We start from the raw sequence: 72,089 nt of genomic DNA, 5'->3' as shown, positions 1-72,089 counted from the left end.
GTATCTTGAACTATCATCAATGAAAATCACATAGTATTTGAAACATTGATTTGATAGTATAGGAGCTGGACCCCACAAATCATAGTGAATAATTTCTAAAGGCAACTTGGAGATTTTATTTGATGAATTAAAAGATAGCTTACAACTTTTACCCATTTGATAATTTATACTAATGGAATTTGATTTTACCCAGCTAGACACGTTAATGAATTCCTTGGCTTGCAAGTGTTTCAAAAATTTCTTATGTAGGTGGCCTATCCATTGATGCCAAATAGAAAAAGAAGCTTTATTTGTCTTGAATACGGCCAGTGCTTGCTATTCTGCTTCTCCAAGTGCATAAAGTCCTCTATTTTTATGTCCTTTGACTAGTATCTTGCCCTGACGATCCCTAATCACAAAATCATGAGATGAGAATTCAATTGAGCAAGGATAATCTGACGTCAGTTGGCCAACAGTCAATAAATTTTTCTTAAGTTCAAGATCCACCAAAACATTTTTAAGCCTAATTCTCCATTATCAGTAAGTATTAATCTTAACCTCTCCAACATGTGTGATTTTTAATCTTTCCCTATTACCAACATATATAGAATCGTTACCTTTGTAAGGCACAATGTGGGACATTTTACCTGTATCATTGGCCATATGAGATGTAGCGCCTAAATCGGCATAGAATGTCGGGTCATGATTCTCTTCATTCAAATTGATAGTAGCCAATACTTCTGGGATTTGGTTTGTCTGGTAAGAGAAATCAAACTTATGCCAACAATCTAGTGTAGTGTGATTAGCTTTGAAGCAAACTTTACATATCACTTTTTCTTCCTCTGATGGATCTTGCGACTTGGTCTGCTGAGATGGTTTAATGTCCTTCCACTTGTTATTTTTGTTACCAAATTGCTGGTTTGTATTGCCATTGTGACCAGTACAGCTTGCAGAAGGAAATCCACCTCATCCCTTAGGATTAAACCTGCCATTATTTCCTCGACCTCTCCCTCTTTGGCCAAAACAGGCCTGCTCATGGTTGATGTGTTGTTTCTTCTCCCTAGCCTCATCAAGTAACAATTGTTCATGTCCTTGAAGGGCTGACACAATTGGAGTGAAAGAAGAATAAAGAGGCTTAGCAAGCATGTTTATTATTCTAAAATCAAGATATTTAGGTCCCAAACCTCTTCCTAGTTGAAATTTTTTGTCTAATTCATTAATGGGCTTTTTAATAACTGCAAGACTATCGCATAGCATCCTGAATCACTGTAAATATTCATCAACTGAATTGGAACCTTTCTTCAAAGACAATAGTCAGTCAGTCAAATGTACTTATTTTCTTTGGTCATGGGAAGTTGTTGTTCTTTAAGGGAACTCCACACTTGTGAAGTCGTTTCTACTCCAACGATCATGCTAAGAACTTCTTCTATGATTGTAACCCGCAAAAAGGAGGTTAGCAAGCTATCTTTGTCATCCCATACTCCAACCTTTGATGAGATTGGCATTTTTTCTACATTATCTATTTCACATGGTAGTTTGTTTGATTTTTCAAGGTGATGAAGTATTCCCATACCTTTTATAAGTGAGAGCACTTGGGACCGCCACAATAGGTAATTGGTGGCATTGAGTTTGATGGACACAAAAAAAGAACTTTGGGTGAAAGGTTTGGATGCCAATAACAGGTTCTATATGGCTTTTGATTTTTCAAGCTCCGATACCATAAAGAGATTAATAATTGTAATGACTTTTTAATCATTATCAACAACTTGTACAAACCCATATATATAGACAAACAGGTGATGACATAAAAAGTAGTGCTTTAAACAAAAAAGTTTGAAAAATAATGATATAACAATGCAATTACATCTAAGACTTTTGACTTGTAATTGATGTCTTGGATTCTTTGGATCCTCTTGATAATGTCTTACTAACAGCTGAAATACTAGTTATGCAACCCAAGAAGGGGGTGAATTAGGATTTTAAAATTTAAGCTAAACAAATCACACAACAATTCAATCTATTGTCTTAATGAAATAAAAAATAATGAATTTAATCAAATACAATAATAAAATAGTAAGGGAAAAGAGAGCAAACACAATGATTTTTACGTGGTTCGGCAATCTCCGCCTATGTCCACGCCTCCAAGCAAACCAAACTTGAGGATTTTACTATCGAAGCCTCCCAAGGCTTTCAAATGCTTACAATGCGCTTCCAATGTGTCAATGGACCTTTACAACAAGAGATTATCCTCAATCTATTAACCCAAGTGTATCCCAACACTTACAATCACTCAAAAACAAAGATTATGTTGATGTGAGATTCTAGTTACTCTTTCTACCACGACCAAGATCTCTACTCAATCAACTTGACCACGATCAGGATCTCTCCTCGTATGCTTTCTTCTCCAAAAATTCCTGCGTACACAGAAACAAGTCAGAGCACGCCGGTTGTTTTTCCGGCGTAAACCCTTCGACGATCAAGTCAGATATGAAGGTTTTGTGTTCCTGGGAACGTTAGCCACTAATCTTAAGGCTTGTTTTTGGTATCAATTATTGAATGCTCTCTTTATCTCAGTTTCAGTATCAAAAGTTCTAACCCTTTTACCTTCGTTGACCACCTTTTTATAGGTTTATTCTGAATTCAGACCCTCCTTCAACCCATGCCCATTACGTTCCCATCTCTCGGAAGTGGATGCTCCGTTTCCATAATCGTGGGTGGTCGCGTGGTTTTCGTGCCTTGATTCTAGGGTTAGGGTGCACGTCTCGCCAACTGCCGTTGACCGGGTCTCCATGCCTCAACCATTAGCAGGAGACCGACCTCGCCGATGGCGTATTCGTGAACGAGCAGAATATTCCTGCTCCTGTTCTCCTGCTACCAGACTTCTGCAAGATATACCTGTTTGTGGGAACCCTGCTAATAGCTATCTGCTCATCACGGCTGGTCTCGTCGAAGTACATCACCCAAACACCGGTCCTTCAGTTTCTGGTGTTGGGTAACGTAGTGAGCCGACAGTGGAAACTCAACGGTTCTGGCTTGCGCGGGGTAGAAAAAGGCTGCCAAGAGTTATGTCGCATTTAATTGCGGATGAGGTAATGTGGTAGAAATCTACCCCTCCGTTTGAATTTCAAACAGACGGTTATGAAACTCTTGGGATTTGCGCCGTTAAATGCTGGCAGCCTAAGAGTTTGTTCCTCATTAGAAAACCCAAAACCCCCAAAAAAGAAAACTCGTCATTTACTCCGTTTCTGTCTCTCCGGCGAATGAGTCCTTCCTCTCCCTCGGCGTAAAAGCTTCCTTCCTTGTCTCTCTCCGACTAAGTCGCAACTTCAGGTATTATTTCTTTTTTCCTCGGTCGTGGATAGTTGTAGACAATTTCTTTTACGTTTTGCTTAGGTAGTGTTTGGTGATGCAGTTCTGGTTATAGTCTAGGGAATGTCAAAAGGTAAAGAGAATGTCATTGAGATTGATGACGACGAGTTAGACTTCTTGCCTAGTCTGCTCGCTGATTCTGCTTTTGACCCCGGGATCCCCTTAGAACCCATTAGATCTAGTGTTGAGACTAGTGCTATGAGGATGTCCCTTCAAATAACCTCCTCAACCGGTAATAGCGACGACGAGGGTTCTTCTGGTTCGGAAGACACCTTAAGTAATGATCAGGGAGATGATTCTGGTGAGATGTCCTCACCAGGAACATCGCGACCAGATAGGAGGAGCACAGTATGAGGTAGAGCTTTATCACAACATTACGCTATTGATTTCATCACGTGCACGACCACAGTAGACGAGCTCACTAATCTCCAGGTTAGGTATGGAATTCCCGATGAGGTACCTCTTAGGATCCCAGGAAAGAATGATACCCCCAGCCGGCCTCCTAGGGGATATGTTACTCTATTTCTAGAGAGTTTTAAACTTAGGTTAAGGTGCCCCATACAGCCCTACTTTGCCCGAATACTCAATGGGTTGAATTTAGCTCCTGGTCAACTGAACCCCAATGGGTGGCGGGTACTTTCTGGTCTGTTCATATTGTGAGACAAATGTTGCCAAAGCGAGCCAACAGTTGACGAGGTGAAGCACCTGTACCAGCTAAAGAGCAGCCTCAAAGATGCCGGCTGGTATTACTTTCAGTCTAGTACCAAGACCAGGAAACCCATAACTGAGCTTCCAACTGGTGGTGGTGGGACTTGAAAGAAAAAATTCTTTTTTGCTGGGGGTCCATGGGGTCAAGTTGCACAGATTGACGGGAAGGATTACCGCGTCCCACCCCGTTTTGTGGTCCTAGGTTGCCTGCTCACTTCAGATGTCTTGTCTCCATAGTGGTTCTCATTTTGCTGTATTTTCTCTAACCCAATATCTATTCGCATTGCAGGTTCCTGGGGTGTGTACTACCAGCTTAAACCCGAGCCGCTCAAGCGGGTCGAAGCTGTGCTTGCCAATTCCTACACGAACCGAGAGCTACTAACCACTTACAACTTGCTCGAATCTTGTTTGGTGTCCACTGGCTCTAGGATGGAGGACGCTGTGATCGGGGCTCTGAATCAGAAACATTCTCGACCTCATACTGCTAAGCAGGACCAGAACAAGGACGCTCCCACTACGAAGCGGGTGAATATTGTGTAGCAGGTTCCTCCCTTGAAGACTCTACCACTTCCTCCTGCCAAAGTCGGAGAAACTAGTGGAGCAACCACTGATCTCGCTTCCTCTTCTCCTCTAATCGGGCCGAGATCTCGTTTATCTGACAATCGAGCAGATCATTTGGTCCCCTATATCAACGAGTTTTCTAAACTCGTGAGCAAGAAGGACCTGGAGGAATTTGACGGCAGCACCCTGGGTGAACTGGTGAGGGCCATGCAGTATAGCGCTTTTCATCTCGGCTGCATGGCCACCTACTATAAGGCCAAGGCTGGCCGCTATGACCGGAAGATGAAGGAGGACATTCACTCGGTGAAGACCAAAGCTGATGCTGCCGAGAAGAAAGCGGGAGACTTAAACCTCAAGAATTTGAAGTTGATAGAGCGAGAATCTCTTGCTCAAGCAAAGGCTATTACTCTCGACGAAGAGCTGACTAAGGTCAAGGAGGATCTGCAAAGGCAGAAGGTTATGTATGAGGCTCAGCTCGAATCTCTTCGTGATTCCCACCAAGTTCAGGTCGAGAACTTGGAGAAAGAAGTTGACAACCAATACGATTAAGAACTTCGACATTACTATCGTTGTATCATGGCCGTCCTTGGGAAACAGCACCCTGATCTGAAGATGGATGACCTTGCTGCTGGTGTTGCTCAACACATGGATAAGAAGGCAGCAAAAGAGGATGTCGAAGAGGTGGAGCCAATTGCCGTTGAGGAGGAAAACTCTCCTCCTCGTGCAATCCCTGCTGATGTTGCTGAGGCGAGTACTCCCCCGGATGCAACTGGTGATACCCCCCCTGCACCTGAGGTGGACCAGCCAACTGAGGCTGCTCGGCTTACTGACCCGCCGTCCTCTTGAATGTATTTTGTGTTTGTAGTGAACATTGTATGTGAAGGCTATCGGCCTTGCAAGTTATTGATCAGATTAATAAAAATGTTTTAATTGTTTTCCTGGGTTGTAGTTGCAAGTTATTTTTCGTTTTGAGAGTCTGCTCGCCTTCGCTTGGTCGAGCAGATCCTAGCATGCTTGGCTTCTGGTCTCGCCATAAAACAGGCTTTGAGACTTGGTGAGCTTTTGCATGCCTTAGAAACTTTTTCAATGCTTGGGATTCTGCTCGCCTTCGCTTGGTCGAGCAGATCCTGGCACGCTTGGCTTCTGGTCTCGCCATAAACAGGCTTTGAAACTTAGTGAGCCTTTGCATGCCTTAGAAACTTTTTCAATGTTTGGGATTCTGCTCGCCTTCGCTTGGTCGAGCAGATCCTGACACGCTTGACTTCTGGTCTCGCCATAAACAGGCTTTGAGACTTGGTGAGCCTTTGCATGCCTTAGAAACATTTTCAATGCTTGAGATTCTGCTCGCCTTCGCTTAGTCGAGCAGATCCTAGCACGCTTGGCTTCTGGTCTCGCTATAAACAGGCTTTGAGACTTGGTGAGCCTTTGCATGCCTTAGAAACTTTTTCAATGCTTAGGATTCTGCTCGCCTTCGCTTGGTCGAGTAGATCCTGGCACGCTTGGCTTCTGGTCTCACCATAAACAGGCTTTGAGACTTGGTGAGCCTTTGCATACCTTAGAAACTTTTTCAATGCTTGGGATTCTGCTCACCTTCGCTTTGTCGAGTAGATCCTGGCACGCTTGACTTCTGGTCTCGCCATAAACAGGCTTTGAGACTTGGTGAGCCTTTGCATGCCTTAGAAACATTTTCAATGCTTGGGATTCTGCTTGCCTTCGCTTGGTCGAGCAGATCCTGGCACGCTTGGCTTCTGGTCTCGCCATAAACAGGCTTTGAGACTTGGTGAGCCTTTGTATGCCTTAAAAACTTTTTCAATGCTTGGGATTCTGCTCGCCTTCGCTTGGTCGAGTAGATCCTGGCACGCTTGGCTTCTGGTCTCGCCATAAACAGGCTTTGAGACTTTGTGAGCCTTTGCATGCCTTAGAAACTTTTTCAATGCTTGGGATTCTGCTCGCCTTCGCTTGGTCGAGCAGATCCTGGCACGCTTGGCTGCTGGTCTCGCCATAAATAGACTTTGAGACTTGGTGAGCCTTTGCATGCCTTAGAAACTTTTTACACAGTTACAAGTGAATAAAATTCCTCAACGTTTCATTAATTGCAGAATTCAACTTACATAAGAATGCATAGCAACGAGAACAAATTGAAATAATTTTAAAACATGAGCAAGTCTTACTAGAAATATTTCCTGAGGTGCGCTGCGTTCCATGGACGTTTCACCTCGTGGCCATCCGTACGAACAAGCTTGTAAGCTCTGGGTCCCACTACCTGCTTGACCCTATATGGCCCCTCCCAATTCGGTCCAAGCACTCCTTGAGTCGGGTCTTTGGTGTTCTGATTCACTCTCCTTAGCACCCAATCTCCGACCTTGAACTGCCGTACATTCACCTTCTGGTTATAATACCGAGCAACCCTCTGCTAGTAAATGGCTGATCGCTTCGATGCTTGCTCCCTCCTCTCAGTTAGCAAATCTAGATTCAGGCACATCTGCTTGTTGTTCTCCTGCTTATTGAAATGATCTGTCTGGTGCGTGGTCGTTCCTACCTCAGCTGGTACGACCGCTTCATGTCTGAAAGCCAAGGCGAACGGTGTCTCAAATACTGTTCCATCTTCCCATCTCTCGGTTGAAATCTTTCACCAACATGATTTACAACTAGCTGAGAATCAGTCTTGATTTTCACCCTATCTGCTTTCACTGTCTTAGCCAATCCAAACCTGCTATCAAGGCTTCATATTGTGCCTGGTTATTTGTGGCTGTGAACTCTAACTTTACAACATAAGAGATTTCCTCCCCTTCTGGGCCTTCCAAAATAATCCCCGCTCCAAACCCCTGTTCCCCTGAGGATCCATCCACTAACATCTGCCATACCCGATCTTCGTTGTTGACCGTTGCAGCATCCGGCGGGTCAAAACCAACTTTGGGCTCTGTGAATTCTGCTACGAAATCGGGCACTGCTTGGGCCTTTATTGTTGCTCGGGGTTTGTAATCTATGTCGAACTCACTCACTCAACTCTATAGCCCACTTCACGAGCCAACCAGAAGCATTCAGCTTGTGTAAAGTTTGTCGCAGTGGCTGGTTTGTTATTACCGAGACATGGAATGCTTGAAAGTACGACCTCAGCTTTCGAGCAGCAATCACAAGGGCGAGTGCCCATTTCTCCAATGGTGGGTATCTGGTTTCGGAGTCGAGCAGGACCGTGCTGGTATAGTATATCGGATACTGAACCCCTTCTTCCTCTCTCACTAGAACAGAACTTGTGGCATGATCTAATACCGTCAAATATAAGAACAACATATCCCCATCCCTCGGTGTGGACAGTAGAGGTGTTTGCTGCAAGTATTGCTTCAAGTTCTGGAAGGCTTCTTCGCATTCTAGGGTCCATTCTGTTTTCTTTCCTCTCCTTATCACTTGAAAGAATGGCTGACACTTATCTGTAGCCTTGGATATGAATCGGCTTAATGCCGCCAACCTCCCCGTAAGGCTCTGCGTCTCCTTCAGGTTACGAGGAGACCTCATCTGCACAATCGCCTGGATTTTCTCGGGATTTGCCTCAATCCCCCTATGACTCACCATGAACCCGAGGAATTTCCCTAACTCGACCCTAAAAGCACACTTTTCCGGGTTGAGCTTTATCTTGTACTTCCTCAAAAGTCCGAATGTCTCCTCAAGGTGCTCGACATGTTCCTTAGGGGTTTTTGACTTGGTTATCATGTCGTTAACATACACCTCCATCGTTCTCCCAATCAGTGGCTTAAAGATTTTGTTCACCAGCCTCTGGTACGTGGCCCCCGCATTTTTCAGACCGAATGGCATTACCCTGTAACAGAACAGACCCTAGTTAATGATAAATGCCGTGCTCTCCTCATTCTATTCGAACGTAGGGATTTGGTTGTATCCCGAGAATGAGTCCATGAAGCTGAGTAGGCCATGTCCAGCTGTTGAGTCTACAAGCTGGTCGATCTTTGGTAAGGGAAAGCTGTCTTTCGGGCACGCCTTGTTGAGGTCCGTGAAATCAACACACATCCTCCACTTGCCATTAGCCTTTTTTACTAGCACCACATTCGATATCCACTCAGGATAATTAACTTCCCGAATGAACCCTGCTTTCAAGAGCTTCTTCACCTCGCCGTTTATAGCCTCATACCTCTCCTAGTTGAAGCACCTCATTTTCTGCCTTTCTGCCTGAGCACCTTTCTTTATTTCCAGCTTATGACATGCGACCTCAGGGTCGATCCCTAGCATGTCTTCATGTGTCCAAGCGAACACATCTGCATAAGCTCGTAGGCATTGCACCAACTCCTGCTTCTGCTCACTGTCTCCCGCTCCTCTACAGGTTCCTATCTACCATTCTTGGCTCCCACTCGGGTATCAAGGGATGTTATCTTCATTGCTTTCCTTGCTGCCAAGGAGTAACAGCTTCGTGCGATTCTCTGGTCTCCTTGTACCACTCTAACTACCCCATTCACCCGGTACTTGAGAGCTAGATAATGGTTGAACAGTACAGATTTGCTCATCCTTAGAAATGGCCGACCTAGGATCATCTGGTAAGGACCCTCCTCATCGACCACCATAAAATCCAGTATCATAGTCATTTCTGTCGGGGAGCTAACAATCGTGATAGGCAGCTTGACCATGCCCAGAGGGACCAGCTTTTCTCCCCCAAATCCCTTCAAGGAAGTATTGGTGTGCTCCAACCTCAAATCTGCTATTCCCATCTCCTCCAGAGTTGACTTAAACAACACATCAACTGAGCTTCCTGTGTCAACCAGTATCCGGTCAAACTTCTTACTAGCAGCGGTGGCCTTGATGACTAAGGCATCCTCGTGTCGGTATAGAATCCTTTCTTCATCCTCATCTGTCCACATGATTGGCACTTACCTAACTCTTGCTCGTTTGGCTGCTGGGGTGTTGAAGAATACCTCTTTACTAGTCATAGCATATCTAGCATAATTCTTCCTCGATCTGTTGGAATCTCCGGCCAACGTTGGACCCCCAACAATCACTCTTACTATAAGTTGCTCGTGGCTCAAGTTCCTGTTACTCTGCTCCCCTTCATATGTTAAGGCCACCATCGGCAAAGTCCCATCTATAAACTTGTCCAGGTATCAATTTCTCACCAAATCTTCAACCTGGGTCTTGAGGTCTCTGCATTCTGTTGTGGTATGGCCGTGAGTGCCATGGAACTTGCAATAGCGTCCCCTATCCCTCCTGCTGGGTAGCTTTGTTATTGGGGTCGGGAGGTACAGTAATCCTCGGTCCTTTATGGCCTCGTACACCTCATCCAAGGGCATCTTCAAGGAAGTATACCGCCCATAGTCCTGGTTCTGATCGATCATGTGCACTGACCTTTCCCTATTTGTGCCATTCTGAGTTGGAGGCGGTGGCAGCGCTTCTGGTCGGCTACCTCTACTACCATGGAAGTCTGGGTGAAGATGACCATATGCCGAGTCATGCCTTCTCCAAGGCTCCTTAGCTGGTGAGCGAGGAGGTTGCGCCCTGTTGTGCTGATACTGCAGTAGCCTCTGATGAGGCTGGTAAGCGGTTACTCGACCTCCTGTACCACTACCTGAGGCATGGTGGTCCCTCCTCTTTATTGGCCCATTTCCTGGTAATGCTCTCTTCTCTTTCCTTCCCAACCCTTCTAGCTAGTCTGTCTTGATCCGTGTTGCCTTTTTCTCATCAATCTCTATGTCCCTCTTAGCCTGCTTGTAAGCGGCTGCATACGTCTGAATAACTGGGCTCCTCAAGTTGTACCACAACCTTCTTATCTTCACTCATTCTTTCCATCCCCTTAATGCTTGAGGATGGTTGAAGGCTCCCAAGTCGAGGACAGCACGATGAAACCTCTTGATGAATTCCCGAAAGGTTTCTTGTTCCCCCTGCTTCATGCTTTTCAACTCCATCATGTCATCTTCTGGTGACATTGCCCCGCGAAATTACTCTGTAAATTCTTGGCACATCTGCTCGAAGGATTTGACGCTCCCTCGAGGGAGTTTGCGGTACCACTCGCGTGCTCGCCCCTCTAGTGACAATGGTAACACCCTGCATCTTTGAGCTTGGGATAATCCTTGCACCCCAATTATGTCGTTAAAGCGCTTTATGTGTACCAACGGATCAGTTCGCCCCGCATATCTGAGGTTTGGGAGGCGAAAGTCCCTCGGAATGACTGCCCTCATGATCTCTGCTGAGAGCGGAGATTCTCCGTCCAGTATTATCCTCCAACTGGGTGCTCTGCTCCTTCCTTGCATGTCATCAATTATTTGCGCTAATCTGCGCACTTCTTCCTCTAGCTGTATTGCACGACCAGGATCACGTGCTGTAACTTGATCCCGCTCTTGCTCTACATCATGCAGGTATTCCCTAAGCTTTCTCTCCTCTGCATTCACCACTCCATCATCATTACCAAGGATCTGCCTTCCTTAGGATTGGTTTCCTCCTCTATGGATTTCTCCCCGTAGAGATGAATTACCTCCCTCACCACCAAATCCTCTGGTGGTCCGACTTCTCATCATATCATCGTGCCCGGGTGCCATTCCGCCACTTCTTACCCCTTCCTCATGGATTCCTCTTCGTTCACTTCGCAGCTCATGTAAGATGGTTGTCAGGGTCTCCATCTGTTTTTTCATCCGTTCCATCCGGTCATACATGGCTTTTTCCCGTGCTTCATTGGCTATCTCCCTCAACGTCACGGAATCGTTAAGCCTCATATCACCTCCTTGTGCACTACTTTCTCCTACATCCATTGTTTCTTCGTTTGCTTTACTCTTCTTCTTACTGTCAACAGAAGCTTTTTTATCAGCTCCCCACAGACGGCGCCAAAATATTGATGTGAGATTCTGGTTACTCTTTCTACCATAACCAGGATCTCTGCTTAATCAACTCAACCACGATCAAGATCTCTCCTCGTATGCTTTCTTCTCCAAAAATTCCTTCATACACATAAACAAGTCAGAGGTTGTTTTCCCGGCGTAAACCCTCCGACGCTCAAGTCAGATATGAAGGTTTTGTGTTCATGGGAACGTTAGCCACTAATCTTAAAGCTTGTTTTTGGTATCGATTATTGAATGCTCTCTTTGTCTCAGTTTCAGTATCAAAAGTTTTAACCCTTTTACCTTCGTTGGCCACCTTTTTATAGGCTTCTTCTGAATTCAGACCCTCCTGCAACCCACGCCCATTACGTTCCCATCTTTCGGAAGTTAATACTCCGTTTCTGTAATCGTGGGTGGTCGCGTGGTCTTCGTACCTTGATTCTCAGGTTTGAGTGCACGTCTGGCCAACTGCCGTTGACCGGGTCTCCTCACCTCAACCATTAGCGGGAGGCTCAACCATTAGCAAGAGACCGGCCTCGCCGATGGCGTATTCGTGAATGAGCAGAATATCCTTGCCTCAGCAACATCGGCAGGGATTGCACGAGGAGGAGAGTTTTCCTCCTCAACGGCAATTGGCTCTACCTCTACGACATCCTCTTTTGCTGCCTCCTCATCCATGTGTGGAGCAACACCAGCAGCAAGGTCATCCATCTTCAGATCAGGGTGCTGCTTCCCAAGGATGGCCATGATGCAACAATAGGAATGCTAAAGTCCCTAGTCGTATTGGTTGTCAGCTTCGTTCTCCAAGTTCTCGACCTGAACCTGGTGGGAATCACGAAGAGATTCGAGCTGAGCCTCGTACATAACCTTCTGCCTTTGCAGATCCTCCTTGACCTTAGTCAGCTCTTCCTCGAGAGTAATAGCCTTTGCTTGAGCAAGAGATTCTCGCTCTATCAACTTCAAATTCTCAAGATTTAAGTCTCCCGCTTTCTTCTCGGCAGTATCAGCTTTGGTCTTTGCCGAGTGAATGTCCTCCTTCATCTTCCGGTCATAACGGCCAGCCTTGGCCTTATAGTAGGTGGCCATGCAGCCGAGGTGAAAAGTGCTATACTGCATGGCCCCCACCAACTCACCCAGGGTGCTGCCGTCAAATTCATCCAGGTCCTTCTTGCTCACGAGTTTAGAAAACTCATTGATATAGGGGACCAAATGATCTGCTCAATTGATAAATAAATGAGATCTTGGCCAGACTTGAGGAAAAGAGGAAGTGGGATCAGTGGCTGCTCCACTAGTTTCTCTGACTTTGGTAGGAGGAGGTGGTAGAGTCTTCAAGGGAGGAACCTGCTGCACAATGTTCACCCGCTTCGCAGTGAGAGCGTCCTTGTTCTGGTCCTGCTTAGCAGTATGAGGTCGAGAACGTTTCTGATTCAGAGCCCTGATCACAGCGTTCTCCATCCCAGAGCCAGTGGACACCAAACGAGATTCGAGCAAGTTGTAAGTGGTTAGCAACTCTTGGTTCGTGCAGGAATTGGCAAGCATAGCTTCGACCCGCTTGAGCGGCTCGGGTTTAAGCTGGTAGTGCACACCCCAGGAACCTGCAATGAGAACAGATATTGGGTTAGAGAAAATACAGCAAAATGAGAACAGGTATTAGCAGCCGTGATGAGCAGATAGCTATTAGCAGGGTTCCCACGAACAGGTATATCTTGCAGAAGTCTGGTAGCAGGAGAACATGACCAGGAATATTTTGCTCGTCCACGAATACGCCATCGGCGAGGCCGGTCTCCTGCTAATGGTTGAGCCTCCCGCTAATGGTTGAGGGGAGGAGACTGTTGAGTGTTAGAAAATATATATTTATAAAGGAGAAAATTATCATTTTATATTTCAAGTTTTACTAACAACTCTTACTTTTATGTATTTAAGCTTCTTGTAATTTAATTATGTGTGTTCGACCCGGGTCAAACCGTGTTACTGTTCATCCGCGTGGTCAAACCGCGCACTGTTGACTAATGACGTGGCGCAATCCTGAGCGTCCAAATTATTTTTAATCTGATGACCATGATTTACTCCATGTATCTATAAAAATGGGGCCTCTCCCCCCTAATTTGATATCTCTGAATCCATTTTTGGGATCCATTTTCTGTAATTCCTTCTCCCTTTTGTATTTTCTATGTATTTTAATAAATTCTCATTTTGCCCCTAGTTCAATTATAAGTAGCTAATTTTCTTTCAAGCTTGGGTTGAAGGTGAAGTCTCAACATGTGTCATAGGCTTTATTTGGTAAATTTATTTTCTTTTCCCCTCTAATTTTTGTGGATGATTTGACTTTTCGTCGACAAATAATAATAATCTTGTCTAGATACCGCCTTGGTTACACCGGCTCTCTAGTACAAGGTTATTATTATTTGGCACGATAAGCCCTTAGCACCATATTGATTAGAGTGTGGTTCATGAGGTGTGGATTCCCCCCCCCCTCATGATTTAATTGGTATTAATAAGGAATATTTAGCCTATGATGCATGTTGATACGGATCTAGATACCCAAGTACGTCATTTCAATAGAATTCTCTTCAATTTATTCTTGTCATTTCAATTCCAATTTTAGAATTTATTCTCGCCATTTTAATTTAAGTTTTAACATATTCCAAATCATTTCCACCATAAATCCAACTACCCATTTACAAAATTAATTCTACACATAATTAAAATCCACCTCCTCGTGGGATCGACATTCGTCACCATTAGTCTATACTAAAATAGATTCGTGCGCTTGCAAGTACATTAAAATTTGCACAACAGAGACCCGGTCAACGGCAGTTGGAGATACGTGCACCCCAACCCGAGAATCAAGGCACGAAGACCACGCGACCACCTACGATTACGGAAACGGAGCATCCACTTCCGAGAGATGGGAATGTAATGGGCGTGGGTTGAAGGAGGGTCTGAATTCAGAAGAAGCCTATAAAAAGGTAGCCAACGAAGGTAAAAGGGTTAGAACTTTTGATACTGAAACTGAGACAAAGAGAGCATTCAATAATCGATACAAAAAACAAGCCTTAAAATTAGTGGCTAACGTTCCCAGGAACATAAAACCTTCATATCTGACTTGAGCGTCGGAGGGTTTACGCTGGGAAAACAACCGGCGTGCTTTGACTTGTTTCTGTGTACGCAGGAATTTTTGGAGAAGAAAGCATACGAGGAGAGATCCTGATCGTAGTCGAGTTGATTGAACAGAGATCCTGGTCGTGGTAGAAAGAGTAACCAGAATCTCGCATCAACAGATTACAAATGAATTTTCTCTCATACAATGTAAATGATTACATATGAATGCTCAAAGTGTGAATAAATGAAACAAAAACAAGTTAAGGCTCAATGAATGTTGTATTCTCAATTGCAAGCTCAATAATCACTCTTGGATCTGCTTATATATGAATTTAATTGAGTCATTTTATAGTTTGAGCTACAAACTAGCCGTTATTGATTTTTTGAGAGAAATCGGATCGCGGCTAACTGCTATCGGTTAACCATTTTGATTAGTCCAAATGACCATTGGACTGAATTTCAAATAATCAGTTAACCGTTTGAAATTGTCGGTTCGTCATTAATTTCAAGAATCATTTAAAACAAATTTGGCTTGATTGTTCTTGCTAAACAGTTCAAGGTTAGCATGTAATTATATTCTAGAAATTATCGGTTAACCGTTTGTCATTATTGGTTCGCCGCTTATTTCTAAAAACCTATAAAATAAGTTATGCTTATCTGTTCTTGATAAACGATTCAAGATTACCTCTCTGGAAGTTATCGGTTAATCATTTGCAGTAAATAGTTCACCGTTATTTTTTAGAATTAGTATTTTTACAGATTTTCGCAAAGAATGATTTTCCAATTTAAGTTAATGATTATCCAAATTTCATAAGCATACTAGAAATATTATACGGCTTTTAAGAATTTGTTTATTGATGAAAGCTCCAACATTTTTAATCAATAACATGTAAAGTTTTTTATCATCAAAATCAATATTATAGACATATACATGTTAATATTCTCCCTTTTTTTATGATGACAAACCTTACAAGATAAATAGAAAAGAAAATGTAGATTTAGTCCCCCTTAAATATATGCACCCCCTTAAGTATATGGGCAATAAAAAAAAATTAAATCTAAAGTATGTTTATCCAACAATAGCATATATCTCCCCCTTTATCATAAAAAAGAAGGAAAAAAAATAAATAGATGCAAATATTACCTATTTTGTGTGAGCAAAAATTTCGGCAGAGTTTTCTCTTAAAAATGAGCATATCCTCAAATACAAAAATAGTTAAAAAAAAAAAAAAGGCACTTCCATACCAAACAAACTCCACTCCAACAACCAAATCAAATGACTAAACTTCATCAATCCAACAACCTAAAGACAATATCCAAAGCAAAAATCAACAAAAGCATATGCAAAAACTAAGTTGGGGACTGCAAGGAGGAACCATCGGGATGGGAACCAAGAATATGACACTGTCCATCAAGAATTTCTTGCTACTGATCAAGAAGTTGCTGCTGTTAAAGCTGAAAAACAACAAATTGGGACTGAAGCTGCTGCTGCTGCTCGAAAAGATTCTGAACATCACTAACTAATTTCTTCATGAGGTCATCTGAAGTTAGTGGATGCTTTAGAGCTGGAGGCTTATCAGTATCCATCTCATACTCCTTAGAGTCAGAATCTGCTGAAGGCTATAATACGGAGCCACGACGAGGGGTGGAGGTCTAGCTCCTAACCTAAAATCGATTGACTGATCAGAATGGTAGATATCATTAAGCATGCGATCGTCTTCCGGAGCAACAAGGGTGTCTAGGTTCTTAGAAGTAGATGTCTTGACCCACTTCCCGTTCTTCCAAGAAAATCTGATACTAGTCATAACTTCCTTACCAATCCTCTTAGTCTACTTATAGACTGATTCTCGAATAGGTACTTAAAAATGTCGTAGTATCTTAGAAATAATACTACTATATGGGAGGAATCGATGGTTAACTCCAAGAGTACTTAACATGTGTCTCAAAATAACATAACCAAGGTTAATAGGTCACCTCTCAATAAGACTCTCTAATAACCCGACATCCATCCTCCTTACCGCATCTGAAAGCCCCTTCCTAGGAGTAACAATATGTTGTAATATGGTGTGGAGGATCCTAACTTGTAGAATCAATAATTGCGACCGGAAAGGAAGAGCACAAACATCACTTGTAATATCCCGACGGCGACAAATGTTTCTAACACCACTATTATGAGCAAAATCGACAAACGAGAAGACTTTTCTAGAGGTATAAATCTCATGTCCAGCATTCAAAATTCCTAGGATGTTGTTCAAATCCTCAACATCGAATTCTATGGAGACACCCTCGACATGAGTAATCATCTTATGTAGTCTATTTGTAGAAATTTCTATATTCGAGTAAAAGACAGGGACTAGATTAGGATAAACTCATTCATCAAGATCTAAAGCCAACTCCTAAGATAATAACATGTCTTTAACACTTCCACCACACACAATCAACTCAATAAAGTCCTCCAAATCCACATAATAAGAATCAATTACCTTTCGTCCCATAAAATGGGATTCAAATCGTTTAGCCATCAGACCTGTGGGAAAGTGGATCCTTTCAAATTCGCAAGTTTCCCATGGTGGTATTGGATTCCTACTGGGACACATTTTCTCTTTCAAGCAACCCTTGTGGATTCGGCCATGGATACACTGAGGAAATTTGGGATTTTTGGAAAAAGATGAAAATAAAAGAAATGGAACTGGTTAAAAATATAATAGAGGATAGAGGAAGTGATTATGATGCTCAATTTGGCCAAAAAATGACGAAAATCTGTCCAAAATTGAAGAGAATTGTTCAGCTGCCCTTAGGGTTTTGATTTGGCAATTTTTTATTTGAAGCTTGATTTGGTGTTTTGAGTTAATAAAACAAGTCTAAAGATGTTTAGAAAGGTTTCTATCAGATTAATTTTGCAAGAAATTGCAAGAAAAATGAAGGATTTTAGAGAGAGAGAGCTTAGGTAACACAGGTATGGAGAAAACGGTGAAGGGGTAAGTGAAAGTGAAGAAGAAAACCTGTGAACATTTTATATCGCAAGAAAACGGCTCGCTTTTTCTGTAATCAGTGATCCGATAATTTCCTGAGAGCTCTAAATGAAAAATGGTTGATCCGGTTGCCAATAACGACGAAAGGTTAATAAAGATTAACTCTCTGCTTTTAATCAGTTAACCGTTTGTGACAAATGGTTTGCCAATAATTTGCATATATCATTTCCTAATTTTTGTATTTAAACGGTAAACCGTTTATTGTCAAACGAGTAGCCATTTATTTCAACTATGATTTCACACATTTGTTTTAACTTTTTGCCAACAATTAATCCATTCCAAGATCATTTCATTGATTCGAAATGTTTTAAAGACCAATTTAATACATGATTTATGAATGCACACAACTTAAAAAACCAATAAGCAATCATATAATAAAATAGACTTGATATCATATAAAGTTATACTATTGTGCAATATTAATCATTCCAAGCTCATGCCTAATTTTAGTAAATTCTTCTAAATTAAGGGGTTTTTTGAAAATATCAATGAGTTGTTTTCGATTGAAACAAAATTTAATGAAATATCCCCTTTTTTAACATCTCAAAAAATGATGTATAATCTTTATATGCTTGGTTCTTGAGTGTTGGATAGGATTCTTTGAAAGATTTATGGCATTAATATTATCACATGATTTTATCAAGGTAAATGTCATAGTCTCTAAGAGTTTGTTTCATCCATAAGGCTTGAACACAATAACTTATGACTGCAATATACTCAGCCTCAGTAGTTGATAGTGAAACCGAATTTTGTTTCTTCCTAAACCAAGAGACTAGAGAGTGACCTAAAAAGTGGCATGTTCCACTAGTGTTTTTCCTATCAGCCTTATACCCGGCAAAATCGGCATCCAAATAACATATTAAGTCTATATGCGTTCCCCTAGGATACTAAAGGCCAAGATCCATAGGACCAATAACGAAAAATCATTTTTACTGCAAGTAAATGAGATTCTTTAGGACATGATTGAAATCTTTCATACAAGCAGACACTAAATATAATGTCAGGCCTACTAGTAGTTAAGTAAAGTAAGGATCCGATCATAGCTCGATAAGTTTTGATATCAACTTCTTTGCCTTTTTCATCCTTGTCAAGTTTGATTATTGAGCTCATTGCAGTACTTTTAATCTTTCCTCCTTCAAGTCCAAATCTCTTGAGTAAGTCCCTTAAATATTTGGCTAATGATGAAGATTCCTTCTACAATTTGTTTTATTTGAAGTCCAAGAAAGTACTTCAATTCTCCCATCATGTTCATCTCAAATTCTTTTCTCCTATAAGATGAAAATTCGTTATACAAAAACTCATTAGTAGAATCGAAAATAATAGCATCAACATAAATTTGGACAATGAGAATATCTTGATTTTTATGCTTAATGAAAAGAGCTATATCAGCCTTACTAATTGAAAAACCATTATCCAGCAAGAAATTTTTAAACCTATTATACCAAGCTTTAGGTACTTGTTTTAAACCATACAATGCTTTTGTTACCTTATAAATATGATCTGAAAATTTCTCATTTTCAAAACCAGGGGATTGTTTCACATAAACTTCCTCCATAATATAACTATTTAAGAAAGCACTCTTGATATCTATTTGAAATAAAATAAAATCTTTGTGACATGAAAATGCTAAGAGCATCCTAATGGATTCTAATCTAGTTACAGGTGCAAATGTTTCATCAAAATCAATTCTTTCTTCTTGGTTGTAACCTTAAGCCACTAATCTAACTTTATTCCTTACAACCACACCGGATTCATCTATTTTATTTCTAAATACCCATTTAGTACCTCTAATGAATTGATGTTCTGGTTTAGGAACTAATTCCCATACATTGTTTCTCTCAAATTGATTCAACTTCTCTTGTATTGCCATAATTCAAGATTCATCATTTTCTGCATCCGCAAAGGATTTTGGTTCAATTTCATATATGAATGCTGCATGCTCACAAGTATGTCTAAATGATGATAAAGTGGTAACACCTCTTGAAGGATCACCTAAAATTAAATTCTTTGGATGAGAGGAAATATACCTCTACTTCTTATGGAGTGTTTGAGAAGTACCTTCTTTTGCCTCCACATTTGTTTCTTCATATTGTTCCTCTTGATTTCCAGGTGGTGTATCCTTTTGGATATCCTTTGATGAATCTTCTTGTAATTCTTCATATGCATAATCATCAACAACAACTTTCTCCTCAGAGGAGGAGTTAGATTCATCAAACATAACGTGCATAGATTATTCCACAATTAAAGTTTTTTTTGTTATAAACTCTATAAGTTTTGCTTGAGTTTGAATACCCAAGAAAAATGCCAACATCAGATTTTGGTTCAAATTTTCTAAGATTATCTTTTATGTTCAAAATAAAACATTTACATCCAAAAACTTTGAAATAATCAATGTTGTGTTATATATCTTTCCAAAGCTAATAGGAAGTTTTATTGAGATAAAGTTCAATCAACATACGATTTAAAACATAACAAGCGGTGTTAATGGCTTCGGCCCAAAAATACTTAGGCAAAATATTTTCATTCAACATAGTCCTAGTCATTTCTTAAATAGACCTATTCTTTCTCTCAACAACTCCATTTTGTAGTGGAGTCCTAGGTGATGAAAATTGATGCTCAATGCCATAATCATTACAAAAGTTTTCAAATGCATGATTTTCAAATTCTCCGCTATGATCACTTTTAATACAAGAAATAGCATATCCCTTTTCATTTTGAATCTTTTTTTAAAAAAACCCTACATGCATCAAAAGCATCTTCCTTATTAGTTAAGAACAATACCCATGTGAATCTAGAATAATTATCCATAATCACAAATGCATAATATTACCACTTAAACTAGCATATCTAGAAGGTCCAAACAAATCCATATGAAGTAATTGAAGTGGTTTTAAAGTGGAGACATGGTTCTTGTTTTTTAAAGAAGTTTTGATTTGTTTTCCAAATCGGCAGGCTTTACAAATTCTATCTTTTTGAAAACCGATGCTTGGAAGACTTTTAACCAAATTATTTTTCAAAATTTTTGAAATCAAATCCATGCTTGCATGACTTAGTCTTTTATGCCATAACCAACCATCATCATGTTATACGGAAAAACATTTATCATTAGTAGATGCACAATCTATATCAATGGTATAAACATTAACACATATATTTCCTACAAACAAAGTCTTGCTATCACATGCATTTTCAATAATACATTTCGATTTATCAAAGATAACCCTGGGGAGAATTGACTTACTTTTTGGGTTTGTTATTGATCACTTTGCGAAGTACCTTGAGGATCGTGGATCAAGCGGAGTAGCAATTATTAAAGATAACCAAATTCAATCTAAGGTTGAGTAAACTGTATAGTGATAAACTATAAGTGAGAGTTTTAAATTTGGTAAATTCATAGGTTGTAACATCTCAACTTAGTGAATTGCCTTTCATCTGACCGTATTCTCGTGGATGTAGGATTGATTAATCCGAACCACGTAAAAATCTCGGTGTCATTTAATTATGCAATTTATTGTGTTTTTTGGAAAATTAATATTTTTTATGCTTATGAACAGTAACCGTAAATGGTAACGGCGCACAGTATTTTCGAAAATTAATTAAGGTATTAATTTTAGGGTTTTAATTGCCTTCATCTATTTGCAATAGATCTAAATTCCTTTTAATTTTGAAGAGCGGGTAACTAATTGTACTTTTGTTTGAACTTTTTTTTATTATAATTTGTACCTCTAATGTGAGGTGTTGGCTGGCAGGAAAAAAGGGCGGACATATTACTCGGAACATAGCAAAATCAGGATACCTTAAGAAGCAAGAAGTATTTGCTTGTATTCCAAGATGTCGCGAACGAAATAACGCCCACTCTCCTTTTGTTAACTTACATACATCCTCCCTTGGAGATTTTTCTTTTTAATCAACTTAAGCCTTGTGTTTGAACGCTTTTATTCCGAATTTTTCTTTATTTTTACATAACTCGTTTTCAATAAATTTGGATGAGTTTCACATTTTTTTTATCTGCAAGGTAATTTTTGGACTCTCATTTTGGTGTTCGTTCAAATGACATCTTCAGGCTCAAGTTTACAACTTCTTTAAATTAAGTTTCGGCTTTAAGAACAGAATTGGAGAAAATACATTTATAAAAATGTCATGTATTTGTGCAAATTGCTTTATACCTCCAGTTTTCGGGATAAAGAACTACATATATTTTAACATATATTTGTTATGGTCTGATTAGTTAACAGCATTGTCAAATGAGAGATACAATCAACTCAAGAAACCAAAACAAACACAATCTGCGCAAGATCATCAAGATTAAGTTTGATAATGAAATCGATGGACGCAGAGATCACAAGACATCAAAGAATGAAGGAAAATATGGGCATAGGCATAATGTGTTATTCACTCATGCATAGAATCACTTAATTACTCGATTCACCAAAACCATTCCTTATTTCGTAGGGTAAGTAAGGTAGATACTTTCAATTCTTAACACCATATGAAAATCCTTTCTCTTGGGCGAAAATTATGATCTGTCAATGTCTTTTGAGTCTCTAATTAAAATATGTGATGTTGTAATTTTAGTTACGTTCTGTTCAGACAACTTATATTGTTAGTTCTTGATGAGGAAATTTCTATATTCTTTTTTGATCCTCTGTATTTGTATCGTACCTACTACTTATTTCTATTTAGTAGACAACCCATTGAATCATATAAAAACCAGCTGAATTATAGTTTCAATGAAATGGAATACAAGTAAACACCTTTCTCTCAGTGTCCTATGGACCGCTTTCTTACACTTCTACTCATCAAACATTCCAATTTTGAAGGAGAATTGGTTTTAATGAGTTCAGATTTACCATCTTCATGATCAATGTGGTTGATGTTTATAATCTTTGGATAACTCTTTTGAGGCTGTTTATCCTTGCATGGTCTGTGTCTCCACGACAAATAGGAACTTCCCTGGACTGATAGGTCACGAGGAAGGCCAAATATATCTTACCTCGCCATACACAGCTGCAGCATCTGCTTTGACTAGTTGCGTCACTCATCTAAGAGAGTTCTTGCTGTAGACTGATCAAATGCTGAATAGATCACTAGGTAGTACACTACATGATATCATTTTGCAAAATAAATATGCAATATATAGAATCACAATTTGGATACTAACAAAGCTGCATTACAATTATTCACAATAATGTGCCATCCGAACCAACAAATAAGAAAGCAAATAGGACAGGGCAATATAATATGAGCATAATATCTGAAACTTATGCTACTTGGCAGCAAATTGCCTTTACAAAGTTTTTGGAGTTGAAAGGAAGCATGCACATGTATCAGTATTTGGAAAGTAGTAAAAGGCCTGCTTCACTGCCGATCTCCAATTACTCCGTAATATTTAGCAGGTCAATCACTCTTTAAATTCCCCTTCCACACCAACACAAATATTAGACGAAAGCGAAAACTTTGGGTAGATTAATGAAGTGTTCTCCCATCACTCTCCATGATTGTATCTTTAAAAGATTTACCATGAGGAATCATTGGCACAACGTGCTCTTAAGAGGAAACCATCACATTCAGTAAGGACGGTCGTGGAGTTTCCAGCATTAACTAAATTGCAGCTCTAATAACATCCTTTTTGTCACTCGAGCTACAGGAATCCCGTAGGCGAATTTCTTAATAGATCTCCCAAATATGAATCAGCTCTATTTGCCTTAAATACCGTTCCTCCAATTCCATAACCATGCCTAAGTATTGATTATTTATCAGCAATACCTTAACAGGGAGATTTTCAGCCTTGATAGTGGCCAATTCTTGTACATTCATTAGCAACAGCATCTCCGATAGTAGCAGGCAATCGAAAGCCCAAGGATCCATACCCTGAGGGTGTTAACAGCTGGGCCCTCTTAAACTTGTAAACCGAATGGCCCACATTTGATGTTGCCCTGCTTCGGTACATATAATTGTTCTTTCATCATCAGTCAACTCATTTAGAATTTGAATCGCATACTGAGGAGGAGGAATCTCATCCTCAAACGTCTTGTAACTAAGTGGATATTCCTTCTTTTGCGCATCAAGCTCTTTCCTCCTAGCCGAAAAATAAAACTTAAATCTAACTTCTTTGAAAAATCAAACTTAAATCTAACTTCTTTACTTTCCAATATCCTATTCATCCATTAAACACCACCTTTGCATCCGCGGAAATAGACTAGTAAGGCAGCATAATGTCACGGGATGAGTGTTTTGCGCAGCAAACCTGTGCGGCACTTAGACAACCTTTGCCGAATGTTGCTAATTAAGCCTTGAGCTTCTCGACTAGCTAAACCTATAGGTTTTCGAAGAGCTTGAGAGAAGAGAGCAATGGAGTAGAGTAAGAGAAATTGTATTACTCGAAAGAAAGATTACAAGAGAGCTTACAAGTGTTTGAGTTGCTTGCTCTAAACTTGTTGCTCAAATGCTAAATGCCATGCCCTATTTATAGGGGAGGCTTGCCAACCTCTAGATATTCTAGAGAATTCTACCAACTATCTAGATAATTACATGTGCTAGAAATGTATGGAGTATTCTAGATATTTACAAGCTCAAATGTGTTAGAGTTGCCTGAAATTTTCCGGAATCGGGTTAAGGTAGCGCTCTTGGCCTTGTCTTGGGCTCTCTATCCCGAAATTGTGGGCAATTGAGCTAGTAACTTGGGCGGTCCGCAACAAAAAGCTTTCCATTCTCATTGGAACCACTATTGACATAAAAAATCTTAGCTCGGCTTGCAAAATCCTCAAGCTTTGATGTCAGACGGTCATGAAATCTAACCCTAACAGTAAGAAACAAGTCGCATTCATTCACAGCATAATTAGCATATAAAGTTCTAAACATTCCTGCCATCCGCAAGCATAAATCATCCGAACAAGGAAACAACCCTAGACCCAGTGTTGCGCACGTTACTGGTATCCCCGTCGGCTCAACAAACCTCCTTAACTCCTCACTGGAATTCAAACAGCTGCCACAAACACATAATATAGGATTCTTCGACTCTGAAATTAACTTCAGAATCTTCTGTAAGCCTGACTTATCTGGTTCTTTAGACAACCTAGTATTCAGACAATATGAATGGCTGGTTCCAATTTGGAATAGCTAGTTGTAGTATATGTCTCTTGGTATATCAATTAAAATAGGGCATGGTCCGCCCTTTCCGTTATTAAAAAATACTGGATTTGCGAAAAAGAGTGCCTCACTGATCACCCTAGTAATATCATCGGATCAAGGACAAGATAATTATGTTTTGTCATATAGCGGGTCACCTCCACTACTGGGGTTTCTTGAAATGGGTCGTACCAAAGAGCTTTCGTGAATTCTGGCCAGTGATGGCTACAATCGGGATACTGTCAGAATAAGCATCCATGAGGCCAGTCATTATATTCATGACGCCAGGTGTTCCGGTGGAATAGCCATCCGCTCCTCCGGAACAAAGATGCCACCTTGTTCATAGCGAGGGAGAATAATCCGGATGTTGGAGTGCGAGAGAGATTGGTGGATCTCAATAGACGCGACATCCGGATAAGCAAAGACAGTGGTGATACCCTGGCGTTCCAGGGCTTCCACGATAATGTCATCACCTTTCTGAAGCTCGTCTGGCGTAAATCTGGGAGCAAAATCTGTTTGTTGGAATGGTACAGTAATTGTTGGTATACTGAGAGAGTTGTTCGTAACTTGGAGGCTGGGATTTTTCATCCAATTATAAGAATAAGGAAGCTACATGAGGGGTCGGGATATTATCGGTGGAGATATGGAGGTGGTGAGGATAAACGATGGGGATAAGGTGGTTGCCATTGATGCAAGGAATCTAGAGAATCTAGTTACTAGTGAAAGACAGTTGCCAAGGCCACCATACTGTTTATATATAAAATTGTTTCATGTTGTTCACATTTCTTTTGTATAATATAACGCGTTTTATTTTTTAATTCTCTACTTTTTAGTTCTAATGAATATGGATTCCATTTGTTTTTTATTAGTAAAATTATTGACGGATCTGAATCATGATTAATAGATAAAAATATGAGATTAGTTTGATATTAGCCCTATACTCTCACTAGCAATCCTTTCTGTTGGATTGGTCAGTAGTACCTCCTTTCCTTAACATTAAGTGAAGTGTTTGATTCTCCTACCTACCCGAATGACCATAAGAGTCTTTCTTCGGTAATAGACATATGGCACGAGTTTTTTAAAATGCACCATTGATGTAGATTAAGAATCCATATTATACTAGGATTAGATTCCTTATTAATTAAGGTTTATAACTTTCAATTTCCTTTCTAATTTAGAACTTTGTTTTCCTTTTACTTCATGATTTAAGATAATTACTACTAATATAAATAACTCCCTCTTTTATCTTTTGAAGGCATATTTGAATTCAATAATATTTTCAATTTTTAAATTTTTGTGTGAATATTTGAGTTCAGTTAATTCTCGGTATTCTACAGAATCAATGAGTCTTAACTCTTAAATTTGCAGTAATCTTTTGAATCAACGTGAATTTAATTTGTTCTTTTATTCGGTATTTTCTAGAATCAACGGAATATTATGAACTTTAAACTTCCGCTGCATCAACTCTCAAGAGAACTGATATAAGGAGAAATTATAATTCAATTCTAACAATCTTTACTCATATAGGGAGTGGATATTTCGATGGCAGTGCTTGGAATTCAATCTAAAGGGGCTAAGTTCTAACAATAAAAGAATTCAGAAATAGCCAACAAATAACAAATACCAAAATAAAAATTCATTAATATTCATTTCAATACATTTATAGCTATCCTTGACATATTTTCATATTTTTAAAAATTTGAAAAATAGCCTCATCATCAGAACTACAAAATATATCTTTTTTCTATATATACAACAGTATTATTATTAAATCATTGATCTCTCACCCGATTTCACAGAGGATTTTTCACAAAATTCATAGCTGAAAATGTCTTTCTACTGTAGTTAGAACAATTGGTAAAATCAATGCAAATGTCATCAAAAGATAAATTAATGGATAGTATTTATTCTTCTTAGTTCAACTATTTTTCTTGCTAACTAACCAATCCATTTCAATATTGAAAATTTGTTATCAAAACCCACGTCCATAATCTAAATATCAAGTTGAATTTCAAGTGCCAAAAGATCCATTGAAAAAAAATAATTTGGATAAAAGTCGCAAGATGAAGTAGTTTTTACTTTTTTTGTGCAAGGAGAGTAGGGCCCCAGGGATTTCAAAATAATAATATTTCCTAGGGATTGAAAGTTTAAAAACAAAATCTGATATTTTAGTTATTTTAAATTTTAGGAGGGACGTTTATGTAAATCAGATTAAAAATGGGAAAACAATCTAAATAAAATTATAAATTTTGAAATGCCTAGCCCCAATGGGCACCAGCATTGGATATTTGAACCCATCAATTTCCTCTATGTACCCACTTTTTTTAAATAAAATAATTAAGAATGGGGATATTTTTTATTTTAACTTGTCAATTCCCTCTCTAAATACCCTGTTAGATTGATTAAATCTTTTATATTAAAATAGCTTTTGTTTAAATTACTGAAGTAACCTTTTTCTCTCTCTTTCCCTCTTTTTCTTATTCTCGATCTCTCACAACTAGAGTAATATCTTATTTTTGAGAATGTCAAAATGCCAATTACTGCTGAATTATAACATCTCTTAAAAGTTTTCAACTTTGTTAGTGTTGTGGCCTACTTCGAAATTTGAAGAGAAATTCCATGAAACAAAATGAAATTTTAAACATTTTTTGTAAAACCCATGAAACCTATGAGAATTTTGGCCTATCTAATTTAAATGACATAATTTTGGCAACTTACATAGCGGAAAATATTTCAGTATCATGTCCAAAAAATAAATCAATGTTGCTCTATGATGCCGTGATTAAATTCACGGCATCAATACTATAATTAAATATAAGACTTGTAACTTTAATATAAAACTTGTAAATCAATAATTGCTATAAAATAAACATAAATTTAAATATTGAACATAAGATTTGTAAATGGAAGGTAAAACAATTAAATTAATATAAAACTAGTAAATTATTGTATTGATGGTAAGAAAACAAAAGCTTGCAAATATAACAAAAACTAATAAATCAATATTAAGTGAAAACTAAAATATAAAATTTGAAAATGGAACATAAAATTTATAAATGCAAGGTGAAAAAAAGTAAATTAAACTAAAACTAATAAAAACAAGTAAATTAACAATAATTTTACTCAGAATAAATTTTCCTAAGTGAAGAAGAGAGAGAGAGAGAGAGAGAGAAAACAAGGTCAAATAAGGAATTGAGCAAATTATATTATCACAATATAGGCTTTTTTTTTTTTTTAGGGAAAAGGATCGCAGTGAATGTAAAGACAAAAGATTTCTTTTTTTTTTAGTTAGTTTTGGGATAGTGAAGAACTCATGGCAAAATATTTTGGATTATCTCTAAGACTCAATGATTATTTATACGAAAGCATGATTTTCAACTTCGTCGTATCTTGGGGAACTGTAACAAGGTGACAGATGCATAAGCTAAATCTCCTCTTTGTTGTCTATATTTCTGTATAGGTGGAGAATTTTCCACAACTTTTATTTTTTTGTCTTTGAGTAAGATTATTTAATGGGTCATTCTATGATGTGTTACTTTTTTTACAACATCAACAATGTAACAAATGTGCACCACTAGATTCAATCAACAGTGTAAAACAATTGATTACAAAAAACATATAAGGTGTATAAATATATTGAAACTGATTAACAAACAAGGTTTAAGGATTATTTAAAAAAAAAAGAACTATGATTAAAATTACGGCATTAATACTGTAATTAAATGTAAATTATGTAAATAAAATATAAAGTATATAAATTAAACATACAACTTGTAAATCAACATAGGATATATTTAATTTAATATAAAACTTGTAAATCAACATTAACTGTAAAATAAACATAAATTATGTAAATAAAATGTAAAACTTGTAAACGTAAGACAAGTAAATTAACATAAGATTGGTAAGTTGTATTATTATTAGTAAATAAAATAAAAACTTATTGATATGACGTCAAACTTTTAGACCAACATTAAGTATAAAATAAAATATAAATTATGTAAATGAAATATAAAACTTGTAAATGAAAGATAAAATAAGTAATCACCATAAGCCTGGCAAATTGATGTATGATTAATAAACAAGACAAAACTTATAGATAAAACATAAAAATTGTAAATTTGTATTATATATAAAATAAAACATAAATTATGTAAATGGAAAATAAGACTTGTAAATGGAGGTAAATTTATTAAATTTACATAGAAGTGGTAAATTGATTTATAAATAGTAAACAAAATAAAAACTTACAAATACTATTTAAAACTTATAAATCAACATTAAGTATAAAATATAAATATACATTATGTCAATAAAATATAAACTTGTTAATGAAAGGTAGAATAAATTATGTAAATAAATTGTCCAAGGAGGCCACCAATAGAAAATATTTGAAAATTAGTTACTTAAAGAAGCAAACAATGCAAGATTTACACCATAAAAAACACCAGAATTCAACGTACTTGACAAACCAAATGTAGAAAAACAATCACCATCGACATTGAAAAATGATAGATTGAAAGTTATTTGTAATCATGCCAACATGCAATGGGCTGCTCATGAAGTTGATTACTATAAACATGAAACAAAGGACAACAAACCTAGGATAAGTAAATTGTGTGCCATTATTCCCTGGGATAAGATAAGTTCTTGTTGTATGCCCAACCTCACAATATTTCACACACTTTCTAGAGCTTTTCTCTATTCAATTGGCTTTGGAGATAGCACCTTTGTTTTTGACAACTACTGGATTATATAGCTTTGGTCCACTCTGCACCTTTGTATTTAGGAGCCCGTCTCGCTGAGGTAGTTGTTGAACAGTTAATGTTAACCGGTTAATCTCAACCAATGCCTTTTCGTAGGCTTTGGTATATTTGGCTACATTGTAGCACATTTTATTGCAAGGTATAGACAATGCACTAAATTTAGCAAGTTCAAAAACTTTGGTGTCAACTTATGGTATGGCAATGTACAAGTATTGTGATCCTTTCGTCTTGACATCTTTTGAAATTATTGTACTTTCAACATATGAAACATGTGTTAACCCGGAAGCGAACCCATCATTTGACAAGAGCATTTTATACTATTTTCCATTAGCTCATGGACCACATTCCACTGCATTATTGGTGTCCCAAATTCAGTGAATGTGTACAAATGAGCATCGACATTTTTTTCATTTTATACCTTGATTACTGCACCTTCTTACAGCATCTCATCTCTAACCTTTGCAAAAACCCTCAATGGGAACATTTCTGCAACATGATTCTCTAGGCTACGTAAGTGCATTCTCAAGACATGAGCACTATGTTTGAGTTTGAATTGATTGGTTGTTTAAGTGGTACAAATATTACGAAGAGCACGATCGATTTGTCAAACAAACTCATACAACTTTAACTTATATTGGACAGACCAGTTCAGATAAGCTTTGGCTTGGTTTTGAAGTTTTTAAAGGTACCTAAAGCATCTGATTTTAGCACAAGAGGAAAGATCCAGCAGTACCTAGTGTAATCATCAACAAAAGAGATGTAATATCTATAGCCTTCCATAGAAAGTACAGAGGCTGGTCCCCAAAGATCAGTGTGGATTAATTCAAGAGGATATTTTGATTTGATGTCAGTTGCTGAAAAATGAAACTGGTGTAATTTGCCAAGTTGACATGCATTACAGAATTCAAGTTTTTGCTTATTATCACCAATAAAGGTTATACAATTGTTTCTCAAGAGAGTTTGAACAACATGCTTGCTTGGATGACCAAGCCTATTATGTAAAAGACTGACTGAAACATTGCTTGAAGCATGAAAGTTTACTGGAAAACTAGACTTTATTTTCTCAAACAAAGGATCAACACAAACTTGCTGAGAAGAAAAAACTGACACCATTGAACTTGGTTGGAATACTGATGTATCAGAAGAAAATGACTCTCCACATGACAGTAGCTTATACAGTCCACCTTCAACAAATAACTAGCCTATGGGATTGATAATCCACAGCTTCTCAAACAACAGCCTTCAACATCATCCAACTTATGCTGACTGATAACATTTTACAGTCATATTCAACTATTTGTGCACAGCTGAATGATCTGATAATCCACCAGATTAGAGGTGTATTTAATGAGCATAAGTAACCCATCAAAGTCAGCTTCTGATAATCCTAAATGTAACCATCCTTGCTCCGTTTGGTACAGCTTATTAAATAGAGCTTATAACAGTAGAGCTTATAGCAGTAGAGCTTATACCAATAGAGCTTTTGAACAAAAAGTCATTGGGTGTTTGGTTGTCAATAAAAAAACTACTTTTGAACCATTAAACTATGTGATATTTTTTATATTATATATATTTAGAAAAGCTTTATAACCTCTACTCCCAAAAGCTCAAATTTTGGGTTTTTCCTAGTAGAGGTAAATTAGCTTATTTAAGCTAAAAAAACTCTACTAAAAAAAAAACCAAACACCATAAAAAATTTTAAAAAGTGCTTATACGATTAAATAAGCACTTATGGCTCTTAAATAAGCCATACCAAATAGGCTCTTAGTGTTAAATAAGTCGGCTAGCTAGATTCGTGATTATATGAACTCTTCTTTCGCCTTCCTAATCCATTCTCTCTCTCTCTCTCTCTCTCTCTCTCTCTATCTCACAAACACAGACGTTCTCTATTTCTTTCTCACTCTAAAAATCTTCAATTTCAACAATTTTCTTGCTTTTTATAATATTTCCCAATCATTTCCCAACTTTGGTTTTCATCATAAACTCACAATTTCGTCACTAATTTGATAAATACCTGAACCATAAACCCTTGTTTGGCCAAAGCAAAAATCCTCTAAATTGACCAATTTTTCAATCTTTATTTAAAAAATTTCACCCATACATTTCCCTAAAAGACTTAACCTTCAATCTAATCAGTTCAAAATCATGAGTTTAAGACTAAATTTTACTAAATTGATTCAGGGTATGGGGTTCATAAATATCAATGGCTAGTGGAGATAGATCAACGGGTGGTTAGAAACGCAAGCATTTGGCTTCGAGGCAACAGTAACAACCTGAAGACATCCTTGAATTCATTGCCACTTATTTTGCTCCACCCTTAAGGAAATAATTTTACGACTGGTTTATGTTCAAGTCTATACTCAATTCTTACTTTGTGAATTTAGACAATTTGGAAAATATATTTATTCATAGAAGAACTCTTAGGACTTTGCTAGAAAATGTAGGTTGGAGTAATACACTGATTATTAGGGAACATGTATATCTGAATCTTGTGAGGGTTTTTTACTCTAATATAGATATATATGCGGGTACTGAAAGTTGAGTAATAACCAATGTCTCTAGAATTCCTAGTGAACTCGATGGGATGAACCTCAATGAGATAATAGGCACTAGGGATGGTGGGTATAATGCATATACATCTAGGAGCAAACTTGATTTTCTATGATATTCACATACAAGAGCTGTAATAAATATTTATAGGTGTTCTGACTTTTTCGATAAGGATTGTAATGGCACTTTAAAATCACAAGCCCTGTGTCTCCGAGTCTGGATCCTTTATAATGCACTCTAGCATGTCATAAGCCCTAAAAAGAGATATGCTGATATAATAACCCAGATAGACCTAGCCTTGTTGGATAACATTCTAGAGGGAAGAGGGGTTAATGTTGGTTATGTTATCTTTCAACTTATGCTCAGCACTGCAAGGGCAGGGAATAGAACTTTGCCTTTTAATAGTATCATTACCTGAACCCTTGAATATTTTTAGGTCCCCATTGTTAACCCGACATTTCATAAGCCTCGGGAATTAGGGGATGATGATATCGCCAGCTTGGATTTTGTATGGCAGAATGACAGTTGGGTTAGCAATCCCATGGCTAAGAATAGATCCACTTTGATGGCTCCAACCAACTCTCACATGCTGAATGATGTGTTCCCCCTTGATCAACTTCCAAATATATGTGTTATGGTGCGGCCTCGGGTTGACTATCCCATTGCGGAAGCTCATGAAGATTTGGTTTGCTAGTTGTTGGGTGAAATTCATAGTATGTCCAAGAAGTAAAACCAGCTTCAGATGCAGTTTAAAGCATTTCAACAGTATGCATTTGATGAGCATCAATTACTCTTTGTCGAGCAGCGACGCCTCTATGATCAGCAACAACAGCTTCTTTATAGCCAGCAAACTCTTCTTGATAATCAGCAAAGGCTCTTTACGGCTCTTAGGTTTCCTCCATTGCCCTGCCCATCACAGCCACCCCAATAAAGATGTGGAAGGTACTCATCTCATGAACTTTTATTATTATTCCTTTTTCTTTTATTTGCTTTAGTATGGTTTGTTAGCCTTGCTATTGGTAGAAAAGATGAAGTTGCAATCCATATAAAGATTAATGATTGAAAGTAGCTAATTGCATATTTTGGACTATAAAGTTGCAATCTATAAGCTGTTCGGGCTCATATTTGTTCAAGGATGTTCTCTATCATTCTTATTAGCATTCAAGAGATAAAAAGGCTTATATTTATATATGTAACACCTAGTTATTTAGGAGATTCAATAGTTGCCAGCTGACATTTAGGGTTTTTTGTCAAACTTTGATGATGCATGTTATGCTAATTAGCTATCGAAATCATTCTTAGAATATTTTCTAAACAAAGATTACAGTTGATGGGTGCCAAAAAAAGCTTGAAGAAATACTGTGTTTTTCTTTCAGTTCATGTATGTTTCTTTTATTTTTCACTATGAAGTTGCGGAATGCAAATTGCAGTTATTTTCATCCTTGTTCTATACATGAGTTGCTTAGCATTGTGTTTCAAAAACTTGGCTAAAATATGATTATAGGCTATAGGGGTACAAGTGATGGGGTTTTCTAAAAAATAAGTATGGTTTCTAAGGGTAGTGAAAAATCTACCATGTTGTCTTTTTTAATCTCTATTATAGCAGCTAGGAGAATCTGAACATAATGTATATTAATGCTTAGGAGCCATGGTCTTCATTTCCTTGTTTTTAGTAAACTACTTCAATTGATGATCTCTATTGTTTTCATGTGTGATTGTAGATATTTCCAGGGTATCCCTGAGGCAACCTTAGAGAATGAACAAAGAGGTGGTTGTGCATACTAAGCTCAAGGTAATATTGTGTTTTAGCAATCATGATTCATTGCCTTTTTCTTTTGTAAAAATTGTACCTTTCAAATCAACACTTAAGGCTTGCTTAATTACTAAAACTGATTTTGGGAATGGTGGTCTTCTAAACCATCTAAAAAAAATTTAAAACTGTAGTTATAGAGTACCTCGTTGGAATTTAACTCGAGGGTTGTATTCTAGTGCTTTTATTCTTGAATTGAATGTTTGTATTTATTTTAATCATCTTTGAGCCGTCTTCATGCCATTGGTGGCTACATTTTCTCCTCCAACCAACTTCGAAGGAGGTGTATAATATTTCATGAATCATATGCACAGTCAACAATTGAGATTAACTTATGAGTGGTAATTAATGTCCGTCTGATTAATTTATCTAACTTTAAGCCAATTCTACAATTTTGTGCCATAAAGTTATTCTACTTGTACACATTTGACATCAAATGCCTAGAAGTACATTAACACTAATCAGACTAGGCAAATTTTTTTCGTGAGCCCTCCAAAGTGAAGATTGTATACCCTGCAGCTTTATTTGATGATTCAAGTGATTCAATACCCTGTTTGACGGATTATTGATGCTATATGTCATATGATTTTTGTGAAAAAAAAAATTAGTGGATGAAGGGTGCATATTGTGTGTTTATATCCCAGAGATGACCTTTTATTTTTGCAAATCCAACCAAACTAAATTGTGGTAACACCGAGATCACTTGTAAACTAACTTCCAAGATCAAGTTAGTTGGTGCATTTGATTTTGGCTTCTCACATAAATTTGTGTGTGTGTATAAACTTGCTATTAATTAAGCAATATATATAGACGGAAGTTTATATTATATATAATTTCTAATATTGGTAGTTTAATATTAAGGCAAAAGATAAATTTGTCCAACCAAAAAAATTGTAATTTCTTTCCCTATGAAATTTTATGTTAAACCAAACAATGCGATTTAATTTCTTCATTCTCCTCCTCTCATTTCTTCTCGTTTCCCTTGTATTTCACTCCTCTCCTTCCTTCCCTTCCTTCAAACAAAACATCACCTAAGAGTTATTGCATATGTCTGGTTAATTTGGCGCATATATTAAGGGTTAAATGTGAGTACGACAAAACATGCAATAGGTCACATAAAACATGCAACAATTCAGGTCAAAAATGCAGCAACTGAGGTTAAGTATGAAAATCACATAAACATGCAATAGTTCACATGAAAGATGCAGCAATTGAGGTCAAACATGCAACAAGAACATCGAACATGAAACGGGCAAGAAAATTTTTATTTTTTGACTTTATTCAAGACATGCAATAATTCAAGTGGAACAAACAACAAAGGAGGTCAAACATGCAACAAGAAATTTACGTGTAAAAAAATTCACGTGAAACATGTAATAGTTTAGGTCAAAACATGCAACAGCTGAGGTTAAACATGTAACAATTCACATGAAACATGTAATAACTGAAGTCCAACATGCAACACGGACGTCAAACATGATACAAGTTGGGAAAATTTTTACTTTTTGGTTTTATTCAAAATATGCAACAATTCAAGTGAAACGTGCAACAAGTGAGGTAAAACGTGCAACATGACATTTATATGTTAAAATTGACATAAAAGATGCAACAATTAAGGAAAATATGAGGTTAAATATGAGTACGACATAAATATGCAACAGAACACAGTGATATACATGATAGAAGATGTTGAACATGCAATTTGGAGGTCAAACATGAAACAAGCGCGAAAAGAAATTTTTGGGGCATTTAGAACAACAAAGTTTAGACAAGTAACAATATACATAAAAATTGTAATGTTAAATATGAGACATCACATATAAAATATGAAATAAATATTTACTTTTTATTATGTAGTAGTCTTTATTTTTTTCTCTTTATTGTGATAAGATTTTTTTTTTTCATTTTCTATTTATTTAATTTTTTTTATCATACTATTAATGACATTTTTTGAAAATTTCTTAATTAATATATTATTTTAATTTATTTTTTAAATAATTTTTTTTTAAAAAAAAAGAAGAACGTGCAACCGGTTTCTTAACCGGTTGCAAACAGTCGAGCTAGAATACCAGCTACAGTGCGCATGATATGAATATATAGTCGCATACAGTTGTGCCCTAATCAAGTAAAAGAAAGTGATTATAGTGATGGACTGCTGGGTCACCGCTATGAATCAATCAATGGGTATTAATCTGTAGTCAAAATCAAAATGATTGCATAATCTTACCATACAAGTGTGACCCTTTTTCTTAAGCGTTATCTCTTAAAACAGATTTCACTAATTGCATAAAGTTCATCGAACTCTTTTGTTTCCTTCCTTTTTTTTTTCCTTTTTTTTAATAATCAGAAATAAATAAAATATATATTTTTTAAATACACTTATACAATTCTATTGATATTTATATTAGATGTCTGTTAGAACCACCTAAATCAGATAAACTAAATTTTTACTCTCACAGATATTAGTGGAATATATATTCCATCTACAAACTATAAAGAAAATGTCTACTTCTATTCAATTATTTAATTGGGAGAGGAGATTAGTGAGAAAAATATTTATTCCATCCACAAACTATAAAGAAAACTTTTACCTCTATCTAATTATTTAATTGGGAGAGAATATGAGTGAGTCTCCATTAGAAATTCGAACTATTGCTCTCATAATTATGGGAGCCAGCAGCCTACTAGTCGGCTATGGGCCAAATGAAAAATAAATAAAATATTCTCAAAATTTACTCAATTATAATGTAATTAGGATTTTTCTTTTTATCATGCAAGCTATCACATTTGTAACATTTATAAATATTTTCATCAGTATCATTTATTTTTTTAAGAAATAAGTGAAATATTCTTAAACTTACTAGATCATAATGTCATTCAGATTTTTTTTTTAATATTTATAACGTTTATAAACATTTTCAATAGTATATTAAACAAATGTGTTGTTATAAATATTTTTAAAAAATATAACCATAAGAGGGCCCAACCGGGTTCGAACCGGTGACCTCTTGATCTGCAGTCAAATGCTCTACCACTGAGCTATGGACCCCGACGCGGACATTGGGCCGTCTTCAATCAAACTTAAATAAAAGAAAAAGATATGGTTTCAAAGCGAATCACAGCACCATTTGATCCCAGTTTTATTTTTTGTGAAAAATATTAGATTTTGTATGGAAGAAATGATGATATGAACAACATGTCTGAGCAACAAAACTACAAAAGATTCAATTAATTTAGGTATCCCAAGCTGAAAACAAAATAACATTTTTCAAGCCCTTGGCTCAACTCAAGCATCTCAAATTCGAAACATGACCAGCCAACACAAATCATCAAAAGTAAACACCACACAAAGCTTTTCTTCTTTAACACAGAGAAAACAGACTCCACTGCATTGCGGCAAACTGAAAACACTCTAGATATCAAGTGCTCCAATATTTACAGTATGCGAAGGTAGCATTCGGTCATCAAAGTAGTAAGCAGGCCTGTATCGTAGCACTATATAAGAGAGAAAAACGAAAATGAATATGGCCTACCAAAACCCCCAAAAAAAAAAAAAAAATGGACCAGCAAGGACCAAATAACAGCTGAGAGTAATGCTAAAAGGAAGACAGAGGGCGAAAAAAGGTAAGAGAAAAACATTGGGCAAAATGCTCAAAGTTGACAACTTGTCTACTATTCTTTAGCTTCAGTTTGCAAATGTTGGTTTCTTCATCTTTCAGGAACTTTGAAAGACAGGACAGCACTAAACAGGCTTGGCTCTTTGTCTATCATTCCTAGGTTGGAATCTTGGGCCTGCAATCAGATGATTTAGCTGGAGTTAGAACTTGAGGAGTAGCAAACAGAGCGATGCAAAAATAATAGCACAAATGAATACCAAGTCCATTAGCCTCGGAGGTCCTCATGATTCGAAGCCTTTTTACTGAGCTGATAAACATCCTGATCACGAGCAGAAAACATTAACAGTAAGCATTTGATGAAAGGAAAAAAAAATTGTTGATTCCTCTTGTCATTTGCATATTTGATTTAGTGATAAGAATCAGATAGTATAAACAAGCACAGCAATCTGTGGACCATCCTGTTAAGGAAATCTCATGAGGTACAAGATTCAACCGCAAGTCTCGCAGTCTCAGATTAATTCACAAAATTTGGCGGTTGCACTTCACAATAAACCATATTTAACACTCCAAGGTGCAAAATGATAGTTGCATACCTCCAAGGTACATCTCCAACAAGCATCCAATCTCCTTCTTTATCTTCATAAGTGAGCACAAACTCGGACAATCCATCCAAAAGCTTAAAGGCCTTTGTTGCAAGATCCTTCTCTCCACCTTCAAGAGAAACCAAAAGGAAAATCATACAGCTATCAAAGAACCTTTAATTAACCACGCTGCCGTTGTTGCTTAGTAAACATTGAGCACCAGACATGCATCAGCCAATCGAACCTTTGCTAGACTATATTAGAACTAATCATGTTTCGTTTTCATTTTATTTGAAGAAAATTAGCCAAGAATTTGACCGTGAATAAGAACGAAAGAATAAAAGGAACAGAACTTACCTATGGAATTGATAGCTGGGGTGGATGCAAAAAACATCTCCTCCAAAGTTTGAGCTAAAGACTCATACGAGGCATGAGCATTCAAATCCACTTTCCTCCCTATTGGAACTCCATCCATATTCACCTTAACAAACCCAAGATGAGCTTTCTCACTGAAAATATTATTGGTTTTGTTACCATTGCAAATTTTCTTCTTCGAAGCATCTTTTGATTTGTCTTTTTCATCGGCCACTTTTTCTTCTTCAGATATTGGAGCTTTTGCTTGGTTAACCAAACTGTTCATCCTGTAAGCTCCTATAGGAGGCCATCCCACAACCTGACTGTTTTCACAAACAATTCAGGGTAATGAATAACTAAATATTTGAAAAAAAAATTAATAAAGAAAGAAAAGAAAAGGTCGAGGCATGCTTCATCATAATTCCACTCCCTACCAAGAAGTTCTTTGTAATAAAAAATAAAATTAAAAAAAAAAAAAAAAACTCATTCAGCATTAAACATCAGAGATTAACAGGAAATTGAAAGGATACAACCTTAGGCCGTTTTAAACTCGTTAACAACTTATCAACAGAAAAGTGAGAAATTTAAAATTTGAAAAGGAAAAAGAATTACAAGTTAACAGCAATTAAACATAACGATAAGCGTAAGAGCAAATTTAATAAAAAGGTATTGTCAGTGGTTTTTTTTTTTTTTTTAAAAAAAAGTCCCATTTTTATCTCAGAATCAGTATAAAATAGATCATACACTCTGTGAAGAGAATACAGAGCCAGAATAAAGTAGGCACATAGCCTAAAGCTAAACAAGTACAAGCATATCAGAACAAGCCACTAGAAGAAAAAATAAAAAATAAAAAATTTTCCAAGTTCTTAGTGAGAGCATAGGATCAAGATTGCCAGTTAAAAAAACCGTGGCTTATATATAAAGTTGGTTTATTGCTAAAAGGCAAAAAGGAAAAAAAAAAGAGAGAGAAGTCAAGAACTTGATTCCCATTGGCTTAATATTGATAACCAAAATAAAGTTTTCCTCTCAATCAGGCCTAGACGTTCTTCACTCATTTAAATAAGAAAGCTCATCTTTTACCATCCTGAAGCAACATAAACCCAAAATATTCATATAAACATGTTATCAAGCGCATACAAAATATATATATATATAAATATTTTTTTTTTGCCGATATAAAAAGACTAACCTGGCACTAGGAGGGGATGATTCACCCTCACGAGGAACAGAGTTAGCAGCTCTCTTAGTGCCAGAAACAGCAACAGGAGGAGAAGAAGAAGAAGCATTACTAGGTCTCTTCCCAGCAGAAGGAAAGTCCTTAGCAGTCAAGATTCTTCCACACTCACCCCATGAACTTACCACTTTCCCCTTCCCACCTCCTCCAACACCACCAAGACTCAAGCCCAGTCCCAGCTCCAGCTCATCATCATCGCTCTCAACAACTTTTGACACCCCAGACTCATTTCCATTACACCCACCACCACCACCACCACCAACGCCAAGTAAACCAATACCACCTTGCATGGCAACAACAGCAACTAGAACAACAAGTCAACAGGGAGAAGAAACAAAGAGGGTATTTTCTTTTCTTTTTTTTTCCCCTTTTTAGTTCAAGATTTGACAGTCAAATAAGAAATGGGCAACAAAGAGTTCTAAGAGTGAAAGAGAGGATTTTGGGGTTTTGGGTGGAGACAGAGAAAGAGAGAGAGGAGGTGATAGGAGATTAGGAGTGGTGGATGAAGTGATGATGATGGGGCCCATATGTCTGCTAGTGCGCTTAGCACTCTAACCATTCTTTACTTCATTTTCCTTGACACGATCATGACTCTTTAGAATCTTTATTTTCCCATTTCTATAATTCTATCTGTTGTTTATAATATAGAAAATAATTCCAAAAAAAAAAAACTAAAAACAAAAATAAAAGATTGAATTCCCCAAGAAACCTGTAACCAGTGTTTACAGAAGCAAACTGGCTTGAGCTCCAAGTTGTTGGTTGCCATAGCATATTTTTGATTTGCCATAGCATTTTTTTTTCACTGTGCTTTGATTTACTAGCCGTTTGGTGGACAAAAGTGCTGCAATTTTTATTTTTTATTTTTCACATGGGAATTTATTGCCATTATGGTTTTGCATTCTGAAAAAGACCGAGTAATAGATGTCTTTTTTATTATGATGGCTAATGATCATTTTTACTTATGTACATGAATTATGATGGTTTGGAGAACTTTTGCCGTAGGAAAATTACTTTCTTGCAAAATTTTCAAATGTCAATTCGGAAGTTATTCATTTTTTATTGTATTTGAAATTAAGAATTCATTATAAACACTAAACTTGAAAAATTAATCCAATGTGAAACCCCTGAAATCTATAGCGAGTCTAAGTTTTTAAATTGTGATGTAATTTATAAGAAAAACTGCATAATTTACAAAATTTAAAATAATTTATGAGAATTAATTAGTTCAACCAATAAAATTTCGTATAGCTGTATAAGAGTTTATGGTTCAAAGCTACTAAAGTTGGTGAGTATAAGATTTAGCTGCTATTAAACAATCTTTTTTTTTTCTAAAAAAGGTAAACTTCAGTGTAGAATGTTTTTAAATAATAATAGATTAATTTGAAAAAACAATTTTGTAGCCAAACCCTAAATTTATACATATAAGGGTTTTTTAGTGTAAAGTTAGAAGATTACAGATTAGGGGAACTCATGGTTAAAAATCTGTGGTAGGACAAAATTTACCCATTTGAACATGTATATCACAAAATTCTAAATGTAGATGGTAATTACACTACTCAATTAAAGAATATTAAACAAATCTTTCATTAGAGGTTAGGTGTCTCTTAACTTTAACACAAAAGCATAGGTTAAAGTCTAAAGATTGAGTCTTTTCACAAGCCAAAAATACCTAAAAGCATATTCTAATCTGATCTTTACTTCTCAATGCCCCTCTTTCTTTCTTCCTATGTGCTGTCCACGATTTTAAGGACAAAGGGCACAAAACCTTGTTTTAGAAAGTTGGGGCCTAAAGAATAAGAGTTGCAATTGCGATGAATGTGGGGGCTAACCATAAAAAGATAAGCAGAACAAAAGAAGAAATCAGGACAATTTTAAGTTAATTCAATTTTTACATATTTAACTATTTATGTGCCGTCCCATATTAGGACCACATTTTTCAATATAATTTATTTTTGCGGGAGTAATCAATTAATTAATTTTTTTTTTGAAAGCAGGAAGAGTCATCAGTAACCTTAGGGGTTTTAAAATGTCAATGATAATAGTACTCAAGCATGTTAACCCCATGAAAAAGAATTTTAATGTAACTTTTAATAATGATGTGATAAAGGTGTTTATTAATTCAAAATTATTCAATTTTACAAAACCTCAATCTAAATTGAATTTGATTGATTCCACAAAATCTTTAATCCAATTAAATTTTATTTTAAATTTCCCCCTTTGGTATTGAAGTACTGTAACTTTTAAGTTACAGTTGTAGTGAAAAAAATATAATTATGAAGCAAAAATTATATTATGTAGTAAAAATAAGTTTTGAATTATAATTTTAACAAAATTAATAAAGATATAATAGATTTCTTGTCGCATAAGTGTAAACTCAAAACAACTTATCTTCTAAATTACTGCAACTAGTGCTTATCAAGACTTAAGTGCTGTAGTTTAAATTATGTAGCTGCCTTCAAAGTCACCCTTTAAGCATATGATCTTTATATATATTTACCGAAATGATCAACTTCAATTTGACTTTTCATCCTATAGACTATCCATAATTTTGTAAATAAATGGAGACAGCATTTTTTTTTTTTTTTTGGTTTTGGTTTTTATTTTGATATATGGTACTTTATACACATGAAGCTGGTTGAGTGTTTTAATGTATGAATACAAGCAGAAAAGGGATAAAAATAAACAAAAACTTTGAAAGGGTACAAAGGTAAAAGGATGTCGCTTTGGAGGGACAAAGCGACAAAAACGGCATGCCTCGAACCTGTAGTTGAGCGCCATGTCAGCCGACAAGGTGAGCGGCTTGACCGGGGGACCAAACCTTTTCTCACGTTTATAGTCCGAGACAGCTCGACACTTTTTCATTCACTGAGAAAATCCCGATTTTACTCCACGCGCATACTCACTCCGTTCTCCGCTTCAAATCTAGCAAACCAATTCGACACCAACATGACATACATTTAGTAAGTTTTTGTTAACTTTTATTATTATTTATTTTTATTACTTATTTATAATTATGTCAATTTTGATTTTAAACTTGTACATGACAATTGAGAACTTATGTACTACCAAATTTAATATTCTTGACTTAGTTTCTTATCCAATAAAATAATATTATATTTGCGAATTGAAATACTATACCACATATTTGAGCATCGTAAAATAAAAAATCAACTCAATTTGATCATTTGCCATGAGCCATATTACTAGATATGATGCATAGAATAGTCGTATATTTTAAAAGAGTCTCGAGGAAACGCGTTGGTACGCGTAGCGTGTGTATTCGCTTTAACCTTAAGCACAACAATTATCATAGGGATTAATGAGGATTGGTACGGAAGGTTTCCCCGAAGGGGACCCATTAATTAGAACGGTGGGGACATTCTTTTCACATTTGTACACATCCTGTTGGCGGGTATCATTTTTTTTGTGTCTCCACGCGCCGCACACTTTTGGGAAGCACTTTCTACTTCTGCATGCTTTCTTTGGGTTGACAAACCCTATTCTTTCATTTTAGAGGCTTTAATATTCTTGTATTAATATTCTGCATTAGTTTAACAAAAAGAAACTTGATTTACTATATATATATATATATATATATATATATATATTATATAATTGATTGATACGATTTTAGAAATATCAGGTCGTTTTTTAGTATTATTGTTAGACTTTATCTAATAGTTTAAGCTTTTGAGGAAAACGTATTTTGAGCAAATTTGTTTGTTTGAACCCAAAACGTGCTTACTTTATTTGCATAATTCAATAATTTTTCTAACTTAGCTTCATCTGCTTTCTTAATGGGTTCTCGAATAAGAAATACCATCAATAACATAAATATAAGAAGATTGCAGGTTCTTACTGAAATTAATATAGATCACTTGCCGTCTTATTATTTTTATAATAGTCAATAACTCCTGACAACATAATTTTATCGTATTATTTTTAAGAGTGATGATATAGTCACAAACTCTTGTACAAACTTATTTTGTACAAACTGATGTGGCATTAATTTATTGATTGAATGAAAATATAAAATAATAAAAATAAATCATGTGGACCAAGAGATATTTAATTCAACCAATGAATTAAAGCCACATCAATTTGTATAAAATAAGTTTGTACAAGAGTTTGTGGTTATATCATTACTCTATTTTTAAATACAATTTTATTCATATTTATTATAAATTAAATGAATCTTATAATAGAAATTAAAATTAAAATTTAGTATTAAAAAAAGAAACATATGTTTCAGTGCGATTAAAAAATTAATAAAAAATATTTTTCTTATACCTTTTGGTATTTTTTAAATATTTTTCTTAAAATAACATTTTTCCTTAAAACATTTTGTGCCTGTGGGTTTTTTTTCATTATAAAAATAGTAAGAGTAAGTAGCATATATTAATTTCAGTAAGGAAAACTGGCAATCTTCTCGTAAAAATATTAGGTAAATCCAAATAAAAGATTAGATGAGAAAAAGTAAATACAATGCAAATTACAATTCCACTTAAGATAGTATAAATAATTCTTGAAATAATTTGAACCTAATGAACCAGTGATTTTTTTTTAATTAACTGTTATCTTAAAAATGTTTTACCTCTTTTAAATAATTAACTGCTCCATAGCCAAATTTTCTTTTAAGGTAAGACAAAGTTCAAATTATTGTTGTTGTTGCTGCTATTGCTTCTATCTTTTCTCAAAATTTGAATTCAATTAGTCAGCTCCATAAAATTGGTTGAAAACCACTTAACTAGACCTAAGAGATAGCGAAAAGTAGCTTGAATTTATTCAAAGTTATTATCTCTCCTTGGACCTCCATTAGAGTCAAGAGGCTTAAAGGTTATAAAATAGAATGCATCAATAAACTTTTTCATCAAAGAATATTATGAACACATGAGATTGCTGCTTTCGCCTATTAAAATTAATATACAGCTTATTCCTATACTAAATTCATATATTTAATAAATCCCCTAGCAAAAAAAATAAATAGATAAATGAAGGAAAAGAGGGTAAATAAATCATTTGGTTGATTTTGATCTTGAAAATATAAATATACATTTATTATAAGAAAATGCCTAAAAAATAACAAAAAGTACATGAAAAATATCTTATTAGTATTTTTTTTTACTCACACGAAAACATGTATTTCTTATTTTTAGTATTTAAATTTTTTATTCTAATTAATTTATATGATTTATTTAACTTACAATAAATATAAATAAAAGTGCACTTAAAAATAAGACTACTAGCATAAAATTATGGGGCCGGGAAGTGATACATTTATTGATTTTAGTAGGGGGAAAACTAACAATCTTCTTTTTCAACGCGTGTCTCTATATATTGAGAATAAAATCCATTAAAATCAATTTTTGTGGATATCATTCTTCTGAAAGAGAAAAAAAAAAAAGGAGAGAATATGGAGATGATTCAATTTTGAGATGGAATAGGATCAACTTAAAAACTCAAAATTATTCGTTGAGCACAATTTCAAGCTATGTATGGACCAAAATATAATCTTTTTAATTTTTTTTTTCTATGACTTTTGAGGCTTCATTATATACACTTATCTTGAAGAATCTCATTATATTAATTCCTCTAATTAATTAGGAGCCAACTTGTTATTCGTTGTGCTGATCAATATCAAGCTATCTTGAAGCCCTCCTCGCTCAATATATTTTTCCTTTTTCATATTTTTTTAACGAGGTTTTTTCAAAAATAAAAATGACACCAGTAAGCCACAAAAACATGAATGTGAATAAATTTTAATCATATATTCATGACAATAATCTACGCATAGTAACAAATCTTTAAAAGTTCATAAATAAATTAAAACTAAGATCATAAAAGGACTTTTAATCCTGTCACTCAAAAGAAAAGAGAGGACACCATAATAGATTGATACATTAGTTCATACATGACTGAGGCTTTTATCTGGATTTGTCTTGAATTAATCTTACTATATTGTATTAATCCTCTATGTGATACGGGACAACTCGAATGTCTAAAATTATCACAGATCATCAATGCATCTAAAATTTATTATCATTGAAAGGAGAGGTCCCACATGCATGGAAGCTTGACAGGTGGCAAATTTCATGAGAACAAACCATGAATCTAGCTATGCGGCTAACTCCTCGAGGGCAAAATGGAACTAGGCTAGCTAATTATATACAAAAAGTAGATATCTAATAAAGGGGAAGTTTATTTTATGTAACACTCCACATTTATAAGTCAAAATAAGGTGATTAATTTTAAAAATATTTAAAATCTCATTATTTTTTTAATATAAATATAGATTCTAAAACAAAATTTACATAACAAGTAAAATTTTGTTACAAAATGTAGGAGACACGCATGAATTCCTTAGTACATATCTCAAAAACTTTATTATTATTTAAACTTAAGATTTTTTTTATAGAAACACAACGGAGCCCATCATAAAACCCAAGGTTTGAAATGTCTATATGCACTTCATCTCGAATGGGACTTGGCACCAACTTACCTTACTCATCATTACTTGCAATATAAGAACTATACGAGTTAATACCCAGTAAGATAATAACACTTTGATGCATGCATTAATTGCTATGCGCATAGATGACCTAATGAACATTAAGTCTTTAAAAGAAACTTAGAAATATAAAACAATTTTATTAGGACCTTAGGTGTATTGTACTACAAGGCTTGCACTTCTCATTCTCGAAAACAACAAGCCGTGGGCCTAATTTAATAGTTGATCTTTTAGGCGTTACGTATTATCATCTCCAAAAGATTACTCTTTGCTTAGCTTTGAGGGCTTGCCCTCTTGGGAAACTTTTGTTAACATATATTTTTTCATAATATTGATTTTGATGATAACAAACAAGATTAAGAATGATTAATCTTTTAAGCTCAAATTATTTTTTATACATTTTAAATAAATCATTATTTTTACATTATAAAGGTTTTATATTTAATGAAAAAATGATTTTATGAAATTGGTTGTTTTTCAAGTTTATGATTTAATTGAAAGAATTTTGAAAACATTAAAATAAACAAGTATTGCTTGAAATTTTGGAGAATGACTTATTTGAAAAGTGTCATAACATTTTGGGCTATATCATAATTTCAAAAATTTTTGGGATTAACAAAGTATTATTTAGAAATTCTGAAATTGGACCTATTTGCAAAGTTTCATAACGTTTTGGGCCGTAATATAGTTTTATAAAGTTTTGGGTGTCAAATTATAATTTCACTGTAGCAGCCACTGTAGCAAGCGGCTTACCGGATGTGAAAAACCGGCAAGCTGGATGTTGGGCAGAATCTCTCCGAATTAAAAGCGGCTTACCGGATATGGTTAAACGGCAAATCGAATTTTGGGCAGTAAGCTTCTGGAGCATAAACGGCTTACCGGATTCCTAAACGACGGCAAATCGAATTTTGGGCAGTAAGCTTCTGGAGCATAAACGGCTTACCGGATTCCTAAACGGCAAGCCGGTTACGACCAAAATGTGCATAACGGCTAGTTTTTGAGATCAAACTATATAAACTCAAAACCAATTCATTTTTGGTAATCCAAGCAAGCATAAACAAGTGCACACAACTTATATTGAGCTTCAAATTCGAAAATCATCATAGATTAAGTCTTCATTGAGCTATCATTTGTCTATCCACTCTTAAAGAGAGTTTCATTGTTGTAATTTTTATTTCTCATCAAATTGTTAGTGTACAAGTGTGAGAAACACTTGGGGTGAAGAGATTGGGGAGATAATCTCTTGATCGTAAAGGTTCATTGACACCTTGGAAGTCAATTGTAAAAACTTGAAGCCTTGGGAGGGTTGGATAGTGAAATCCTCAAGCGGGTGAGCTTGGAGGCGTGGACGTAGGCGGGGATTACCGAACCACGTAAAAATCACTGTGTTTGTTTTCTCTTCCCTTACTCTTTTAATATTGTGCATGATTGAATTTATTGTTTTCAATTTGATTAAGGCAATAGATTAAATTGTTGTGTGGTTTGCTTAGCTTAATTTTTAAAAATCTCAATTCACCCCCCCTCTTGGGTTGCCTAGTTAGTATTTCATTTGGTATCAGAGCAAGGTGCTCTTGTGTAGACTTAACCGTCTAGAGTTAAAGATCAATAGCAACCCAAATTAGTTTAACTTTCATGGAAGACCAATCCACCACTAGACCTCCATTCTTTGACGGTAATGATTATCCTTATTGGAAAACTAGGATGTGAGTGTTTTTACAAGCCTTAGATTATGAAATATAGGAAATAGTTTGTGATGGTTCATTCATTCATAGGAAGAATGTTTTAAGTAAGTTGGATAAGAAAATTATGTTTTTAAATTCCAAGGCTATGAATGCTTTATTTTGTGCCTTAGATAAAAAGGAATTTCATAGAGTTTCAAATTGTTCTAATGCTTATGAAATTTAGAGAAAACTTGAAATTGTGTATGAGGAGAATACAAACGAGGAGGAATTTCATGAAGTGTCAAATTTGGCACTTATGGCAATTGGAGATGAATCGAATGATGAACTTGATGAGGTAAATGATCTTCCTACTTATGATGAATTACATGATGCTTTTAAAGAATTTCATAATGAGTGGATGAAACTTGATAAAAAGAATGCATGCCTTAAGAAGAAAATGCTAGAACTTACAAACGAAAAGGATGCCATGCAAAAATGCATTGATTCATTGAATGAGAAAATAAATGAATTATAATTAGAGAATAAAACATTACATGATGAAGTTGCATTATCAAATGAGAAATTTAGCACTTCACACAAACATCTAGAATCACATGTAGATAACTTAAAAAATGAAAAGGATACTTTACAAAAATGTAATGATTCATTAAATGAAAAGATTAAAGGACTAGAGTTAGATAATAAAATGTTGCATGATAGAATTGTATCATTTAAAGTTAAACAAAATATTTCGTATGAGCATGAAAAATCACATGTTGATAAATTGATGAAAGAAAATGATGTGCTTAAGAAAAAGAGTAATGAGCTCAATGAAATTGTGTTAAAATTCACAAATGGTCAAAAGAACTTAGAAAAATTACTAAGCACTCAAAAATGTGTGTTTGATAAAGGAGGACTTGGGTATAAGCCTTACTTGAAATAAAAATATTATAAGAATTATTTTGTTAAGGCTACCTCCACAAGTGATCATAAGATTTTTTATCATTATTGTAATAGAAATGGTCATATGAGTTTTAGATGTCCAGTTAAGAGAAATGTATATTATGGGGTCAAATGTATTTGGGTTCCAAAAGGAACTAAATCTAATGTTCAAGGACCCAAGAGTATTTGGGTACCAAAGCACACAACTTGAATTTTTTTTTTTTTTGTAGGTACCACAATCAATGAATGGTGGAGAAGTTCCTTGATGAAAGCTTTTGAGGATAATCACTTGAGTATGATCTAGGAGAAAAAGATGAGGCAAGATGATTTAATTGTTTTGGTAACAATTCTTGCCATATTAATTTTGTTGAATGAATCATGATAAATGAATTTGCGAAAGTATGCTTGTATGTTTACATGATGAAATTATCATTGTATTTAACATTGAGTGCTTTATCATGATGTATGGTTATATATTTATGATGATAGCTTGTCAACTCATTATGATAGATTTGTTTGATTTTGATGATTATGTAATGCCTAAGCTTGATAAATGAGTGATATGCTTGAATTATTAATCTTTAAATGCTTATATGTTTCATGATTGTGTAAAATATATACATGATGAATGAATTATATGTGTGAATTCATATGCCATTAATTGTGTTATATCATCATTTATTTATAAAATTGACATCATTGTTTGATACGATTTCATAAGTTTGGTCTTGTATGCATATATGTTTCACGCACTAATTGGCTTATTGAAAAGTTATATGATTTTTTAAAATCAATCAATTTCTAAGCTAAAAATAAATTGATGTGTATAATACAAGTCTAAGAGCTTACAAAATTTTAAAAATATTTTTCAAAGCTTAACCGGTATATCACTTCTAATCAACCGGAAAGTCGTTTTTCATTTTGGAGCTTTGTGGATGAAATCCGGATAACCGGACATTTAAAATCGGTAAACCGAATTCATTTTGGTGCTCACTGGAGCACAACCGGTCAGCCGGATATTGGCAACTGGTAAACCGAATTGGCTTTAGTTGCTCTCTGGTTGAATTTCGAATAATCGGATTAGCAAAATTAGTAAGCCATTTGAGAGAGTTTCATTTCTGAACAACAACCGGTCAGCCGGTTATGACATCCGGAAAGTCGGATCTGCACAACTCTTTTTTCTGCCTCAAAACCGGACAGCCGGTTCCTTTATCCAGAAATCCAGATTGGCGTTGCTACTTTACTGCTTGGTCACGGGTTTTGAGCTTTTTCTTCTTCATTTTTCATTTCTCTTCACATGTTCTTTCTCTCTCCAAAACCGTGAGCTGCTCACCTCTATTTTCATTCAATTTCTCTTCTTTTCTCACTCATTTTTTTGCCAAAATCAATGATTCAAACCAATACCCATGCATTTCACTTTCATTAAACACTTCCCAATCATTATTTCTTCACTTGTTCTTCATCATTTCATCGTCATCTCTCACGCGTGAATAATGCTTCTCCAATTTTCTCTCTCTCTTTAAAATCCACCATTTGTTTTTAATCAACATCATACATTGCCTTGAATCATCTCTAAAATCATTTTAATTGATTCAAACTTACTCTTTTTACTCAATATCTTGAAAATCCGAATTTGTGCATTTTGAGTATTTCAAATTACCACTTCCATAGTGTGCTCTCCTTATGGATTTTACCATAGTTTTCTATTATATTATGCACTTACATTTTGATATGCATTGTTGCTTTCATTGTGGATTGATGATGATTATTGTTTGATATTTGGATGTTTTATATTTGGATAATGTGGAACTAATGTGCTTATCTTGACTTTTTGATGATCAAGAGGGAGATATGAGATGTAAGGGAGAAATTCATCTACTTTGAGACTCTTAAGCATATGAATTTTTATTTTTTTATTTTTTTATGTTATATTAAAATGTCACATTAGATCTTTGATGAGTTTAATTGTCTTGATTTTTAAAATGTGTTTACTTATTATGGAGTTTGGATAGTTGATAATATGTTCTTATAACTTTTGCAGATTTGGTAAACAAATCAAAACCTTTTTGTGAAGAACAATTTTCAAAAATTCGGCATGAACTTAGGATGATGAAATTTATTAATATCTCTAATCATATTATTAGTACTATTAAAATTGATTTCTTGATGATTTTGATGATTGATGATTATATGTGTGTTGCTTGATGAATTGATGGAGTTGTTGGTTTGTTATAATTGTTTAAGCTTATATGGAAGTATTTTTAACCATGTTGTGTATTTGAGAATTTGTTCATTTTTAAAGGGGAGACTTTGCCGAAATTTTTGCTCGCACAAAATGGGTAATATCTTCATCGAATTATTTTTAATGATATTGTTTCAATTGCATCTATCTTTCCTTTTTACGATGAAGGGGGAGATAAATATGATATGTTTTTGGATAAAATCATATCAGTTAAAATTTTAAATTGGCCATATATTTAGGGGGAGCATATAATATGATTTTGGATAATATGCATTTTGAACCTTTTTTTTTATTGTCCAAAAGGGGAGACAAAGTAATATATCATTTCGATGTTGTTAAAAGAAGGAGAATAATATGCACTTTGAGTACTCTTTTAATGATTGATATTTGATTATGATGATGATTTTGAGATAATGATGATTTGATTATATAGTTGTTTTATATGATAATTTTATGTTATAGGTTGTTGATTTGGTAATTAATGGAATAATGGTTCATGATATTTTGGTGCGATGATTTGTGTATGGAGTTGGCTTTTATCATGATCTATAAAAATTTGGATGTGATATTACTAATCTTGTATTTGAGGTGATGCTTGCTGTTAGGAGGAGATTCTGTCGAAATTTCTATTCGGACAACATGGGTAACAAATTTGCTACTTTTATTCTTTTCCTTTAAGTTTTCTTTTTGATGATGAAGGGGGAGAAGAATACATGTTTTTAAACTTATAAAAATTTGCTACTTTTTTTTCTTTGCCAATTAAGTTTTCTTTTTTATGATGAAGGGGGAGAAAAATCCATGTATTTAAATCTCTTAATTTAGCTAATTGGCAAATTGTAAGAGAAGATTATATTTAGGGGGAGCAATTTGTGGAATCATTCTTTAAATACATGAAATGTTTGTCATAAAAAAAAGGGGGGGAGATTGTTAACATATATGTTTTCATAATATTGATTTTGATGATAACAAACAAGATTAAGAATGATTAATCTTTTAAGCTCAAATTATTTTTTATACATTTTAAATAAATCATTATTTTTACATTATAAAGGTTTTATATTTAATGAAAAATGATTTTATGAAATTGGTTGTTTTTCAAGTTTATGATTTAATTGAAATAATTTTGAAAACATTAAAATAAACAAGTATTGCTTGAAATTTTGGAGAATGACTTATTTGAAAAGTGTCATAACATTTTGGGCTATATCATAATTTCAGAAATTTTTGGGATTAACAAAGCATTATTTAGAAATTCTGAAATTGGACTTATTTGCAACGTTTCATAACATTTTAGGCCATAATATAGTTTTATAAAGTTTTGACGTCAAATTATAATTTTAAAAAATAGTTCACTGTAGCAGCCACTGTAGCAAGCGGCTTACCGGATGTGAAAAACCGGCAAGCTGGATGTTGGGCAGAATCTCTCCGAATTAAAAGCGGCTTACCGGATATGGTTAAACGGCAAACCGAATTTTGGGCAGTAAGCTTCTAGAGCATAAACAGCTTACCGGATTTCGCAAGCGGCAAGCCGGATATTTTGAAATTTAAATTTTTGGCTTAACGGTAACGCTTACCGAATTCCTAAACGGCAAGCCGGTTACGACCAAAATGTGCATAACGGCTATTTTTTCAGTTCAAACTATATAAACTCAAAACCAATTCATGTTTGGTAATCTAAGCAAGCATAAACAAGTGCACACAACTTATATTGAGCTTCAAATTCGAAAATCATCATAGATTAAATCTTCATTGAGCTATCATTTGTATATCCACTATTAAAGAGAGTTTCATTGTTGTAATTTTTATTTCTCACCAAATTGTGAGTGTACAAGTGTGAGAAACACTTGGGGTGAAGAGATTGGGGAGATAATCTCTTGATTGTAAAGGTTCATTGACACCATGGAAGTCGATTGTAAAAACTTGAAGCCTTGAGAGGCTTGGATAGTGAAATCCTCAAGCGGGTGAGCTTGGAGGCGTGGACGTAGGCGGGGATTGCCGAACCACGTAAAAATCATTGTGTTTGTTTTCTCTTCCCTTACTCTTTTAATATTGTGCATGATTGAATTTATTGTTTTCAATTTGATTAAGGCAATAGATTAAATTGTTGTGTGGTTTGCTTAGCTTGATTTTTAAAAATCTCAATTCACCCCCTCTTAGGTTGCCTAGTTAGTATTTCAACTTTACCACTTTAGTAGTACAACAACCCATTTTTCAAAGCACATTTTTAAAATGTCTTTTTTATAAAGTAACCTTAACATATAAACCTGAAATGCATGCTTTTAATGCAACCTCTGTCATAATGTATAAAGTTCCTAGATATACAAAAAAGCCAACATACAAATCTTTTTAAAGACAACAATCTTTAATATAGGCGGCAGTGTCGTCCATATAAAGATTTACAAAAACATGATTATAATATAGGTGGCAAAGTTAACCATATCATAATTAAATAAAAGCATCACACAATAGGTAACATAGTCGACTATATAAAGATTAACTAAGAAAATATCACAATATAGGCAGTATAGCCAACTATATCATAATTAAATACAAGCATCACAGTATAGTGGCATAGCTGGCCGTATAAAGATTAACTAAGAAAATATCACAATATAGGCAACGTAGCCGATCATATAAAGATTAAATAAAAAATATCATATTATAGGCAGCATAGCCGACCATATGAAGATTAAATAATAAATAATCACATCATATTAGTTATCACAAGATAAAGAAATAACTAAACATATATTTAAGTATAAAAAAAATGTTGTCCCCACAATGCAGTTGAAGTGTTATTTACCTGTTAACGTTGATTTCTTTAGACCCTTCTAATTCGAGGATTTCTCTACTTTTGATGTTATGACTTAAAATAGAAGAGGATAGAATTTCTAAGGCGATATGGAAAATGAAAGGGTTAGAGGTATTTATTGTTAGCCTAAAGAACTACACATAATGTAATTTTGATGATAACAAACATGTCTTAAGTGATTTGGAAAATATTGTATTTCACATTTCACTAGTTCTTGAAGGATAATATCTATGCAAGCGAATCAAGTGAAATCAAGTTCAAGACACTCAACGGACAACGGTTCGATCAAGAATAAAGTTTAGAGCTCAATGGACTCATTATTACGACAATTCTTGTAAAGCCGGTGAGGTTTAATATATGTATGGTTTAACATTTGAGAAGCTCAAGATTTTGTTTAATAAATCATCATTTTTCAAAACCCAAAGGTTTTACAATTATAAGCCAAGTATCTTAGGAAATTAGTTGTTTTTCAAGATGTGGACTAAAATGAAAAAGTTTTGCAACCTTTAATTTTAATAAGTATTTTTTTGAGTTATGGACTTGGATCTATTTGCAAATATTTGAAACGGTTTGAGTTGTAATATAATTTATGAACGTTTGAAGACCCAAGTGTAAATATCCTAAATGGATAGAGAGTTAGCGGCTAACCGCCTAAGGACTAGCGACTAGTTGCCTGAGGAAAATTTCATATTTTCAAGTTTTAGACAAAATTGAAAAAGTTTTGAAAACTTTGAAATTTATAAGTATTATGTTAAATGTTGAAAAGGACTTATTTGAAAAATATTATTATACTTTGGGGTTGTATCATAATTTCATAAAATTTTGAGAATAAAAAGTATTATTTAGAAATTTTGAAAGGGGATGTATTTGTAAAGTTTGATGACATTTTGGGCCATAATCTAATTATAAAAAATTTTGGGCAAAATATAATTGTGTGAACAGTATTACTGTAGCAAAATTCAAATTTTAACAGTAATTTTCACTGTACTGAAGCGGGGAGCCGGCTAATTAAGTGGCTAGCCGCTTATGTGCTGGAATTTACCTATAACGGCTAGTTTTTGGGCTGAATCTATATAAACTCAAATCCAACTTTAATTTTAACACTTTTGCAAGTATAAACATGTGTAAACAACATATTTTGAGCTTTTAATTTGCAAATCATCATAGATTAAATCTTTTATTTTTGTATATCCACTCTAAAAGAGAGTTGATTGTTGTAATCTTTATTTCTTTATCAAATTTGTGAGAGTTTGAGTGTAAGAAATACTTTGGTTAAGAGATTGTGGGATAATCTCTTGTTGTAAAGGTTTATTGACACCTTGGAAGTCAATTGTAAACATTTGAAACATTGGGAGGCTTGGATAGTGAAATTCTCAAGCTTAGTTTGATTGGAGGCATGAACTTAAGCGGGGATTGCCAAACCATATAAAAATTTTTGTGTTTGCTCTCTCTTCCCTTACTCTTATTTTTTAGTATTGTTAAATTTATTGTTTTTTATTTCATTATGACAATAGATTGAATTGTTGTGTGGTTTGTTAAATCTCTTGTTGTAAAGGTCTATTGACACCTTGGAAGTCAATTGTAATATTTGAAACCTTGGGAGGCTTGGATAGTGAATCCTCAAGCTTAGTTTGATTGGAGGCATGGACTTAGGCGGGGATTGCCGAACCATATACAAATTTTTGTGTTTACTCTCTCTTCCCTTACTCTTTTATTTTTTAGTATTGTTAAATTTATTGTTTTTGATTTCATTAAGGCAATAGATTGAATTGTTATGTGGTTTGTTTTGCTTAAGTTTTAAAATCCCAATTCACCCCACTCTCTTAGGCTGCATAACTAGCATTTCATTTATAAGATTTCCTAAGCTAATAAATGGTTAGGATTTTGCCACCACAACTCTTGATTAATGGATAAGATATATCCTTCCATAGATATCTTAGTAAATTCTAAAATTCCTAAATATTTTTATAAACAGCTCTTATTGCGTCATCGCTCATGTCATCATTACTCTAGAATTTATTATTATAAATATTTTTATTTTTTTAATACTTAAGGGGATTTATTAGTTTAAAAATAATTTTATTATATTCAAGTGAGAAAGTTGTACCTCACATATTATGATAAAAAAATTTATAAATATAAAACACACTAAAGTTCCTGGGCTAGGAAAGCATAGAATTTGAAATTTCTAGCTAAGGCATAATATAGACTCAAATGAAAGCTCAGACTTTGAAATATATATCTATGAAAAAAAAGGGAAAATAAATCCAGGAAAGATTGGGGGCTTCATTTTTGTTAATCTATATCATTCGATTGACTACTCAAATGTAGGGGAGTTTTGACTCAAACGATAAGACTAGAAAATTAAAGAAATTGGACTCCTTGATCTAAAGATAATTATTAATTAATCAACTTGATGTAGAGAGTTATCTAATGACAAAGACAATAATCAAAGAGTTTTTGAAATAGAAGCTGATAAATTGATCAAGTGATGCAGGTTATTTATTTCTTGATTTTACAAAACTAAATGCATAAAGTGAACTAGGTCAAACTAAATATGAGGAAAATGTTTGAACATACTTTTAGTATATATTCCATTATATGTAGGGATAGCAATGAGGTAAGGTGGGGTGGGGGTGGGAGGCCTACCCCATTCCCCACCCCATTAAAAATTGTCTCAATTTCCCACCCCATCCCCCACTAAATTTAGTGGGGGTGGGGATGAGGAATCTCTATATAAGAAATAATTTTCTCGTCCCCACACTATTTTCTATTTATTTATTTTATAGTAGCCATCGATAAACGGTTTTCAGTAAATCAAAAATTAGGGACTTAAATAAAATCATTATCATATTATAAATTATTTAAATTATTTAAAAAACTCCAAAAGGTTGAAACAATATATTGAAATAATATCAAAAGTAAAAAAATAATTGAAAAGAGTAGCACTTTGAAAGATAAAGGAAAATATAACAACGTTTTAGTGTTGAAAAAGAAATATAACGTACAATTTTCTTTTAGTTATAACATATCTATATTAGGTAAAAATTAAATATTTATTAACCAACATTGTAATTAATAAAACAAAAATTATTGAACAAAATATAAAAAAATATTTATATATAATGGAGATTGGGGTAGGGGTGGGGGTGGAGAGTACAAAACCAAACTTTATTCCATTAAAAAATTAGAGATTATTTTTTCTCTATTCCCCACCCCATTCCCCAAAAATTATTCAAAATTCATCATGTTTTGGATGGGTTTCCAAATACATAGAGGATTGTGTCATCCCTAATTATTTGTTGAGACTCTTAATCAATTATGTATAAATAAATGCTTATGCATAGTTAATAAGAATCTAATAGATAAGAGAATGTACATCAAGGGCATCCTAAATTTTTCTTTAAATAGTATGATTTGAGTTCCTGAGCATAAACAAACATAAAATCTTACGGAATGAACTGTAATCATTCATATAACAACGAGTATACAAACTTTTAATATACAAACTCACTTAAATCAACCAAAAAAAAAAAAAATCCTAATCCCAGAAAACAATCTTGTTATTTTTAAAACATTATAAAGAATAAGATTCTACGTACAAACCACCAACCATTTAGGCGGGAAGAGTATAATACTTAATTTCCCTTTTTTTTCGGTTTTGGGGGTTGGTTAAATGAGAATGATATAAGTTCACCAAAGAAGAAAAGACAGGAAAAAAAAAAATTAATAAAAAGAAAACGAAGGTTGAGGAATGGCCTAACCGACGTCACTTCACTAACATCCACCCCTGGTGAGCACGTCGTCATCCTGCGCACATACACGCCCTTGATGTTATATAAAAACCAGTCAGTTATTTCAACAATTCGGGTCAACGACGACGTTTAAAATAAGCACTTTGTTCGGTTAAAAGAAGCTCGAATCATTGTTTATCGACGGACTCCGAATCAAACGCCCGCTGCTGCCTGATTTCTTTTTATTCGTTTTACTCGAACTACTCGATCCACAAACAATGGAGCACTCACAACCGCAAATATTACTAAAACACGAGAACAAACCGGGCCCACTTCCACCGTCGGTGTGTCTCCTGCTGTGCCTGGCAGTCGTACCGCCACCACCTCCTCCGCCGGCGCTGCTCGACGGAAAACTTGAGTCGTACAACGGCGGAAGCTCGGCCCTCCAGCGCTCCAATTTCGATTGCAATCCCTCTACGCTGCTGTCCATATCCCACGCCATCATAACGGAGCTCTCTTCGTCATTCGTTTGCTTCAGAAGCTTCTCCTTCGCCTTCGCCGCCGCCACCTCCGACGGCGACGGACCGAGCTCCGATTCGGTTATCACCGGCTGGACGTTTTTGTACAGTTTCAATTTATTAGGGTGCACAAACTCGTACCCTTGGTCACGTGCGAACGGCTTCCGCGGCGATATCGCTTTCGGTGATGGGTCCACTTTCCTGGGCGGGTCCGAACCGTCCGACCCGCTATTCATCGAACCTGGGTTTCCAATTTTACCCTTGGTTGGGGAGCCCACCTGATTTACAGTCTCAATACCGTTAACCAACGAACGAACTTTTCCCGCGCCCTCCCTACCGGGCTGATCTTTCCTTAGATCCGACCCGCTAAAAGTGCTTAAAGTGGAATTAGCAACCTTGTTGTTCGGTTTCTTGAAAATATCCGATCCGCTGAAAACGGAGCTACCTTTTGAGCTTCCTTTATTGTTCCCCTTCCCGCTGGGTTCCGAACCGCCGACCACCGAACTAGCTTTCCCATTGCCATTTTCTCTTCGGATCCTGGATTTTCGGGCGATTTCCGACCCGATCATTGAACTCGAATCACTTTTGGTACGGCGAAGGTCAGGTTTCCCGAGGAGTGTTGAAATATTGTTTTGATTAGTACTAGCAACGGTGCTAGTGTTCTTGGTAAAAATATCCTCTTCGCCCATCAAATGGCGATATCCAAGTGCTGAGCTGAGCGCTGTGTACAAGGGCATGCTACGCATGGAGCTATCGAGAAGCGCGACGCCGATGTTCAAGATCCCTTGAGGTCTTCCCGACGGACGGCGAACTTGAAGTGCAACAAATCTCATACCGAAACTCCTGTGGGAGTGGTGGAGGGATCTTGTCGGGGGAGGGATTAAATTGCCCACTAAAACACGTACTGTCCCAACGTGCATGTCACGGAACCAATGCAAAGCAAATATCTCAATCATCACAGCCGAGGTATCATTGTGAAGGAAATCTTCGTCAACACGGAATACAAACTTATCATTCCAAGTGGGGTTGTTGCGGCCGTGCGCGTCGACCCGCGTCGAGAGTTTCCGGTTCGGGTGGACCCAGGCGACGGCGTAGGCCCGCATCGAGCGGGACACTGGGGCGAGGTCTTGTGCGGAGATGATGTTCAGCTCCAAGAGCTGAAAGGGTGCAAGAATTGTGGAAGACATAGTTTGGAATAGTAATGAATGATGATTTGACAATTAACAACTACGATTGAGATGACGAGATTTTTTTTTCTTTTTTCTTTTTTTTTAGGGATTTGTTTTGCAGTTGGTGCTGAAAGGAGGAGCCGCTCGCCGTCCAAGGAAAGGACGACGAGGGATCGAATAACATCAAAAGAGGGAAAGGAACTAAACAAAATGAGGAGGAAAGAGAAAGAGAGAAGAAGAGAAATTCATGGCTAGGGTTTCAGTTTTGCTGATGAGGGACAGCGCAACCAATGGGGATGTCATTTGGTTGTTTGACCAGGGTTTCATTTGTTTTTAATTTCTTTGTTATTATTAACATTAATTTAATATTAGGCAGGTGCTTTTTCTTTTTTTGGGGGGGGGGGGGGGCTTTTCTTAGTTTTGAGAATTTTCAGGCGAAGTAAATGGGTAATGACTCATGAGTTTCTTTGTAATTATTAATTAATGGCAAAATGTGATTATAGGTTGTTGTAAATTGTAAATTGTTGGGATTTATTATTAGTCTCTCAGGTTTCCTGAGAAAAAACAATTTGACAGAAATAGGGTACCTGAGTGGTGGGATCAAACAACAACAGGGGGGCTAACTGTTATTGATTGTTATATTAACGTTTTTAATTCTCAAGGTGAAGGAAGGTATGTGGTTAACTAGAATTTGGATTAATCTTAGATCTAGTGTTTTTTTTTTAATTTTATTGCTCTGTTTGGTTTTGTTGGGTGGGTGGGCACCAATCCACTCAACCTGTGAAACCGACCCGTATGATTTTTTACGGTTTGAGTTGAGTTGGTAAAATAAACGGATTGAATTGGGTTGTTAAATTCCCAACCCGCCAACCCATATAAATAAAAATTTTCATATTTTATATAAAAAAATATAAATATGAAACGATAATAAAACCCTCTTAATTAATCAAATTCCTACTGACTGTTGTTGTTTAGACTTTAGTGTTTTATGTTAAACAAGATTTTGAATTTCTCCACTTTTTTTTCATTAACTATGAAACAATAACTTACGTGCTAGACTTTGAAATGTTGGATTAGTTGCAAGGATTTTAATATTTATATTTTATATTTTTTTATTAATTTATTTATTTTTATACCGTATTAAATTGGACTATGAAAATAAGCCTTGTTCAAAAGTCCACCCCTAATTGACTCATGAAACTAATTATAAATTAGAAAGCATTTCATACTTTAACAAATTCTGTTAAGGGTTAAAAATAAAACAGGTTTGGTAAATTTTTTTAATAATTATTTTATAATTTTTTCTATTTTAACAGTAGCATGTAAGAGTCGTTGTTCAAAGGAAAGTTCTAAAATAATCCAGCCGGGCAATTAATTACACTTTTAGAATCCATTTTAAAACCTCATTAATTAAACAAAAAGATTATTTTACTTTTTTTTTATTGTAAATTGGGTGTGGACAATATTAATTTTTCAGTCGGACAGAAAAAATATGCATCATTCATAGATTTCCTGTTGTGCTAGTACTAGGATTAATTTTTAGTAAAGAAGGCCTGGCAGGGCCCATTGGCCCATTGGCCCATTGTTATTCGCTACATATAATGTTACTTGATGATATAAACGAATGAGCCTCCAAACCCAAGGATAGACATTCGATAACATGTCCTAATCTAAATATGATAAAGCAACATAAAACCTAATCTCACCAAACTCAAATTCTATAAAATAGGAAATGATTTTTTTCTTAACTTTTGATTATTTCTCTTATATAAAAAAACCACCACTGAAAAGTATGACAATAAGAAAATGGATTGGAGAAAGGGGATCCAATATCCTCAAAGCATTTTGTCTTACTTTCTCTTTTATTATTATTCATTATTGTGCCACTCTTGATCTTTGACTTGAGAATCGGATGATTTTCACTGATATCACCTCTGTGATCCTTAATAGGTTATTATTTTGTATAATTTTGACCGCCAAGCTCTTCACTTTCAACCATACCAATCCTAAAAACATCAAGTTATGTCATAGTCTATTCCACAAGTAAAACAATTGTTTTTAAACTCTTACTGTATGACTAAATTTTTTGTGTCAACATATGTTAATTTTCTTCAAATCTCACACGACTCAATGATGAACATTAATAACTAATCTAATTTGGCAGATACGTATTTGTTGCTATATTAATTGAGACTTAAATATTGGGTTAATAGTTAATAAGTAAATATTTATATATTTTTGAATCATTTTAAAATATTTAATTAAAAAAACTTCATCTTTTGTTGCCCCATTGGACTTTCATACCTAAAATGTGGAATGGAGCTATTGGCACCCCTCTATTAGTCTATTAAAACCCCTTGTCTAAACATACCCCATGAAATAATTTAAAATATGATATTGCTCTATTAATACCTGACCAGTTTTCACAATTAACCTTATTCATTTTTGCCTAAAAGCCCATCTATATGAAGTAACGTTGGACGCTGAAAGGGGCAAATGATAAAATTGGGGTTCATCATATATTGAGCCCAACAAGTCAAGATCATCATTAATTGCCTTCTCTTCTCAATAGATCTTTGCCCAATGGGTATGGGTAAAACCTGCAAGCGTGTGCTTATGTGAAAATGCGAAAAACTTGTGATGTTTCTAATTTGTAAAAGTAAACAACTTAATATTTATATTTAAATGTATTTAGATGTTAGATAAGAAAAAAGTAAAATATTATTTATATTTCGTATTTAAAAAAAAAGTAATTCTATGTTAAAAATATTTTATTTGATTTTTTATTTAGCGGTTGTCTTTTGAGAAAAATCGTAGGTGCACTCGAGTATACTTCCTTATTTGTTTGTTGAATTTAGAGAGCTGAACAAATCAGAATTGACATGTATAAGTGACAAAAATCTCATATGTGAAAGAATACACTGAGAAACTATTTAAAACTTTCCTAAATCATTGATTTTGTCCTCTATAACTTGGTTGACTTGATCAACTTATGATCTAACTTGAGGACTGAGAAATTAAGTAACGGTGGTAATCACTAATCAGCTTAACGACACTACTAGCCAAAATAAGAAGACAACGGAGGAAATATGAATGTCCCCCTTTTTATCACTTTCCTTATCATTGTTTTGTACATTTAAAAAACACGTACGTTCTCTCTTGTAAAGAAGTCAAGAAAACGATTTCAGTTTTCATATCAATAGAGGAAATCCAAAATCTTCACAGCATGCTCCTCCTTTGGACACTTGAAAAACTTTCTTACTTGGCCGAAACTGTGAAAATTGTTTAAACTTATTGATTGATAACTTTCAGACACAGTAATATATGTGAACACAACATTTAGATATGATATAAAATTGATAATATTCGATAAATAAAATTTTAAAATAAAAATTTTGATAAAAATTAATAGTACAATGAATTGAAGGTTTAGTCAGAAGAACATTTGTCAATTATTGAATAAACTCTAAAATCATTATGATTAAAAGAATAGGCTTATGGTGACAGAAGGCATGGCTTAACGCATGGGGGCCTTTTTCTCTTCTATTTTCTTATAAATTTCGGTTTCATTATAAATACTTAGTAGCACAATTTACGAGTGTTCTTGCATTACTAGCAATCGAAGCACACACCTACAGTAATCTACATACTCTCATCTCATGAAAAGAATTATTTCTCTCAATAGGATGATCAGATTTCTCTTTATCAATTGTTTGATTCTTATTTTCTTAATTGTTGCAGCATCAGCCAACACTAGTATTACCACAGACCAAGATGCTCTTCTTGCCCTGAAAGCTCATATTACTCATGGTCCAACCAATTTCTTTGCCAAGAATTGGAATACAAGTAACCCTGTCTGTAATTGGACGGGTGTTGCTTGTGATGCCCATAGCCATAGAGTCACAGCCTTGGATATTTCTCACTTAAATCTTACTGGCACCATTCCTTCTCAACTTGGGAATCTATCTTCATTGCAAACACTTTATTTTCATGATAACCGGCTCTCCGGTTCATTCCCTTCTTTAATTTCCAATGTGTCTTCTTTACAATATCTTCATTTTAGTTTCAATAGATTGTCCGGTGAAATTCCTCCAGATATTTGCGGTAATCTTCCTTTTCTGGAATACCTCTCTTTGTCCGGAAACATGTTTCATGGCGGAATACCATCGACTCTATTAAATTTCACATATTTACAAATCTTGGGTTTGTCATACAACAATTTTCGGGAGCCATACCAAGAGAAATCGGAAACTTGACCAAGCTTAAGGAGTTATATCTCGGCATTAACAGACTCCATGGTGTGTAAGACAACTATCCAACATTATCTTTTTATGTATTAGAAATCTATGAGATGATGCACAGGTTTGTCAATTTTACTGTATTAAAAAAATTGAAAACACTTAGAAATTTTGTATAGGCACTAACAAATAATTTTCTAACCGGTACCATTCCTTCTCACCTTGGAAATCTGTCATCACTACAAATACGTACTTGATCTCAGTGATAACCAGCTCACTGGTTCTTTCTCTGCTTTCATTTTTTAAGATTTCTTCATTACGAGTTCTTGATTTCAGTGTTAATAGACTATCTGGGTAATTTTTAGGGACCTCCCTTGAGGTTTGGCGTATTGACACTTAAATAGAAAGTATGATTGTAATTACACAGACCTCCCCTACCATCTGTACTATTTTTCTTGACCGTTAGTTGACTAGTGATAGGTCGAAACTACCCTTGCCTCTGCAAAAAGACTAAAAATGGGGGCATTTATTGGATGGCACTCAGCTCTGCTCTACTCCTACAGTTGTTCCAAGGCTGAAAAAAGAAAAGTGGCCATTTCCTTTTCCCCCAGCGCTAGAACTCCGATTTTGATAGCAGCAAAAAAATAAAGTTTCGTGCACCCTGCAGAAGAACATACTTTATAAGCAGCAACTCTTGCCAATGGAACTCCCCCTCTGGCAGTGCCTTGTCCCACTCCGAAGAAACTAGCATCCTTTACTTCATTTCCAGAAGCTATAGAGGCTGCATGGGTTCCATGACCCTCGTAATCCCTAGCAATATTATCGTACACAAGTAATAAAATAAAACCCGCGGCTTGCTATTTAAAAGCCGAGAAATCTGCATTCGATGCCAACGAGATCTGAGTTTGGTGCTGACGACCACCACGCCAACAGAGGCAGCTTTGCAGTTGATACCTGTAAGTGCACAAATTGGCCATTGACCATTGAGAGGGCATGGAATGGAAATTGTTCAAGCTTCTTTGCAGTTGTCGAATTCAGCATTTGGACTCCATTTGAGAGAACAAAAATCAGATTGCAGCTTTGGGTTAACAGAATTAATTTTTCCACAATACTAACAATAAGACACTTGGATCTTTTTCCATCCTCATCAGTTCTCTCCCTAATTACTACAACTTGCACTATAACTTGATGAATGAATAAAAAATTGTTGATCCAAGACCGTCTTGTTCATACGTGCTTCGGTTGATGAAAGAGAAAATGGTTTTGAGTGTTTCAGTGGATATATCTTCAAAGCAACTTTTTGTCTATTTTAATTTTAAATGCGCTTTTACTAGTTTACCCTCATATACTAACTATATACGAAACTGAGTATAAACGGCAGGGGAGGTCTGTGTAATTACGGTTATACTTTCTATATAAGTGTTAATAGGCCAAACCTCAAGGGAGGTCTCTAAAAATTACCCTAGACTATCTAGTGCACTTCCTGCAAATTTTTACAATAATAATCTTCATTATTATTGAAAAAAAACAATGAAGAAATCTAATACCTTGTTGCTTCTAGATTATTTAAATAATAATAATCTTCATTATTATTATTTAAATTTTTGGAATATCCATTTTAGTAAAGAAAATTTTGAAAAAAAAAAGTTTTTTGAATTTTCTTTATCTTGCTGTAATCGTACTGCTGACATGAGTTGATGGTTGTTTGTACTTTGTTGTTAAAGAGATATATATATGATTTAGGGACTTGACTAGCTTACAGAATCTGTAAGCTACAGACTGCAGCATCAGCCGTTGGATGTGGTTGGATGTGGTTGGATGTGGAGTGAGAAACTAAACAATAGACAATTGGATGGTGGGATGACGGGAGATGTTTGTTACAGAATCTGTACCATAGACAGGTCCATGATTTAGTTTATCTTGTGTGTTAGTACTTGTCATAATTGTGTAGTACATAAAAGCCTCTTTATTGAAAAATTAATGTGTTCTTTTTAATGTATTATCTATTATTTAAAACAAATCTAAGTATAATTTTTTCAAAATACAGGTGAGATACCACATGAAATTGGTAATATTCAAAATTTGGATGGTTTAGTCAGAATAAATTAGTTGGTATTGTCTCAATTACAATCTTCAATCTGTCAACACTCAAAGTATTTGATGTTGACAATAATTATGTCTTAGGAAGACTTTCATCAATTGTAGATGTTCAATTTCCTAATCTTGAGGAGCTTTATTTGTGGGGTAATAATTTTAGTGGCACAATTCCTCATTTCATCTTTAATGCTTCTAAGCTCTCTATTCTAACTTTGGCAACCAACTCCTCCAGTTTTATTCCCAGCACATTTGGCAACTTAAAAAATCTTAAGGAACTTAGTTTATCTGATAATTATTTGACATCTTCAACTCTAGAGTTGAGCTTTCTATCCTCCTTGTCAAACTGCAAGTATTTAAAAAAACTTGATGTATCACGTATCTTCCAAGGGTTGTAGGCAATTTTTCTCAATCTTTGGAATTCATTCGGATGTCTGATTGCAACATTAGTGGAGGCATTTCTGAAGAGATTGGCAACTTGACCGACTTAATAAGCATTGATTTAGGAGGCAATAAATTGAATGGATCAATTTCTATTACTCTAGGCAAATTACAAAAGCTTCAATTTTTGAGTTTTCGGGGTAATGAATTGGAAGGATCAATCCCAAACGTTCTTTGTCATTTGGCTGCATTGTTTCAATTGGACTTGCGCGGCAATAAGCTTTCTGGATCCATCCCTACATGCTTTGGCAATCTCACTGCTTTAAGGAACCTCCATTTGGACTCCAATGAGCTAACTTCTATTCCTTCAATTTTATGGAACCTTAAGGACATCTTGTACCTTGACTTTTCATCGAATTTGTTGCCGGACCTCTTCCATCCGAGATTGGAAATTTGAAGGTCTCGACAAGAATAGATTTTTCGAGGAATAATTTATTAGGTGATATTCCAACTACAATTCAAGGGCTAAAAAGTCTACAATTTCTCTCCTTAGGTCATAATAGATTGCAAGGCTCAATTCCTAATTCATTTGATGACTTGGTAAGTTTGGAATCCTTAGATTTATCTAATAATAATCTTTCGGAGATTATTCCTCTATCTTTGGAGAAACTCTTGTAGCTCAAGTATCTAAATCTCTCTTTCAATAGATTAGAAGAAGAGATTCCAAGAGGAGGACCTTTTACAAAATTCTCGAGCAAATCATTTATAGGAAATGATCTATTATGTGGCTCACCAAATCTACAAGTCCCGCCATGCAAAAGCAGCAAACCTAGCACTCATGGGAAATCAAGAAAAAGGCTCTTCTACTACGGATGTTTTTGCCACTGAGTATTTTACTCATACTAGTAGTCATATTAGCTCTCAAATTTGGGTTGATCTCAAGATGTCAAAAAAGAGCAACAGAGCTACCAAATGTTGCTAATATGCAACCTCAAGCATCAAGAAGAAGATTTTCATACCTAGAACTTCTGCGAGCAACGGATGGATTTAGTGCAAATAATCTAATTGGTAGAGGAAGTTTTGGTTCAGTTTACAAAGCAAGACTTCAAGATTGGATGGAGTTTGCAATAAAGGTTTTTCACTTGCAATTTGAAAGAGCATGGAAGAGTTTCGATGTTAAGTGTGAAGTAATGAAAAGCATTCATCATCGAAACCTTGTCAAAATTATCAGCAGTTGTTCAAATGAAGATTTTAGAGCATTGGTATTAGAATACATGACAAATGGAAGTTTGGAGAAGGTTTTGTATTCGAGCAACTGCATTTTGGATATTCTTCAAAGATTGAACATAATGATAAATGTTACATCAGCATTGGAATATCTGCACTTTGGTTATTCAACTCCAATAATTCATTGTGACTTAAAGCCCCACAATGTATTGTTAGACGATAACATTGTTGCTCATTTGAGTGATTTTGGCATCACAAAGCTCTTAACTGGAGAAGATCAATAAATGACTCAAACACAAACACTTGCCACAATAGCCTATATGGCACCAGGTTTGTTTTGTGTTAAAATTTTTTTATTCCTTTAAACTTTCTAAGTTATATATTTATTAATTCTCACGACCTACAACAACCCACACAAGCAGAGTTTGGTACCTCCTGAAGTTACCCAGCAGTTTAGACATCCACCACCTTTTCCACAGAGATTCCAGAAGCAAAAACAAGACAAGCAGTTCAGCAAATTCCTGGAAGTGCTGAAGCAATTACACATCAACATACCTTTTGTGGAAGCTTTGGAGCAAATGCCTAATTATGTGAAATTTTTAAAAGACATCTTGGCACGAAAGAGAAGGTTGTGAGAATTTGAAACTGTTGCTTTAACACAGGAAAGCAGTCATATGCTGCAAAGTAAGTTCCTACAAAAGTGAAGGATCCAGGAAGTTTTATAATACCCTACTCTATAGGAACTAGGTACACTGGCAGAGCACTTTATGACTTGGGAGCCAGTATTAATCTGATGCCATTGTCTGTATTTAAGCAGCTGAGAGTAGGGGAATGCAGACCAACAACAGTCACTCTACAATTAGCTGACAAATCTCATGCATATCCTGAAGGAAAAATTGAGGATGTACTGGTGAAGGTTGACAAATTCATCTTCCCAGTAGACTTCATTGTACTAAACTTTGAAGCTGATAAAGATGTACCCATTATACTTGGAAGACTTTTCCTAGCAACTGGGAAGACTCTGATAGATGTGCAGAAATGAGAGCTTGCCATGAGAGTGAATGATCAGCAAGTCACATTTAATGTACTAGAGGCTATGAAGAACCCTGATGAAGTAGAAGATTGTAATATCCTAAGTGTTGTGGATTTTGTTGTAGTAGACAGAATCGACAGATGTTGCAGTAATGAGATCAACAAAGTCACCACCTTTGAAGATTTAGAAGAGGAAGATGTTGCAGCAAATCAAATAGATTGGATGGAAGAAAAGCAATCTGATAGGCATAATAGGTTTATTGAGCATCTGAATCTGTCAGACAGGGAAGTAAAAACAACTTTATCATCTATTGAATCACCTCCTAGTCTTGAATTAAAATTGTTACATTCACATTTGAAATATGTTTATCTTGGTCAAAACAACATACTCCCTGTAATCATTTCCTCTCTTGAATGCAGGTTAAGAACATAGTCTAGTAGATTTTCTTGGAAGATACAGAAGAGCAATTGGATGAACCATGGCAGACATCAAAGGGATAAGCCCATCAATATGCATGCATAACATCCTGTTAGAAGATTGCCACAACAATTCAGTGGAGCATCAGAGAAGGTTAAACCCTATTATGAAAGAAGTTGTGAAAAAGAAAATCATCAAATGGTTGGATGCTGGAATCATATATCCAATATCAAACAGTTTATAGGTGAGCCCAATTCAATGTGTTCCAAAGAAGGGAGGGATAACAGTGATAGCTAATGAGAGGGATGAACTTATTCCTACAAGGACAATGACTGGATGGAGAGTATATATGGATTACAGGAAGCTCAACAAAGCCACAAGGAAAGATCACTTCCCACTACCATTCATAGATCAGATGTTGGACAGACTTGCTGGAAAACATTACTATTGTTTCCTAGATGGGTATTCAGGCTATAACCTAATTGATATACCTCCAGAGGATCAGGAGAATACTACATTTACCTGTCCTTATGGAACATTTGCCTTCAAAAGAATGTCCTTTTGTTTATGCAATGCTCCAGCAACTTTTCAGAGATGCATGATGTCTATTTTTTCTGATATGGTATAACAAACTTTAGAAGTTTTCATGGATGACTTCTCAGTTTTTGGGGAGACATATAACGATTGTTTACACAACTTGGAAGAAGTTCTTAAAAAATGTGAGATGACTAACTTAGTACTCAATTGGGAAAAGTGTCATTTCATGCTGCAAGAAGGAATAGTATTGGGTCATAAGGTGTTCAAGAAAGACATTGAGGTAGACAAAGCCAAGATAGAGGTAATAGATAAACTGCCAACTCTAACCTAATAAAATAGTTTTAATTAAAACCATCATATTTTAGAAGTAGATTTTTTTATCGACAAAAATCATACAATTGATTCTTTGGTCTATGCAGTAGTGTGATTTAAAAGAAGGGTCCAGCTACCATGCACTTGGTGCATGGTACCCCACATTTTGTCCATATACGAGTTGCCCTTTAGATCTAACGCAAAACTTGTTTCAACGGCATGAATGTATTCTATTTGATTTTTAACATTAACATCTCTATTGTTTTTTAAAAAACCAAAATAATCAAAACTTTGAATAATAATTTTGGATAATTTTTAAATTTTATATTTTGATCAATTGATCTAATTTACTATTAAAATTAATGACAGTATAAGGCCAATAACTTGAAAAAAAATATTTAATATATAAAATCTTTTTTTTTAGTTTTTGAAAATAATATAATATTAATTTAATCTGTAATAAATAATTTAAATATATAATAAAATATATTAATTTATCAATAATATTAAACAATTTTTAGAAACAATATAAAATCTATTTAATCAATAATAAATAATTTAAATATTTAATTAAATTTTAATTTATCAATAATAATATAAATGACAATGTTAAAAAATTTCATAATAATCAATTATGGCATAGTATTCAAATATAAATAATAGAAATATACTCTTAAGTGTAAATAGTAGAAATATTTTGGACTTATATATTAAAATTTCAAAACTTCTAATTTTTTTACTTTTCAGCAAATAGGAGGGACTCCAAAGTAATTTACCAAAAACAAGGGGCACCATGCACCCGCGGCACCATAGCTTCGTCCAATGACAAAAGAGAACATTTATTGAAATTGTTTTGTCTTGCTTAATTACACTTTCAACATCTTTATTTTTCACATTTCTCCCTATTGTGAACATAAAAATATAATTACAATAAGTTTTACTGGATTTTATTGGACTCATCAATTTCGACAATAATAAATTGCAAGTTCTTACCATTATCGTATTGATAGAAATAAAACTAATTATAATGCTAGTTGAGTTTGAATTTAGATAATTTAATTTTCTTTATACTTAGTATAAAAACAATAATATAAAGGTAGTTTATTTAAATAAAAAATCAAATAATATTTTTCTATAAAAAAAATTCTTAAAAAAGAAATCAAAGATACAATTATGATTAATTCAGTACTTGTTTTAGAGTATGAGGTTAAGATTAATAAGTTTGTGTACACTAGAGCAATTAACTTTGGTTTAATGGGTAAATAAGGTTTGGAAGATTACTATTGTACCCTTCCGCCCTAAAAAAATTAACGGTCAATCACAAACAATAGATCTTAGTGTAAAAAATTCACACAAACAAGACTTGTCCTTTAAAAATGGACAAACTCTTGCTTTTTAGAAAAATTATAAAACAAAAGGGACTCCGGTGTCAATAATTCTTACTTATTTTGGGTCACCAATTGAAGTACTTGTCTACACTTTTTTTTTTTCATCTTCATTTGAACATTTTACATCAATCGTTAGATTTTTTACTAAATGAAATCTGAACATTGATGCCATTGTTATTATATCACATCAGTCGACACCAATACCGAGAAAAGGAGATTGCATAATCAAGGCGCTGGGGACGGCTTGCTTATTACTTCATAACTGAGCATTTTGGCATTTTGGTGTTGTTTCTTTATCAAGTACGTGTTATATATACATATTCATATGGTATCTACAATCTATTTTAACATCATGGCTAGCTTTTTTAGCACTTCCACTTTTTAACTTTAATATTTTTTCCCCAATATGTTTGCAGCAACATATCGTGTTTAAGTGTGTCGACACATTATGGAGGTTAGTTTCAGTTCTTCCTCAATTATCAACTAATTGAGTGGAGACGGTCTCTCCCTTACGAAATGTGAGTGGAGTAGGCACCCCTCGAATATTAGAGAGTGTTTAAAGTATTTGGACAAGTGCTTCAGTGGGTTAATGTATGGTGGTGGTCCCAAGTGCTGGGGACGGCTTGCTTATTACTTCATAGCTGAGCATTTTGGTGTTGTTTCTGTATCAAGTACGTGTTATATATACATATCCATGTGGTATCTACAATCTATTTTAACATCATGGCTAGCTTTTCTAGCACTTCCACTTTTTAACTTTAATATTTTTTTCCCCAATATGTTTGCAGCAACATATCGTGTTTAAGTGTGTCGACACATTATGGAGGTTAGTTTCAGTTCTTCCTCAATTATCAAGTAATTGAGTGGAGATGGTCTCTCCCTTACGAAATGTGAGTGGAGTATGCACCCCTCGAATATTAGAGAGGGTTTAAAGTATTTGGGCAAATGCTTCAGTGGGTTAATGTATGGCGGTGGTCCCAATTGTTTAGTATGATTGTAAATATTGTAATTATAATGTCTGATATAATATCAGTAACAATCTATGTATAACAGAATTCAAAAAAAAAAAAGTGTGTCAACACATATTATATACTGATAAAGTTTGAGAGTACTAATGGCCTAATCTTCTCGTTATATGATGACATTTATTGTTGATACCGTATTGATTTTTTAGCTAAGAAGTTGAAAAATGGTAGACATTTATCTCACACTAAAAGAATAATTTTATTTAAAAAGAAAATATTTTGCCAGAGGTTTAAGGGTAGTCGATAAAGATATG

The 72,089-nt window shown here is 35.1% G+C and overlaps 3 protein-coding genes, 1 non-coding gene and 1 pseudogene across 4 annotated transcripts; 1 reads left to right on the top strand and 4 right to left on the bottom strand.

The window, feature by feature from the left end:
• Positions 1–23,023: 23,023 nt before the first annotated feature.
• On the bottom strand, positions 23,024–25,273 carry LOC112098874 (annotated as a pseudogene).
• Positions 25,274–36,788: 11,515 nt separating this feature from the next.
• TRNAC-GCA lies at positions 36,789–36,860 on the bottom strand. The gene has a single exon. It is a non-coding gene; the product is annotated as a tRNA-Cys (tRNA).
• A 501-nt stretch (positions 36,861–37,361) lies between these two features.
• LOC18033124 (auxin-responsive protein IAA13) lies at positions 37,362–40,043 on the bottom strand. Its single transcript, XM_006420304.2, has 5 exons — positions 39,553–40,043; positions 38,367–38,686; positions 38,022–38,139; positions 37,686–37,747; positions 37,362–37,603 (listed from the first exon to the last, which is right to left on the bottom strand). Exons 1-5 carry the CDS (start codon positions 39,885–39,887, stop codon positions 37,554–37,556), a joined length of 885 nt encoding a protein of 294 aa, XP_006420367.1. The 5' UTR covers positions 39,888–40,043; the 3' UTR covers positions 37,362–37,553.
• Positions 40,044–57,483: 17,440 nt separating this feature from the next.
• LOC18032325 lies at positions 57,484–59,423 on the bottom strand. Its single transcript, XM_024184801.1, has one exon. It carries the CDS (start codon positions 59,199–59,201, stop codon positions 57,669–57,671), a length of 1,533 nt encoding a protein of 510 aa, XP_024040569.1. The 5' UTR covers positions 59,202–59,423; the 3' UTR covers positions 57,484–57,668.
• A 7,456-nt stretch (positions 59,424–66,879) lies between these two features.
• Positions 66,880–67,407, top strand: LOC18032470 (probable LRR receptor-like serine/threonine-protein kinase At3g47570). The gene has a single exon (XM_024185408.1). It carries the CDS (start codon positions 66,880–66,882, stop codon positions 67,405–67,407), a length of 528 nt encoding a protein of 175 aa, XP_024041176.1.
• Positions 67,408–72,089: the final 4,682 nt, after the last annotated feature.

The sequence above is a fragment of the Citrus clementina genome, unplaced genomic scaffold, assembly GCF_000493195.1.
Source record: "Citrus clementina cultivar Clemenules unplaced genomic scaffold, Citrus_clementina_v1.0 scaffold_9, whole genome shotgun sequence".
Classification (NCBI taxonomy): Eukaryota; Viridiplantae; Streptophyta; class Magnoliopsida; order Sapindales; family Rutaceae; genus Citrus; species Citrus x clementina.
This window is presented reverse-complemented; position numbering and strand designations above follow the sequence as displayed.

Bases quoted from the DNA above. Each gene is read 5' to 3' on its own strand.
- LOC18033124 (XM_006420304.2), bottom strand. From the start codon at position 39,887: ATGCAAGGTGGTATTGGTTTACTTGGCGTTGGTGGTGGTGGTGGTGGT. The intron at 38,687-39,552 runs GTTAGTCTTTTT...TTGTGAAAACAG, and splicing joins TCATCCCCTCCTAGTGCCAG to TCAGGTTGTGGGATGGCCTC. The intron at 38,140-38,366 runs GTAAGTTCTGTT...TTTCTCTTGAAG, and splicing joins CCCAGCTATCAATTCCATAG to GTGGAGAGAAGGATCTTGCA.
- LOC18032470 (XM_024185408.1), top strand. From the start codon at position 66,880: ATGCAACCTCAAGCATCAAGAAGAAGATTTTCATACCTAGAACTTCTG.
- LOC18032325 (XM_024184801.1), bottom strand. From the start codon at position 59,201: ATGTCTTCCACAATTCTTGCACCCTTTCAGCTCTTGGAGCTGAACATC.